Raw genomic sequence first — 60,948 nt, 5'->3', positions numbered from 1 at the left:
GAGTCTGTTTCTGACTTATAGCGACCCTGCAGGGCAGAGTGGAACTGCCTCACAGGATTTCCAAGGCTGTAAATATTTATGGAAGCACACTGCCACGGCTTTCTCCCGCAGAGCATCTGGTGGGTTCCAACCACCCATAGTTCCATGACCAGCCAAGCGCAGCAGGATGGGTGCTTGGCGCCGAATACGGGCTCAGTGGGCGGCGGGCTAGGGCGCCCCCTGCGAGGCTGGGTGCTGACGAGGCTGCGCTGTCCCCTGGGACTCTCCCGGATGCTGCAGCTCGGGGCCCGCCCAGCACCGTGACTCGGCAATTGGGCCAGCCGGGGAGGCAGGGGTGGGCCGGGGCGGGCCGGGGTAGGGCTGAGCCTTATAAAGCTCAGAGGCCGCGAAGCCTGAGGGTGGATCCTTGTCTGCATTCCCGCCTGCGACTGCGACCAGTAAGTCTGCGCGGGGCCTGGGCCCCAGGGGTCGGCGCGTATCCGACGCGGGGACCGGGATCCCAGGGGCCCAAAGAGCTCCCAGCACGGACCAGGGCTCCCAGGGGGCCGGCCCTCCCAGCGTCGAGTCGGGGCTCCCCCAGTGCCGGGAAGGAGATCCCAGGGGCCTAGGACGCATCCAGTGTGGGATGGGGGTTCCCCGGGCCCCTTGGAGCCCCCAGTGCAGAGACCGGCTCCTAGGGGTCCTGAGCTCTCTGAGTTGGGGATGGGGCCCTAGGGAGGGCAGATGGTGCACCCTTCTCCCAGGCTCTGATAAATGTCTCTTTGTCTTCCTAGTGCCACCCTACACCATTGTCTACTTCCCGGTTCGAGGTAGGGGCCTATGTCTGGGGGCATGCGTGGCAGGCGCTGCAGCCTAGGGACCCCACACCCACCTTGGGGAGATTCCAGGTCCCCTTATCCCTCCCTCATGTGGCTCTGGGCCTGAGTCTCCTTCCCCCGTCCCTTCCCAGAGGCTCCCAAAGGCGGAAGTGTTCACCCCTTCCCCAGACCTGCCCCCTCCCAGTGTGCTGTGGGATGAGAGCCCTGTCCCCACACCCCTGTTTTTCCCCAGGGCGCTGCCAGGCCATGCGCATGCTGCTGAGTGACCAGGGCCAGAGCTGGAAGGAGGAGGTGGTAACCATGGAGAACTGGCTGCAGGGCCCGCTTAAGGCCTCCTGTGTGAGTGCGCAACCTGGGCCGGACAGGGCTGGGCCTAGGGGGAGACTGGGAGGGGGCAGCTGAGCTCAGGACCCCTCACTACACCGTATTCCCTCCCCCAGCTGTACGGGCAGCTCCCCAAGTTCCTGGACGGAGACCTCACCCTGTACCAGTCCAATGCCATCCTGCGGCACCTGGGCCGCTCCCTGGGTGAGTCTTGGAGCTGTGGGGGCCCAGCCTTGGGCAGGGGTGGGGCACGGCAGCCAGTGTTCCTGAGCCCCTCTCATTGCCAGCCACCTGAGCCTTGTCCATTTAAGTCAAGCTGCCCAGCAACCCTGTGGACTGGAGAGCACCCCATTTTGCAGTTGAGGAAACAAGGCCCACTGAGATTGTGTAACTAGCCTAAGGTCAAGTCCAGCCCTGTCTGAAGTTCTCCAGGCTGCCCCTACTGAGCCTGGGCACCTACAGTGTGTCCGGCTTATCTGTTCCTTTGTTCCTTTCTCCCATCGTGTATCCACATCCTCTCCCCTCCTCCCACCGAGGCCCAAGTCAGCCACATGCCTGTCAGTGGGTCAGCCGAGCGTTGTGTGTTGGTCAGGTGCCCAGTCATGCTGCCCCTCTCCCATCCCCCAGGACTCTATGGGAAAAACCCAAAGGAGGCAGCCCTGGTGGACGTGGTGAACGACGGCGTGGAGGACCTGCGCTGTAAATACGTCACCCTCATCTATACCAACTACGTGAGTGCTGGCCTTGGCTGGCCACTGCAGGCAAACCAAGACAGGGACTTGCTGGAGCCCCTCAGGCAGGGCATCTGGGCTGGGTCAGGCTCTGTGCTAGATCGAGACCATATGGACAAGACAGTCGTTGCCCTCACTGCCTGGGGGTGGACTATGGACAAGCCACAGGCAATGGCAGAACAGTACAAGGACGGGAGACATCGGCCTCAGTGGAGAGGCCAGGAGGGCTTCCTAGAGGAGGAGGTCGAGGATCTATAGCCAACTTCTGGAAGGAGGGGCTGGCACTTTCAGATGCATTTGGGGATCTGGGACCAGTTTAGCAGAGGCAGAGCATGTATGTGTGTGTGTGTGTGCATGTGTGCACACGTGGGCATGAGCATGTGTGCGTGTATATGTGAGTGTGTGCACAAGTGTTCAAGAGTGTGCACCAGTGTGAGCATGTGTTCCAGCATAGGTGAACGTGTGTGCATGTGTTCATGAGTATGTGAGCTTGTGTGTGTACATGTGCACATGTGTGCGTGTGTGCATGTGTGTGGGCATGTACAAGCATATGTGTGCACGTCTGAGGGTGCATGTATTTGAGTGTATATGCATGTGTGGTTGAGTGTGTGCAGGTATGTGATCAATATGTTCTAGCAACGTGTGTGCCTATGTACTTGAGCGTGTGTGTGTGTGTGAGAGAGAGAGAGAGAGTTGAGTATCAGAAGCTGAGCTGCGGAACTGCTAGCTCCGAAAGGCCTGAACCAGCGTGCTGGACCTTCTGGGCAGTGGGGGGCCATGGAGGAGCATGTGAGGCCTAGAAGGACCCTGGTAGGAGCCAGCTCTGAGTGTTGCAGTAACCTGGGAAGGCGGGAACGGGGTAGAGATGAGTTAGCTGCCGGCACAGGCAGGGTTAGGTGATGGCCTGGGCGTGGGTTGAGCAGAGAGCACTGGGCCTCCGGTCCCCAGCCTGGGGGTTGCCATCACTGAGGGGAGACGGACAGAAGGGGGTGTCTGAGGGCTGGGGTGGGCGGCCGCATGAGCTGGAGGACGGTACATGGCGGCATCTTCTGAGCAGGAGGCAGGCAAGGATGACTATGTGAAGGCCCTGCCCGGGCACCTGAAGCCCTTTGAGACTCTGCTGTCCCAGAACAATGGGGGCCAAGCCTTCATCGTGGGAGACCAGGTGAGTGGTGGCCTTGCCCCGCCCCTTCCACAGCACCCTTTAGAGGGGAAAACAGATGCGGAGGCCCTGCAAGCCACCCGAGGTGGAGGCCGACCAGGCGGTCTGCCCCGCCACAGCACCTTTAGAGGGGAAAACAGACGCGGAGGCCCTGTGAGCCACCCGAGGTGGAGGCCGGCCAGGCGGTCTGCCCCGCCCGCTGAAGCCCCCTCGCCCCTCTGCCCGCAGATATCCTTTGCTGACTACAACCTGTTGGACCTGCTACTGAACCACCAAGTGCTGGCCCCCGGCTGCCTGGACGCCTTTCCCCTGCTCTCGGCCTATGTGGCTCGACTCTGTGCGAGACCCAAGCTCAAGGCCTTCCTGGCCTCCCCAGAGCACGTGAACCTCCCCATCAACGGCAATGGGAAACAGTGAGGGCTCTGGGGCCCTGGTTGGAGGGGTGCCTGCCTCCCTTTCCCAGGACCAATAAAATTTGTAAGAGAAGCTGTGCTGTGAGCATTGTTTCTTGGGAGGGGCTCTGGGATCCCCAACTGCCAGGCTGGAGGGAGGGGTGGCAGTTAGGGAAAAGGCGGTGGCCTAGACACTTGGATCATAAGATACAGCTGGAGGGGCTTTCTGAAGCCATCGGTCCCCTCTGTGTTTACTGAATCTCAAAAAACGGGAAAAAAAAATAAAAGAGCCTGAGGCCCCGCCCTGGAGGTCCTAAAGAGAAGGCTTACTTATGGAAACAAGCTGTCCAGTCCCAGGGCTTCCTGCCAGGGGATCGGGTCCAGGGGCTTGGGGTGAGCTGAGCAGCTCTGAGTGGTCTGGCTGGGTCTGGGGAGGGAGGGACACTCTGTGCTCATCTGGCTTCCCGCCAACTGGTGGGCATGAGAGCAACACTGGGCAATCTGGTGGTCTCCCGCCTACACCTCTCACCATCAGGCTGCTAAAAGATGGAGCAGGGTGAGCAGCTGAAGGGAGCTGCGGTGAGGGGCCAGGCAAAACGGAGGCACAGGGGAGGTGCGTCCTGCAGGACAGAGCCCTCAGAGCTCCCAAGAGTGGCTGGAGGAGAGGAGCTATGGAAACCTCCCTCAGTGCAGCCTGAGATGGGGGAAGACACCTTTGGGGAGCCCTGCCCAGTGGCAGAAGGCTCCTACCGGTAGTCCAAAGAAGGAGCCCCCATGTAGGGGAGATTTTCGGAGAAATCAGCCTCCTCCCCACCCTTTCCGAAAGCTCATTCTAGAAAGTTGAGGGTTTCCAGGAAAGCCACTCAGGGGCCCAGGGACGAGGCACTTGTGTCCTGGCTGAGGCTGCCTTCTGAGACCCTGCGGGGACGGAAGTCATGTTACTGCAATTCGAGGTGCCTGCTGCAAAGCCGATACCGAGACAGGAGGAGGTAAGCAGCAAGAGGGCTTTACTGAATACTGGTATTCAAGAGACAGACGGGGTTCAATTTCCCCAAATTCTGTCTAACTCTAAAGAGCTAGCGGGAGAGTTTTATAAGGGGAAGGTCAGGGTTACCTAATGTGTTTGAGCACGTAGCCCACAGATGGTGGGCTACAAGAAACTCTTTATTAAACTAAAGATATGCCTGTCAGACATCTGGGCTCTAATCAGTGTGTTTGTGACAGGCTGAAAAAACTCACATAAGAATCTCTCAGCTAGTAGAACTGTTTTGTCAAGTTCACTCTGGCTGAGATAGGGAGCAAGAAAGAAAGTTGTAGATTAAAAACGTCAGGAGCCTTTCGGCCGTTTTGCAGGCTGAAGGCCATTTCTCAAGAGAACAAAAAAGAGAAGTGTGACCAAGGCCACGGGAGCAGAGAGAGCTCCGCACCCCTTTGTGCAGCTGGTGCCATAAAAAAATGTTTTTAGAGATTACTTAGAGCGTCATTATGGTGTTAGTCATGTCAAGCTCTCAATCACCCATTGTGAATAGGAGAAAAAGTCTTGTATTAGGGTGTTTGTTAAGAGTGGAACAGGCTGCCCAGCCATATCTTGAACAGAACCTGTGCCATTTTCCAAAAACTAGAGATGAATCACAGCTTATACAGCTATCCTAAAACAAATGAGAAAATATATTCCCTCTACTTTAATATTAAAACACTAGAGAAAATGTATTTTCTCTGCTTTAGTCAGAGGCTGAATCAGGAATGCCTGCCATGACTCCGTGGCTTAAAGGCCCAACTTCCGGGGCATTGGAGGTTTCACAGTGGTCCCAGTTCAGTTATCTGGGAGGAGGGCCTGACACCCCCGGAAGCCCCAGGTGCACAAAGCAGCAGCAGCAGAGAGCAGGGCCAGGGATCCCCAAACTGCCCAGGAGCTGAGGAAGTGGTGGTGGTGCCTCAACTGGGGTTACAGGCTGGAATGGGCATCACCTGTGGGAGATGTCAGGATCCAAGAAGGGGGGGTCGAAACTAAAAGTGCGTGTCTCCTCGTTCCCCTACCTCCCCCGCCCCCGATTCCACCCCTAGGAGTTTATCCTGCCGATGCACTAGCAAGTAACAACAATCATGGCTAACACCGAGTACCTGTTCCCTGCCTGGTGCTATGCGAAACGCCTTAGGTATATTACCTTTTTTAATTCTGACCACCCTTGAGGCAGGTACTATTATCCTTATTTGTGGATGAGGAAACTGAATCACAGAAAATTGGAGTAACTTGCTCCTGCGTGAATTAAGGAATTAACCAGGTAATTCATGGTATCATTGTTAGTAATCACAACCGAGTAAACAGCATAAACACCCATCAATAGGGAACTGGCTAAGTATGTTAAGGCGCACACACACAAATGGAGTATTACGCTGCCATAAAAAAGAACAAGCATGCCTGGAGCAGGCTCTTTTGGAGCAGAGAGGGACAGGGGCAGCTCTGAGTACAGCCTCCTTTACTAGACACTAATATTGCTGTCCCATAGAATATGGGAGAACCACACTTCCTTGTCCCCTTAGCAGTCAGGCAGAGCCACGTGACATGTTCTGGCTATAGTGGGTTGAATGGTTCCCCCATCCCCCAAAAAAGAAACTCTACTTCCCTGAACCTGTGAATGTGACCTCAGTTGGGAAAAGGGTCTTTGCAGGTGTGATTAAGAATCTCCAGATGATTCTAAACCAAAACCAAACCCTTTGCTCTCGAGTTGATTCCAACTCATAGCGACCCAACGGGACAGAGTAGAACTGCCCCATGGGGTTTCCAAGGAGGAGCTGATAGATTTGAACTGCGACTTTTGGTTAGCAGCCTGAGCTCTTAACCACTGCACCACCAGGGCTCCTTTGGATGATTAAATGTGATTAAATTAAGGATTTGGGTGGGGGGACGGCAGCGACACATGACCCCATCCAAGCCAACTAGAAGCCTTTTCCTCAGGAATCTGAAACTTGAATGGAGGGACATCTCGCAGGGAGAAAGCAGGAGCCCACATATTCTCCTTTTGAGGAGCACAGATGTTGAATGCAGGGCTGGAGGGACTGGGACAGATGCATGGGGCCCTGGCCAGGGGCTGGGTGTTCTCTCCAAGGACCACGGACTTGTTGCTGATAGGTACAGCTCCCAGCCTGGGGAGTCTGGCAGGGTGAACTTGGCCACTGGGGAAAGAGAGTAAGAGATGGGGCCTGCTACTTTTGACTCAAGAAGTAAATGAATTGCAATGGCAAACCTTGCTCATTGCATCCAAAATGCCCTGTTCCTCTGACTGCTGAGAACGTTGGTCTGCCTTCCATCTTCTTCCTTCTTTGGACATTAGCACCTCCTTTGTTTCTCTTTTGGAAACTCGATTTTCCCCAGAGCTGGTTCCAGCCACCCTCTCTGGAGGCACATGACCCCAGCCAAGCCAACTAGAAGCCTTTTCCTCAGGAATCCGAAACTTGAATGGAGGGACGTCTTGTAGGAAGAAAAGCAGGAGCCCACGTATTCTCCTTTCGAGGAGCAGCTCCTGGCTCTCAATCAGTCGTGGGCTCCAGGGGAGATTGGACATGTGATCACGAGTGCCAGGGATGGTAGACTGAGTTGCTTGTCAGAACACCCAGGTGCAAAGACATTTGCAGCCCGGACTGCCTCCCACACATGGCTCCGGGGACCTGCCTCAGCAAGCACTCACCGGGAAACCACAGAAGCCGATGACTCAGGTGCCACTGCCAAACTTTGGCCTTGAGGGCAGTGCCTGTGACCAGGCCCCCAAGGACTGAAAACCAGGAGCTTGGCCTCCCGCGGGGACAGCCCTGCACTACATCCCCCTCGGAGCAGTACTGAAGGACCCTGGAGAAGGAGCCTCAGAGCAGAGCTTCCAGTGCCACCTCCTGCTGCCCACTTTGCCAGTGAAGAGAAACAGCCAAGGTCAGCACCATCCATAGTCTTGGGCCGAGGCCAGACTTCAGGGATTTGGAAGAGGCAAGATTGGAGGACTGGCGTTGGGACGTTGGTGGAGAAGGTAAGGAAGGGGCTGGGGGGGGAGGGGGAGTGGTTCATACATGTGACTGTGCGTGTCCCACAGGGAAGAATAAAGGGCTCCTAACAACCTGGTGGCCAATGACCAGAGGTTGTCACTGTGACCTGTGGCTTGGTGGGTATTCAGACATCTATTGGCACAACAGTTAAGCACTTGGCTGCTAGCCAAAAGGTTGACGGTTCAATCTACCCAGTGGCCCCACTGGAGACAGACCTGAGGATCTGCTTCCACGAAGATGACAGCCTAGAAAACCCTATGGGGCAGTTCTACTCTGTCACATGAGGTCTCTATGAGTTGAAATCAACTTGAAGGCACCTAACAACGATAGCAACATGGCCTCATAACAAACTTAAAGGCTTCAAACAATCATCAGTTCACTTGCTCATGGTTCTGTGCATCAGGAATTCAACAGGGCACGTTGGGGGCGGCTCGTTCACTTGGCTGCACTCAGTGGGCAGGGCTAAGGGGCCAGAGTAAAACCAAGGGGGAGGGTCTGACCTGTTCACCCTGAGACCCCAGGCCTCCACTGCACCCCCATCTCCCCAGCCTAGCTTCTGGAGTGCCAGCAGTCAGCCTCATACCTCTTGGCTGGGAGAGTGGAAACTGATACTGGCAGGGCAGGGGAGAGGGGGGTGGTGACCGGGTCTGTGTCCAATAAACCTGCTGTGAAGTTTACAAGCCCCTCTCACACATGAACCTGCTGTCAGCTTTTGACAGCCCCGCTCCTAAAATGCAAAAATATTTTTGGACAACAAAATAATGATACAACATATAATTGTCAGATATTGGACAGAAATCTCTAGCATGAAAGAGATCATAATAACCCAGAGGAGATAAAGACAATGCAGGAAGCAGAAGAAAACTCCAAATATAACCGTCATCTTCAGAGAGACAGCAAAATATGCTACACCTGAAAATAACAGATGCTACTCAAAAGAATGGAGAAAAAGGAAGAGCTCTTGGAAATTAAAAATATGACAGCAGAAATGAAAAATTTCAAGAGGATAAAGCTGAAAATGCATTTAAAAAATAGAAGAAGAAGATAAAAGCAAGAAAAGATAAGAAAAATAGAGTTTTATTTGAGGACCTTCATAGTTGAGTTCCAGAGAGGGGACAAAAGGAGAGGGCAGGGAAAAAAAAAGACAGTAGAGAGGAAATTACTATTACAGTATAGGTAATACAGTCACATTTCCCAGGACTGAAGAGCATGGGCTTTTAGATGGAAAGGCCACTGAGGGTCCAACACAATGAATGAAAAAAGACCAAAGGTGGATACAAAAACACCACCATAAGATTCCAGAGCCCCCAGGGGTTCTGCCACCTTCCAGAGAGAAAAACAAAGAGACAAGCAAACAGGTTACACACACGGGATAAGGAATTTGGAATTGTATCAGATTTCTGGTGATGACTTAACATGTCCACAAATATTTTGGGGTTCCTCCCAACAAGAGATGGATCTCTGTGCCTCCAGTCAAGCCCAGGCAGGTCTTGCTGGTTACCTCTAAGTGCAGAATGTGGTGGCAGGGATGCTGTGGGGTTCCTAGGCTGTTAGAAAAGGCCATGCAGTCTCTCTTGGGACCTTCACTTAGTCCCCGTGTGTTATGGCTTGAATCGTGTCCCCCCAAAGTATATATTGGAATTCTAACCCTTATACCTGTGGATATAATCATGTTTAGAAACAGGGTGCTCTTTGTTAAGCTAGTGTAAAAATGGTGTGGCGGTGGGGCATCTGACCTCCCCTACCTTCACTAGGAGGCAGGAGAATCAAGATCAACAGCCCAGGGCTGATTCCTACGAGGTGGAGTTCAGACATGCCTCCGCTCCCCAATCTTTTTACCAATTCTGACAGAAGCCGTCCCTCCCATGGCACTCTCTACTTCTCTGCTGGGTTCCATAATTTGTTGCAATGGCCACACAGAACTCACAGACAATCCTCATGATTATGAGGTTTATTAGGGAAGTAGCAGGTTATAATTCAGGATTGGAAATGACTGCGGACACAGCTCAGTCAGGGCAGCTCCTCGGTCATGCCCACAGGCAGGACTCTCCCTGGCCCTTGGCGTCTCAGCCCTTGGCCCCTCAGCCCCTCGGGCTTTTTGGACTAGCCTGGCATCTGCCCTGCTCAGGCAAGTGTTACAAAGCTCTTTTGGCTCTGCCGATAAGTGCTTGGAGGCACCCCACTCCGCCAGCAAGCCTCTTGCCCAAAGGCACTCGGCTCTCTCACTCTATAGGCCAGGAAACCTACGGTGCCATATCCTGGTTCTGCTGCCTCTGCTGCCGCTGTTTCTCTGCTGCTGCTTCTCGCCATCTCTGGTGTTTCTGCTCTCTCTCCGTGTCCTGGGTCTAGGAGGTTCTTAGAGCAAAGATCGCGGGTCCAAAGGATTCACTCCACTCTTGTCTCTTCTTGGTAGTGGTAAAGTCCCTGTTCCCCCTGGTCCACCTCTGGGATGGCTCATTTTTAAGCCTAGTGGGATGGCAAATCTGACCAATCCCTTTGTTAGGGTTTCATACACCTTATTTGCATGGTCCTACCCCCACAAGGTGCTAGTCACCTTATTTACATTATTAGCAAGCTGTCCAATCTCCTTGGTGGGCCACAAGTGCCTTATTTGCATAGTCCCACCCAGTTATTTGGTGGGAGTTACAAGACCATGGCAAAAAAAGGTCACATAAAAGCAATTCATCACACTGCAGCTAATTAGATCATACCTGAGCAGGGTGGGTTCTATATCTAATCACTTCTGAGTTATAAAAAGAGCAGATTAGACACAGAGTCATGCACATACAGGAGGAAGAAGAAGACAGGCAATGGAGACATCCACCTACACGTCCTGATTCATGCTACAGCATGGATGAACCTTGAGAACATCATGCTAAATGACAGAAGCCAGACACAAAAGGCAACTGTGTTAGTTATCTAGTGCTGTGATAACAGAAATACCACAAGTGGATGGCTTTAACAAACAGAATTTTATTCTCTCACAGTTTAGGAGGCTAGAAGTCCGAATGCAGGCATTCAGCTCCAGGGGAAGGTTTTCTCTCCCTCAGCTCTAGGGGAAGGTCTTTGTCATCAATCTTCCCCCAGTCTAGGAACTTCTCAGTGCAGGGACCCCGGGTTAAAAGGACATGCTCTGCTCCTGGTACATCTTACTTGGTGGTATGAGGCCCCTGTCCTGTCTGCTAAATGCTCTTTTAAATCTCAAAAGAGATTGACAGGTTACAACCTAATCCTGTAGATTGAGTTCTGCCTCATTAACATAACTGCCTCTAATCCTGCCTCATTAACATCATGGAGATTAGGATTTATAACACATAGGATAAGTACATCAGATCACAAAATTGTGGACAACCACACAATAGTGGGAATCATGGCCTAGCCAAGTTGACACATAATTTTGGGGCACACAATTCAATCCATAACAGCCACATGGCGTATGATTCTATTTATATGACATGTCCGTAACAGGCCCTTGTTCTACATACATTTGAGAATCAGCTTGCCCAAGTCAATAAAGAGCCTCGATGGACTTTTTTTCTATTATAGTACTTTAGATGAACTTTACAAAACAAACTAGTTTTTCAGCAAACAGTACACACATCGTTCCTTGACATGGGCTAACAACCCCACGACATGTCCACACTCTCCCTCCTCAACGCTGGGTTCCCTATTGCTGGCTTTCCTGTTCCCTCCTGGCTTCCAGTCCCTGCCCCAGGGCTGGTGTGCCCCTTTAGTCTTGTTTTGTTCCATGGGCCTGTTCAATCTTTGGCTGCCTCAGGAGTGGCCTCATTACTGAGCTCAAACAGTGTCAGAGAGCCACACTTTCAGGGTTTCTCTCGTCTGTCAGGCCAGCAAATCTGGTCTTTCTTTTTGTGTTAGAATTTGTTCTACATTTTTCTCCAGGTCTGCCCGGGACCCTCTACTGTGATCCCTGTCAGAGCCGTCAGTGGTGGTACAGGGCACCATCTAGTTGTACTGGACCCCGTCTGGTGGAGGCCGTGGTAGATGTGGTCCATTAGTCCTTTGGACCAATCTTTCCCTTGTATGTTTAGTTTTCTTCATTCTTCCTTGTTCCCGAAGGAGTGAGACCAGTAGAGTATCTTAGATGGCCACTCACAGGCTTTTAAGACCCCAGACGCTACTCACCAAAGTAGAGCGTAGAACATATTCTTTATAAACTATGTTATGCCAATTGAGCTACATGTTCCCCGAGACCATGGTCCCCCGAGCCCTCAGCCCAGCAATTCTGTCCTTCAGGGTGTTTGGATGTGTCTATGGAGCTACCATGACCTTGCCTTGTACAGGTTGTGCTGGCTTCCTCAGTATTTTGTACTGTCTTACCCCTCACCAAAATTTCCACTTATCTATTGTCTATTAAGTGTTTTTCCATCCCCACCCCTCCCCTCCCTTGTAACCATCAAAGATTGTTTCTTTTTGCATGTAAACTTTTTTGTGAATTTTTACAGCAGTGGTCTCATACGATATTTGTCCTTTTGTGATCAACTTATTTCACTGAGCAAAATGCTCTCCAGATTCATCCATGTTGTGAGATGCTTCGCAGACTCATCATTGTTCACTGAGCCTTGAGGGACTTTTGATTGAAATTGGCAGCAAATTTATAGATGAATTTGGAGAGACGCGACATCTTTATATTAAGTCATCGCACCTGGTAAAGAACCCGAGCAGGTGAGGTGCTAGCTGGAGGAAGGGAAACATAGGATGGATGACGGAGGAAGGAAGCCGTAAGTATTGGTTATGGCGTCATGACCCATTGCAGCAATGGAGCCCCCATCCATATGCCCTTTGTGGCTCTGAGTTTTGTACATTGGGAGGAAATTGTCTTTGCAAGGTGCAAAGTGGTCCCTAGAGAAAGAAAATGTTAACAGAAGACGAACAGCTCAACCTGTTTCTATTAATAAAAGCTCAACAGGTCTTCTTTTTTTTTTTTTTTGCTGATTTGCAAAATGGGACCCGGCCTTTCTAAAAACAGAACCCTGGAGGAATGAGGAAGATGAGTTTCATATTTCTAATGGCTCGGGATTAGTTGAAGGGGTGTGTAAACTCTTCCTGGTGTTTGTCACCCTAAATAACCATCAAGGGCTAACTGGGAGAAAAAGAAGAGAATAGAGCTTTTGTGCAACGGGACAAAGGAGGTGTAAGCAGGACCCCAAAGGAGGACTTGGGGACAGGCAAAGGACCAACATGAGGACATTCCAGACACCCAGACCTGGCCTGCTGGGTATCTGAGCATGGATCTCCTGCTAAGTGATGCCAGGATGAGTGGACCAAGGGAGCCTTTCTGGTGCTTGAGGCCTGTGCCCACCCAAGACCTCGCCAGTGCCCCCAAAGGAAACTGCAGATGACATCCAATACTTCAGCACCTGTATAATCCTGCATTCCTTTCCTGTTCCCGCCACAACAAATTACCGCAAACTGGGAGGGTTCACACAACACATATCTATCTATTCTCTCACAGTTCTAGAGGCCAGATGTCTGAAATCAAGGTGTCGGCAGTGCCATGCTCCCTCTAAAGGCTCTAGGGCAGGATCTTTCCTGGCCTCTTCCAGGTTCTGGTGGTTCCCGCCATTCCTGGGCTGGGGCAGTATCACCCAAATCCCTGCCTCCATCTTCACATGGTGCTTTGCGTCTGTTCTCTCCCCTTCTGTCTCTTATAAGTAAGACAGATAGGGTTCACTGTGCTGGCAGAACAAAAGAGCTGTTCAAAGATTACCATCTAGAAGATGGGTAGACAGGAACCACACCCTGTCCACAAGAGATAAGGCTGAAACAACCCATGAATTACTATCTCCTTCTTAGTGTTTTTCTAGTCCCTTCCCCTTTACAGGCTTGCGCATAAGCAGAAAAACAAAGTGTAACCGCTGTTTAACTAAAGGTCAGTGCGCTTGCTATATCCCATAATAAGTGATGCCAAGGGCTGCGGAGAGGACTCCATCTTGAATATCAGCGGGTTCCGTCTTAGATTCCAGATGCCCGGCAACCTAATTAACATGCATCACCATTCTGAGAAGTACCTGCCCCTTGAAAGAAGCCCACTAAATAGTCATTACTCTGTTGTCTCCACCAAACCCGTATAAGCCCTAGCCTTGCTTCCCTTTTTTAGTTACTCTTTTAGAGAGGATTAGATCTCTGCTGACTCCTTTTGCTTGACTCAAGCAAAATAAAGCTTGCTGAAGATAAAGTTTGTCCGTCGCGTATATTCTTACTCGGGGAAAGACAAGGACCTTTGTGTCAGATTGGCAATTGGTAACATAAGGACACCAGGTGTCTTAGTCATCTAGTGCTGCTGTAACAGAAATACCAGAAGCAGACGGCTTTAATGAAGAGAAATTTATTTTCTCACAGTCTAGTAGGTTACAAGTCCAAAATCAGGGCATCGGCTCCAGGGGAAGGCTTTCTCTTTCTGTTGGCTCAGGAGGAAGGTCTTTGTCCTCAATCTTTCCCTGGTCAAGGAGCTTCTCAGGTGCAGGGACCCCATGTCCAAAGTATGCACTCTGCTCCTGGTGCTGCTTTCTTGGTGGTAGGAAGTCCCCAGCTCTCTCCTTGCCTCCCTTTCCTTTTATCTCTTAAGAGATAAAAGGTGGTGCAGGCCATGCCCTGGGGAAACTCCCTTTACCTTGGATCAGGGAGGTGATCTAAGTAAGGGTGGTGTTACAATCCCACCCGAATCCTCTTTAGCATAAAATTACAATCACAAAATGGAGGACAACCACATGATACTGGGAATCATGGCCTAACCAAGTTGACACATATTTTGGGGGGAACACAGTTGAACCTGTAACACCAGTCATTGGGCTTAGGGCCCATCCTAAATCCGGAATGATTTCCTCTCAAGATTGTTAAGTTAGTCTCATCTGCGAAGAGCATTTTTTCCCAACTCAGGTCACATTCACAGGTTTCAGGGGTTGGGAAGTGGACGTATCTATTTAGGGGCCACAGTTCGAGACACTAGAAAGACAAAAAGGGGCGCCAAGACACTGGCAGGATGATGGAGAGAGCCTGCTGAGCACACCAGGGTGCCCTGGGCTACGTCAGCAGGGTGGGGAGACCCCATGACACATGCAGATGTGGGCCAGATATGCCAGTGATTGTGTGGCTCGCGCTCAATGTGTCCCTGTCCTACGTGTGCCCCACCAGCTGTGACTGATCAACTTTACTTTCTTAAGTTTGAATTTATGATTAAAAAGAAAGGGGAGGGGAGTTCCAGTTCAAGATGGGAGAAAAACCAAAACCAAACCAAACCCTTTGCCATTGGTCTGGTTGATCTGGCTCATAGCGACCCTACAGGACGGAGTAGAACTGTCCCATAGGGTTTTCAAGAAGTGGCTGGTGGATTCAAACTGCCGGCCTTTTGGTTAGCAGCCAAGTTCTTAACCACTGCACCACCCTGAAATCCATCCTGTCTTTCTCAAACACACCAAAATCAGAGGAAAAAAATTAATACTGAAACTCAGCCACACAGAAATGAAAAGGGGAATTCTGCATTTACTGGAAATAAGTCTCTCTCTGAGGGAAAGAAAAGGTTCCTGGCGGCACAAATGGTGAGCCCTGGTGGCACAATGGTTAAGCACTCGACTGCTAACCAAAAGGTTGGCGGTTCGAATCTACCAGCTGCTCCTTGGAAACTCCATGGGGCAGTTCTATTCTGTCCTATAGGGTTGCTATGAGTTGGATTGACTAGATGGTAATGGGTTTGTTTTTTTTTTTTTGGCACAAATGGAGTGGCACCACAAAAGACAGCCCTGGTGGGTCTACTTCTGTAAATCACAGCCATGGAAAACTGCAGTGCAGTAAATTACTTAATAAGGCCTTTCTAGCCATTTTTTTTTTTTTTTAGCCATTGTCTTAGTAACACCCACCAAATGACTCAGTGGGACTATGCAAATAAGGCATTTGTGGCCCACAAAAGGGACTGGACATCTTGCTAACAATACAAATAAGGGGCATGGCACCCTTGTGGGGGTAGAACTACACAAATAAGGTGTATGGAACTTGCTATGGATTGAATTGTGTTCCTCCAAAATGTGTGTCAACTTGGCTAGGCCACGATTCCCAGTATTGTTTGGTCATCCACTGTTTTGTGATTTGATGTGCTTATCCTATGTGTTGTAAAGTCTATGTCTATGATGTTAATGAGGCAGGATTAGAGGCAGTTATGTTAATGAGGCAGAACTCAATCTACAGGATTATCTTGAGTCAACCTCTTTTGAGATTTAAAAGAGAACTAAGCAGAGAGGAGAGGGGCCTCATGCCACCAAGAAAGTAACTCGAAGAGCAGAGTGTGTCCTTTGGACCTGGGGTCCCTGTGCTGAGAAGCTCCTAGACCAGGGGAAGATTGAGGACAAGGACCTCACCTCAGAGCCACAGAGAGAGAAAGCCTTCCCCTAGAGCTGGCACCCTGAATTTGAACTTCTAGTCTCCTATTTTTTTTTTTTTTTAGATTTCTGTATGTTAAAGGCATCCACTTTCTGTATTTCTGTTATAACAGCACTAGATAACTAAGACAGAACCCTGACAAAGGGATTTGTCAGTTTTGCCATTCCTCTAGGCTTAAAATGAGCCATCCCAGAGGTGGAAAGGGGGAACCTCACTACCACCAAGAAAAAGACATGGGAGCAGGGCCTGTCCTTTGGACCCAGGGTCCCTGCACTGAGAACCTCCTAGACCCAGAAGACAGAGAGAGAGAGGGAGAGAGCTGTAACACTGGAGATGGCACAAGATGGCAAGAAGCAGGGAAGAGAAACAGTGGCAGCAGAACCAGGAAACCAGTGGGAGATGGCACAGTGGGCTTCCTGGCCCATGGAGCAAGGGGTTGCAGTGGCTGTCCTGAGCCACAGAGCAGGAGACCGGAGCACCTTTGGGCAGGAGGCTTACTGGCTGGCAGAGTAGATTGTCCCCTGGGCACTTATTGCTGTAGCTAAAGAGTTTTGTTAACACTTGCCTGAGCAGGGCAGAGGCCGGCCCAAGAGGCCTGAGAGCTGAGAAGAGGCTGTCCTGATCGAAGAACTGTGAGTTCTGTGTGGCCACTGCAAGGAATTACCGAATCCATCAGAGAAGCAGAGAGTGCCATGGGAGGGAAGGCTGGAGTCGGAATTGGTAAAAATGTTGGAGGGTGGGGGTATGTCTGACATCTGCCTCACGGGGATCAGCCTTGGGCTGTTGATCGTGATTCTTTCTCCTTCCCCCTAGTGAAATCAGAGGAGGTCAGGCTCCCCTGCCAAGCCATTTTTACAAAAACCCTATGGAGCACGGTTCTATTCTGAAACACGAAGAGTCACCATGAGTCGGAATTGACTTGAAGGCAGTAGGTTTGGCTTGGTTTTAAAGGAAAGTAATGGGAAGAAACTGGCAGCTATAGATGGGAGTGGAGGGCTTGTGTCCCGGTCAGGAAGCAGTAATGCAGCCAGGCTGAACACATGACTTGATCAGCCCCCAGGGCTGGAGAGCAAAACTGAGAATCCACCCATGGCTGAGGGCCAGGTCCAACCGCCAGCATGAAGCAGGAACCAGAAATGCCCTGCCAGGTCATGAACGGGTTAACAGGGACAACAGCAGTGTGGAATCTGGGAGGGTGCCAAGTGCAGAGGGAAGCAGTATACTCTGCTCTTTTCTTTTGTTTTCATGTTTAGCAAGAGAATAGAGAGCTTGATTAGATTTTGCTGGGCAGAGAAGTTTAGTAGTGACCGTTAAAATTTTAAGGGTAATCACTACAGATACTAATAAAATGTATAATTTCAAAACCAATAGTGGGGGAGAAGGGAACAGAACAATGAAAATTCAGTTCATTTGACAGAAGATAGGAAAAGAAAGAGGAAGAGAAGAAATAAAAAGAAATAATGTTAAATAAAAAACACAATACAATATCGCAGATATAAGTCTCAGTGGTGATAACAATAAATGTAAACAGGTGAAACTCTCTTTTTAAAAGATGGGCACTCTGGATGGATTAAAATAAAACCAAATAAAATTTAATAGGATGCTGTTTACAAGAAAAAGACACTCCTAAAACAAGAGAAGGATTTAAAATAAAGCGACATAAAAAGATTTACCAAATACCAATACAAAGAAAGCTTACGTGGCAATATTAGTATCAGAAAATACAGAGTTCAAGATAAAATCATTAAAAGAGACACAGGGGAATATTTCAAATTAGAAAAAGGAGCAATCCATCAAGAAAATGTTCAAGGAGACCCCATATACAAGGTGATCCAAAAATAGCTCAAGGAAATAAAAGAAAAGGAAATAGGTAACCATAAATACAAACTGAAACAATGATCAGGTTACCCCCCAACCAGAGGCCCCAGCTCCAGATGGTTTTACAGAGTTCTAGTCACGCTTCAGGAAATGGATAATTTTTACCCTCAGCAAACTCTTCTAAACGTAAGAAAAAGGTGGGAAGTGGCCCACCTCGTTTTAAGGGGCTAGCACCACCTTGAAACCAACACTGGGTAAGAACCCCTGGAAAAAATAAAACTATAGACCAACCTCACTTATGAGTGTTAATGTTAAAACTAAACAAAACATTAGCAAAATAAATCCAGCAGTACACTAAAAGAACATTACATCAGGATCAAAGGCATTTAGCCCTGGATTGATAAAAAGGAGAAGAGCAAACACTTACAACCCACTTGATGTGCCTGGCCCTGCTTGAAGGGCTTTACAGAAACTAAAACGTTTAGTCATCACATTGACCCACGAGGCACGGAAAGGTCAAGGAACTTGCCCAGTGCCACACAGCAGCAGGTAAGTGGTAGAACCCGGGATTTAGTCCAGACCAGCTTCAGTGTGTGCTCGTAGCCATGTCACGCTGCCACCTCTCCTTTAGGCCAATAATAGTTCAAATGGCAAATTAGAAAAGCAATTGATATAATTAATGGCAGATTAAAGAAGAAAATCAAGATGATCGTATTAATAGATGTCAGAAAAACATTAAATGAAATCAACTTTCACTTCATGATAAGGAGTTCCTGGGTGACGCGAAGGCTAAGCACTCAGCTACTAACTGAAGGGTTGGCAGTTTGAGCCCACCCAGAAGCGCCCCGGAAGAAAGGCCTTGTGATATACTTCCAAAAGGTCAGCCATGAAAACCCTGTGGAGTGGGGAGCACAATTTTACTCTGACACACATGGGGTTGCCACGCGTCAGAATCAACTCGATGGCCACAGGCTCGTTGTTGTCATTTTTTGTTTTCATGATAAAATTGTGCTCACAGAAGAGTTTCCTTAACACAATCAAGGTCTCTACCAAAAGCTTCAGCAAACCTAGCACTTACTGGTTGCCATGACAGTAATTACGCACGTACACGTGCATCGTTTAAAGGTAAGGAATAGGCTGGAGTCCTCACCATTGTTCTGCCTTTATGCCTGATAGGAGGGGAAGGGCATTTCCAAGGTTCTTGTGGGCAACCAAGCGTGCCCTGCCCAGACTAGGTAGGACAATTCACATTTTATTACCCAGTACTACCAATACACTTGGTTTATAAGCAAGCCATTTGGAGGCTAAAGGTACGTTTCCCATAATGCAGCAGGTGTCATGAAAAATGCCTTTGATCGAACAGGGAAGGAGACATACGGAGAAAGCAATGGGGGATACCAAAGAATGTTTCTACGCCTCAGTATTTCCAGTCAACAGCTTCACCTAAAACACTTTTAAGGTGCTATTGTTGAGAATCTTATCGCCTTTTGCACCATTATCAACAGCTCTCTTCCACAGTCTATTTGCCTAGAATTTTATTTTCATGAGCAGGTACTACTAATTGGTGTTGTTAGTAGTTGTAGAGTCAGCTCTGGCTCAGGGCCACTCTATGTGCAACATAACTAAACATGGCCCGGTCCTGAGCCATCTTCATGATTGTTGGCATGTTTGAATTCTGTCTTAGTTGTCTAGTGCTGCTAAAACAGAAATACCACAGATGGGAAGGTCCTTGTCTCTTCAGCTTCTGTTTCCTGGTTCCTTGGAGATCTCCATGTGTCTTGGCATTTATCTTAGCCCATCTCTAGTTATAGGTCTAGTAGCAAAAATAGGTGGTGGGGGTGGGTCCTGGGAACATTCAGCAATGCCTTGAAAGGCATCTGCCTCAGGCAATGCCCTGGCCTGCGACCTGACCTTCAGATCTGGAGATTCTCCAGCTCCCGCAAACCTGTGAGCCAGTAGGCTACCACCTGGTCTGCCAATTTTGGGTTCCTCAGCTCCTGCAACCATGTGAGTCCAGAGGAGCCTCCAGGCTGACAACCCACCCGCACAGACCCACACACTTGGGACTTCTCAGCCTCCATAATTTCATGAGCCATTTCCTTGAGATAAATCTCTCTATACATATTTATATATATATACACGCTTCACTGGTTTTGCTTCTCTAGAGAACCCAGCCTAAGACAAGTCCATCGTTGCTGCCACTGTGTGTTTTGAGTGCCTTGCAACCTAAGGAGCTCATTTTCCAACACTCTACCAAACAATATTCTGCTGTGATCCATAGGGTTTTCAATGGCTGATTTTTGGAAGTAGATTGCCAGGCCTTTCTTCCTAGGCCGCCTTAGTCTGAAAACTCTGCTGAAAGCTTTATATATAGCCAGACCACATATAAAAATAGAACTCTAATTCACAACCTGCAGCATCTCACACAGGGTGTCAAACCACTACCTACAGCTACCAGCCCAGGAAGCTAAACAACGATCCCTGTAACAATAGGATCAAAGTTGCCAAGACTTGATTAATAACTAATAGTTTCCTTAATTTCTGACCCTGCTTCCAGCTAAGGACCAATCAGAGAAAGCCAAATATGCTTTCCCAACCAATCACATGAGAGTCCTCAGGTATCAAAAATGGTTTAGGTGCTCAGGAAAAGTCGTCAGTTCAAATCCACCCAGAGGCACCTCGAAAGAAAGTCCCGTCCATCTACTTCCGAAAGATCGTGGTCATCGAAAACTCTACGGAGTGCAGTTCTACTCTGAAACACGTGGGGTCGCTATGAGTTGGAGTCGGCTGGATAGCAACTGGTAACCAATCACGCAGGATGCCTTGCTTCCAGTTAGCTTGCCTCCAGCTCCCTGTCCCAACAGCCTCCAGTCAGGGCTCCCAACCCTTTCCACTATAAATCTTTCCCACCCTCCTGCCTGCCTCTGAGCCTCTGCCAAATGCAAGCCATGGTGACTGACTCCTTCGCTGTAACAGCTCTGAATAAATAGCCATATTGCTCTTCTTTGAGTGTTCTTTGCTCGTTTCCACAAAGTTTATTGACAAACCTAGAACATCTGAAAAATGGGGAAAGACATCACATTCCTGGGTAGGAAGACTCAGTATTGTAAAGATGTGGGTCCTCTCTGAATCAGTTTCACCCAGCGTGGTTAGTTAAACATTCTTTGGGATTTGCTGGGCATCAGACACCACTCTGAGCACTTTACAAAGGTGGTGTATGAGTTTCCTAGGACTGCCATACAAAGTACCACAAAGTGAATTGCTTATAAGAACAGAAACATATTGTTTCACAGTTCTGGAGGCTAGGAGTACAAGATCAGGGTGTCAGCCGTGTTGATTCCTTCTGAGGGCTCAGCGGGAGAAATCTGTCCACGTCTGTCTCCCAGCTTCTGGTGACGTCTGGTGATCCTTGGCATCCCTTGACTGGTTGATCACTCCAGTCTCTGCCTTCATCTTCACATGACTGTCTTCCCTGTCTGTGTACCTCCACCTCTTCTCCTCTCTTATAAGGACAGCCCTCAGGTGGGATTAGGACCCACAATACTCCAGTATGACCTGATGTGAACTGATAATATCTTCAAAGACTCTATTTCTTTTTTAAGTATTATTTTTTTTTATTGCGCTTTAAGTGAAAGTTTACAAATCAAGTCAGTCTCTCATACAAAAATTTATACACACCTTGCTATGTACTCCTAGTTGCTCTCTCCCTAAAGAGACAGCACCCTCCTTCCCTCGACTCTCTTTTCGTGTCCATTCTGCCAGCTTCTGTCCCCCTCTCCATTCTCATGTCCCCTCCAGACAGGAGCTGCCCACATAGTCTCGTGTCTAATTGAGCCAAGAAGCTCACTCCTTACCAGTATCATTTTCTATCTTACAGTCCAGTCCAATTCCTGTCTGAAGAGTTGGCTTTGGGAATAGTTCCAGTGTTGGGCTAACAGAAGGTCTGGGGACCATGACCTCTGGGGTCCTTCTAGTCTTAGTCAGACCAGTAAGTCTGGTCTTTTCACAAGAATTTGAGGTCTGCATCCCACTGCTCATCTGCTCCATCATGGATTCTCTGTTGTGTTTCCTGTCACAGCAGTCATCAGTTGTAGCCGGGCACCATCTAGTTCTTCTGGTCTCAGGCTGATGTAGTCTCTGGTTTACGTGGCCCTTTCTGTCTCTTGGGCTCATCTTTACCGTATGTCTTTGGTGTTCTTCATTCTCCTCTGCTTCAGGTGGGTTGAAACCAATTGATGCATCTTAGATGGCTGCTTGATAACGTTTGAGACCCCAGACGCCACTCACCAAAGTGGGATGCAGAATGTTTTCTTAATAGATTTTATTATGCCAGTTGACCTAGATGTCCCTTGAAACCATGGTCCCCAGACCCTCGCCCCTGCTACTGGCCTTTGAAGCATTTGGTTTATTCGGGAAACTTCTTTGTTTTTGGTTTAGTCCAGTTGTGCTGACCTCTACTGTGTTGTGTGTTGTCTTACCCTTCACCTAAAACAGTTCTTGTCTATCATCTAATTAGCGAATACCCCTCTCCCTCCGCAATCTCATAACCAGCAAAGTATATTTTCTTCTGTGTTTAAACTATCTCTTGAGTTCTTATAATAGTAGTCTCATACAATATTTGTCCTTTTGCAACTGACTAATTTCACTAATTTCACTCAGCATAATGCCTTCCAGATTCATCCATTCATCACTGTTGTTTATGGATGTGCAGTATTTCATCATGTGAATATACCATAATTAACTTTACCATTCATCGGTTGATGGGCACCTTGGTTGCTTCCAGCTTTTTGCTATTGTTAACAGTGCTGCAATAAAAATGGGTGTGCACATATCTGTCCATGTAAAGGCTCTTATTTCTCTAGGATATATTCCAAGGAGGGGGATTGCTGGATCCTGTGGTAGTTCTATTTCTACCTTTTGAAGGAAGCACCAAATTGATTTCCAAAGTGGTTATACCATTTTACATCCCCACCAGCAGTGTGTAAATGTTCCAATCTCTCCACAGCCTCTCCAACATTTATTATTTTGTGTTTTTTGGATTAATGCCAGCCTTGTTGGAGTAAGATGGTATCTCATTGTAGTTTTGATGTGCATTTCTCTAATGGCTAATGATCGTGAGCATTTCCTCATATATCTGTTAGCTACCTGAACGTCAAAGACCCTATTTCCAAACAAGCTCATGTTCACAGGTATGGGAATATATATGACTAAAAACATATCTTTGGGGGGGAGTGCCTAACTCACTTTGTAACAGGTGGTAAGCGGTAGAAGCAGGATTTTGAATCCAGTCCCTTAACCTTGGAGCTCTGAAGTCACCTGTAGATAAACGTGTTTCTAAATCCGTTTGTACCAACATGGACAAATCTCAACCACGTAGTGTCTGATGGAAAAAAGAAGGAAGGGGAAGAATCATGTTACAACATGATACTGTTACTGTAAATAAAAAGCACCGAAGACTCATATTTTTCTGTATGAGTTGGAATTGACTCGATGGCAATGGGTTTAAGTCTATATACATATAAAGGTATTTCTGAAAAGAATTGGAAGATAATACCACATTCAACAGCATTTGTCTCACTAGGGGGGACTTTAGCCTGTTCTGCAAAGGTCTGCATTTTTAAGGATCAGTGTATTCATCTACTACCGTGAAGCGTTTTAAAATTACTTAGGGAACAGAATGAAAACAAATAGTCCCAAATGATCGTGGGGGTTAAGTCAGGGTGAAGAAAGTAAGAGTTGCTACTTCCATTTTGCATTTCCATATTTCTTAAATTCCCAACAAAAGAAAAAATTGAACTTTTTTATTTTCCAAATGTAAAATTAGATTATAATATTGAATAGGCATCTCCCTTGAGAAGCCCCTTGGGTGGCTCGGTTTGTGCTCCACTACTAAAGGCTGGGCGGTGAGGAAAAAAGGCTTGGTGATCTGCTTATGTAAAGATGACAGCCAAGAAAACCCTATGGAGCAGTTCTACTCTGTAACACACGGGGTTGCCATGAGTTGGAATAGACTCGATGGCAACAGGTTTGTTTTTGAGAAGCTCTGTTTTCGGGGTCAGAAAGGAGAGATAATCCAGTCATACCTTAGTCACACCTGGGGCCTGTGACAAGAGTTGTTTAAGAAATGTGCAAAGGGCAGTCAGAGAAGGCCTCCTGGGGGAGGTGGCATCCAAATGGCTCCTAAGGAGGAGTAGGCAGTGGCGGGTCACACAATAAGCAAAGTAAGTGTGGGTTTACTTGTGCTTACTAATCTATAGTGAAAGATTTCACATGGGTTTCACCACAAGCAAGCCCATGCTTACCTGCCTACTGGGTCATCCATCCCTGTCAGGGACTGTAACTTTGAAAAGAGGCTTTGATTCTGTAGGAAGGTGCTGTGGGCTTGGGAGAGAGATGCCAGCCATACCTAGAAGCAGAATGTTTGATGTGATGAAAAAATGTGACATTGCTCACTACAGATGCTTACTTCGCCTTTTGGGTAACCCGCCCCAGGAGCAGGCTCTCACCAGACAAAGGCGGGAGGAGAGTAGAGCCTCTGGTGCAAACCCAGTTTGTGTGGGAAGAGCAACTGAGCTAGAGCTGGGCAGGTCACCAGTTGTACAGGACCTGACTGTCAGGTCAAGGGCTTAGCTGTGTCCTGAAGGCAGGGGGAACCCCCAACGGCTCTAGATAAAGGAAGGGCAAAATGGATCTGAAATATACCACAAGCCCTCTGGTTCCACAGTGCAGAGAAGGGGTTGGAGAGGCCAAGACGTGAGGCTGGGGGACCCCAAGGAAGCTGTTGTGGGTTAAAGGTGTCCCCCCAAAATTAGTTGAAGTTCTAATCCCTGTACTTGTCAAAGTGGCCTTGTTTGGAAATAGGGTCACTGAAGATGTTAGCAGTTAACACGAGGTCATTCCAGATTACGGTGGGTCCTAATCCACTCAGAGTGGCGTCCTTATAAAAGAGGAGAACAGACACAGAAAGACATACAGGGGGAAGACAGCCATGTGAAGACACATCTGTAAGCCAAGGAACACCAAGAAATACCTGGAGTTACGTGAATCTAGAACAGACAGGAAAGATCTTCCCCCAGAGAGGAAAGAGAGAGCATGGCCCTGCTGCCTTCTGAATTCAAACTTCTAGCCCCCAAACTGTAAGACAATCAAATTCTGCTCTTTTAAGATACTCAGTTGGCAATATTTTATTATAGCAGCCTTAGGAATTGAATACGGAGGCTTTGCAAAATTCCAGGTCAAAGATGGCAGGGCCATGGCAGTGGTCAGGGCCTGCAGACACAGGGGCGGGGCAAGCCGGAAGGCAGAGTGGGCAGGATGCAGTGGATATGGGCGGGTGGAACACAGAGACCTCAAGGATGCTTCTGGCCTGGAGGCCGGCGGGGGAGACAGATACACAGACAGGGACACAGGAGGGGACAGGTCTGGAGGAAGAGGGGAGAGCCAGGGCCTTTGACACCACACAAGAGGGCTTCTTGGGAGGAGGCACTGGAGGGGATCTAGGGTCAGGAGACCCAAGGCCGAGTTCTGGCAGCTGTGACATCCACAGCAGGCCACTCGAGTCTCTGATACACTCTGTCCTCACCTGAAAACAGGCTCATCACTCCTAGGACGTAGCACATGGCATGAACTTGGCCCAGGACTGGCACTTGGCCCTGGGTGAACAGGAGCTCCTGCCCCTCATTCTCTCTTTCCTGTGTCCCCATGCCCAGCCATCTCTGCTCAAGCATCCCCAGGCTGCCTTCTCCTAAGGGAGAGGGATGAGGAAGGAACCCATCCTGCCCCCTTCTCCCGCCCCAGAGGGAGGGATCCGTGGGCTTAAGTCTGAGCCCTGGATTAGCTGTGTAATCCCCAACTCTGTCTGGGTAATCTCTTTTCCTACCCAGGAGAAGAGGCCTGGGGCTGGGAGCCAAAGCTCTTGGGCTCTGGGCCTGGTATTGCCCTACTTGCCTGAGACCTTGGATAAGGTATGGACACTCTTGGAGCCCCTCTTGGGAATCCCACTGACATCCTGCAGCGACATGCCACAGCCATGCCAGTGTTGCTGTGTGAGGGCACACTGGGAAGGAGGCAAGGCCAGACAGAGCTCAGGTCCAGACCTACCACTCAGCAGCTTCGTGGCCACGGAAGGGACCAAACCACCCTGAGCCTCAAGTGTTTTCATGTATAAGATGGAGTTAACAATGCCCAGGGCTGCTGTGGGGAGTACATGAGGTGCAAAAGAGTAAAGCAGGTAAATTTTACTACAGTAAAATTGTAAAATAGGTGCAAAGCAGTCTGGTAAAGAGCACATTTCTAGAGAGATAAGAAAGGATGGTTACTGCGCAAGAGAAGAGAGGGGCTGGAACACAGAGCTGGAGAGAGAAGACCAACGAGGACGCTTTTATCATGGGACCAGGGCGTGCCGCAGAGCCAAGGGGTTCCAGACATCTTGAAAAGCAAGAGTTAATCAGGCTTCCAGGACTTCACGAGAAAGCAAAGGACACAGGACCTCCTAAGACCAGGAGATCCCTGAGTAAGGGGACAGCCACACAAACACCCTAAAGCCCTAGAGGCCAGGGAAGGGTCCATGGCAGTGACGGGAGGGAGGCAGCTGGTGGAACCCTTAAAATCCAGGCCTGTGCCTGATTCTGAAGGCACTAGGAGGCACTCTAAGATTGTGAACACGAAGGAGTGCCACGCGCTGAACTTGGCTGACAAGGGCAGAGGAGGGAACGGTTGGGAGCGCTCAGCAGCGCCCATGAGAGGACGTGCCACCAGTGACCATCCTTTCAGCCTTTCCCCAGCCTGCACCCTACAAACCAACCAACCTCCTCCAGAAAGACCTCCGAACAACCTCCTGCTGCCTCTGGGGCTGCCCTGGCTCAGCTGATCTAATGAGCAATCCTCCCCCGAGCACAGCGATGAGTCCAGGCTCCACCGGGGGAAGTTCACAGTCTGGGAGGGCTCCGACTAAGAAAAAAAAAGTCAGAATAATTGCAACGTGGCCATGAGGATCCACACAGAGGTGCTCACTAAATGTCGAATCTGTCGAAAGTGGAAAACGACAGGACCCAGCAGAAGGCGACACGAGAGGTTTTTCACTAGGGGTCTGAAAGGCTGAAGTCCGGAAGGGGAACACCAAGGCGCTGAGCCGGGGAGCAACGGAGCATGGGCTTGGTACCTCCAGCAGGAGGAGGAAGGCGGGACAGGGGCCGGTGGGACTACACCTCCCAGAAGCCACAGCGCCGACAGGCCACCTCCGACCTCTCTGGCCTCTCCGCCTCAGAAGGCGGGGCCGGGGGCGGGGCTAGAGAGGGGCAGGCACGCTTGGGTGCGCCGCCGGCGGGCGCGTGACGTTTTTCCTGTGCGCCCCCTCGCGTCTGTTTCGCTCCGGCTTCTTAGCCCCAGAGACGTGAAGGTGACAGCGGGAGGTGACCAGGCTAGCCTCCGGGATGCTGGCGGCACGGCGGCTGCTCGGCGGGTCGCTCCCCGCGCGGGTGTCCGTGCGTTTCAGCGGAGACACGGTGAGGCCCGGTCTGCCTCGGGCCAGAGGTGTTCGCGGGCCGGGACTCGCTGCCGCGCCTCTGCGCGAGCTGTCCCGTGGGTGTGTAGTGCGTCGTGGAGAACGCTCCTTATGTCCCCAGGCCCAGCAAGGTTGCCGCTCCGGCCTGGTTGTAGAAGGGTCCTGACGAGAGGCTGACTCCCTCCGCTCCCCCAGGACTTGTGGCTCCCCGGATTTCACAGCCCCGCGGCGTGGCTGAAAGTTTGCAGGCTGCGTCCTTGTCTCCTTCCTTCCTTGCTACAGCCTTGCAGGGCGTGAAGGGGTCGTTGGCCCATTTTACAGATTCAGAAAACAGCTTTGGAGAGCGATATGCGCCTCCTGATGCCCCTTCCAGTGCTCTGCTCCGTGTAGCAGCTGAGAAGTGATTTTAAGGGGATGGAAGGCTGGAAGTCAGGGCCCCTTAGTCCTCAGCTGTGGTGCACTCCACTGGGCCGCACGGAATTCCAGTCCCCACCTCTGCTCAGTTTTATCCCAAGTGGGTCCCCCTCCATCACCATTGTGTTCTATCACAGTGAGGTGCTTCTCTTCCTTCAGTAAACACATTTTGCCTTTCTGCAGACTTAGTAAGATAAGACTCCTGATCTAACCAAGTTTGTGGTCCAGCAAGAGACCCAGACAAGTAAATGGATGTGACATTACACTGGGCTCAAGGAGGCAGTTTGGTGCCATGGTTCAGGAGTGGGCTTTTGTCTGTGTGATCTTCAAGTTCTTTTTTCTCGGAGATTCTGTTTCCTCCTCTGTAAGATGGAGGAAATCATTCCTCTCTCAGAGTTGTTGTAAGGGTTGTTAATAGGATGCAGTGGGAGGTTAGTTGTAAAATGCTTAGCCCAGCTCCTCGATGACAGGAACTGCTCACTATGCGGTAGTGGTAGCTATGATAGTAGGGAGAGTTTGGACACTTAGGTTCCTGCCTCCCCCAGCCCAGCCTCTCCTAAGCAGGAGAACCCAAGAAGCTGCAACTTCTGGCCTGGCCTCTCAGGGCCCCAGAACTCTGCTGGCCTCCTGACTCTCTGTCTCCCCAGACAGCACCCAAGAAAACCTCATTTGGCTCCCTGAAGGATGAAGACCGGATCTTCACCAACCTGTATGGCCGCCATGACTGGAGGTGAGAGGGTGCCCTTAGCCTGGTAGGTCCTGAGACAGGGCCGCCCTTCACTGCCCTCCGCACTCTGCCCAGGCTGAAAGGCGCCCTGAGTCGAGGTGACTGGTACAAGACAAAGGAGATCCTGCTGAAGGGGCCTGACTGGATCCTGGGTGAGATCAAGACGTCTGGCTTGCGGGGCCGTGGAGGTGCTGGCTTCCCCACTGGCCTCAAATGGAGCTTCATGAACAAGCCCTCAGATGGCAGGTGTGTGGGGGAGGTAGAGGTGGGGTTGCAGGAGAGCCCTGGGGGTGGCCGGGGCTTGTCTGGGCCTTTGGACTGTTTCCTTAGAAACTAAGAGTGATTGAGGTGGGAAACTGTTCCCAGGGCTTACGTGGATGGGGCTTACAGTTCTCTAGGCTTCCCCAGTGGAGATGGAAGGTGTAGCAGAATCCACACCAGATTTTGACTTAGGCAGACTTGGTTGTTCAAATCCTAGCTCTGCCCTCTAATCATGTAGGCTTGGGCAGTCTGATCTCTTTGAATCTCAGTTTTCTTTTTTGTAAATGGCCAGAACAGTATTTTGTGGGGGTTGAAGAGATGTCATTCATGCAGCATTTGGCCTGCACAATGGCCTGTACACAGGAAGCAAACAATAAATGTCAGTTGCTTTACCTCCTTTTGGCCCAGAGATATGGTGGAGATTGAGGAAGGCTCTTTGTGACCAAGGACAGAATTTGGGCTCCTGGAGAAAAACACAGGGAGAGGCGTTGGGACTGAGCAGAACAAAGACCTTTCCTGTGGTCATAGCCGCTCACAGATGGAATAGGCAGTGAGCTCCCTGTCATTGGTGGTGAGCAAGCAGAGATGCCAGGAACATGTTGGGAGGAGTAGAGGAATGGGCCATTGGAGCGACATCTTTGAGGCTTCACTGGATGGAGTAGGGGTGGCACAGGGCTGAGGGCCCAGCACTGGTGGGCCTGTTGCCTTGCTGACCTGCTGACCCCATGACCCCACAGGCCCAAGTACCTGGTGGTGAATGCAGACGAGGGGGAGCCGGGCACCTGCAAGGACCGGGAGATCATGCGTCACGATCCCCACAAGCTGGTGGAAGGCTGCCTGGTAGGGGGCCGGTCCATGGGCGCCCGTGCTGCCTACATCTACATTCGAGGCGAATTCTACAATGAGGCCTCCAATCTGCAGGTGGGCGGGGAGCAGGTGTTCACATCACCCCTACTCACCCAGCACAGTTGTTCTTAGAGCTTAGCACCTGGTCTGTCAGGTGGAGCTGGGACACCATGTGTCATGAGTGGGACCTGGCCCCCAAAGCCACCTCCTCTGGGCTTGTCCTTTATGCTCCACAGCCTCAGGTTGGGAGGTCTTGAATGACCCCAAATTTATCAGCAGACTCCTGGAGTGGGCGTGGGCTGGGGAACTCACACTTGGGCATTTTTCCTGCACAGGGCTCAGGGTTTATTTCAGTGATTCTTAGCTTGGTGGCACCTGTGGATACTGGTCCAGGGCCAGAGTCACTACTTCCTATTAGGCTCTGAGCAGCAGAGGGCTGCAGAACTGGCATCTGGAACAGTGTGTGGCACATAGTGGCGCTATGTTAAAAAAAAAAAAAAAAGAAACCAAACCCGTTGCCGTCGAGTCGATTCTAACTCATAGCGAACCTACAGGACAGAGTAGAATTGCCCCCACAGGGTTTTTAAGGAGCAGCTGGTGGATTCGAACTGCTGACCTTTTGGTTAGTAGCTGAGGTCTTAACCACTGTGCCACCAACACTGTGTAAGTGGTGTTCTTATTATTATCAAATATCAAAAAGTAAACTTTGAGGGTCTCTTCCATTACCATGGAACTAGTGTGTGCTCATAGAGATAGAAAGGTAGAACACCACGGAAGAAAGAAAAAAAATTCCCCACAGATCCTCTACCTAGAGAAACTTCTTTCAAATACTTGTTGAAAATGTTGGTTATTCCCTTAAATTCTGTTTTTTTGAAATCACATAATAATTTTTTAGGTGGTGGTGTTACACCAGTGACATGAACGGTGTGAAATTCCAGTCTCTCTGAGTGTCTTTTGCTCCTTTCCAAAGGGAGCTGTGGCCCTGGGCTTGATGACAGGCACTCAGGGCCTGTCTTTCCCCCAGCTCCCCACACACGAACAGATTCCCAGGTGCTCAGGTCCTGTACCCCCTACAACGCCACATACACAGTTTCCCAGGCTCTCAGGTCCTGTATTCCCCCGTGCCACATACACACGCACAGATTCCCGGGCACTCAGAGCTGGTGTCCTCATACCCCTCTTCCACAGGTGGCCATCCGGGAGGCCTACGAGGCTGGTCTGATTGGCAAGAATGCCTGTGGCTCCGAGTACGATTTTGATGTGTTTGTGGTGCGTGGGGCCGGGGCCTACATCTGCGGAGAGGAGACAGCGCTTATCGAGTCCATTGAGGGCAAGCAGGGCAAGCCCCGGCTGAAGCCCCCCTTCCCTGCTGACGTGGGTGAGGCCCGCCCTGACCCCGGGGCCTCATCTCCACCATTCCTGTGGAGTTTGGGATCTGCCTCCGGCCCTCACCAGGCCACTGTGGCATTTCTGAGTGTCCTCTGGGCTGGGGGCATGATGCCGAGGGCAGGGTATCTGTGATAACAGAACTACAGGTACCGCCAGTGCCCCCTGCACTCCTCATCCTGCCTCAGATCCCCGAGCCCCCGCCAACTGGGCAAGCTCATCTCTGGCTCTGCCTCCACAGTGCGTGCTCTGGGAGCTGAGGTATGGTGGTGAACAAGGCAGGGACAGCTCCTCCTGGGGCTTGGAGTCCAGCAGAAGACAAGAATGATGAGGGGAAGAAAGGGCAGGGGTTCCTGGTGGGGGAGCCGGGCCCTGCCCCACCCCCGGCACAGCCGATCTTGCCCCATTTCCCTGCAGGAGTGTTTGGCTGTCCCACCACTGTGGCCAATGTGGAGACAGTGGCCGTGTCCCCCACCATCTGCCGCCGCGGGGGTGCGTGGTTTGCCAGCTTTGGGCGCGAGCGCAACTCAGGCACCAAGCTCTTCAATATCTCTGGCCATGTCAGGCACCCGTGCACTGTGGAGGAAGAGATGTCTGTGCCACTGAAGGAGCTGATCGAGAAGCACGCTGGTGAGGCCTGGGGCCAGGTGGGCAAGGACACGGGGGTAAGGTGTCCATGAGGAGAACTGACGCCAGGCAGGTGGGCACACTGGTGGGGGAAGGTATCCATTAGGAGAGCTAGGGCCAGGCAGGCGGGGACACGGGAGAGGGGAAGGCATCCATGAGGAGAGCTAGGGCCCGGCAGGCGGGGGCGTGGGAGGGGAGGTGTCTGTGAGGAGGCCTGGGGCCAGGCAGGTGGGACCACAGGGGGCAGGCATCCATGAGGAGAGCTGGGTCGGGGGCTCAGGGCCAGGGGGCTGACAGAAGCCTGGTCCTGGGCTCAGGCTGGGTGGTGTCTTGGCCACAGCACTGACCATCCATCCTTTTGGGGGCTGACTGGGGCACCAGGGGGTGTCACGGGTGGCTGGGACAACCTCCTGGCTGTGATCCCTGGCGGCTCGTCCACCCCCCTGATCCCCAAGTCCGTGTGTGAGACGGTGCTGATGGACTTCGATGCACTGGTGCAAGCACAGACAGGCCTGGGCACAGCTGCAGTCATCGTCATGGACCGCTCGGTAAGCCTGGCCCCTACCTGCCTGGCCCTGCCTCATGTCTGCCTGGCTCGTGTCCCTTCCCTGGGCTTCTCTGAAAACCCTCGGTGTGCCACGGGCAGCTGTGCCATTGCGGGGTGTCCGGGGAGCATGGAGGAGGTCCAGAACCTAGACTGCCTGGGGAGGTCCGGGATCTGAGGAGGGGTTGCTGCTGGGTCCAGGCTCCTGCCTGGCCTTGGGCGCCTGCTCACTGCCCCGTCTCACCCAGACGGACATTGTGAAAGCCATTGCCCGCCTCATTGAGTTCTACAAGCACGAGAGCTGTGGCCAGTGCACGCCGTGCCGTGAGGGTGAGCACCCGGGCCGTTGGGGCCTCTCCTCTATCCCTCCCCAGGCCCTGGTCAGGCACAGGGCAAGGGTGGGCTGGACTCTGACCCCCGAACAAACAGCTGCTGCCTCCCAGCCTGTCAGGGGGCTTCTCTTAGCTGCCCCCCCACATGGTCTGCACCCCTTGAGGGCCACTCCCACCCCCTGCCTGGCAGGGGAGACCATCAGGCCCCTGTTGCTGCCCGGCTGCAGGTGTGGACTGGATGAACAAGGTGATGGCGCGCTTTGTGAAGGGCGACGCCCGGCCGGCCGAGATCGACTCCCTGTGGGAGATCAGCAAGCAGATCGAGGGCCACACCATCTGTGCTCTGGGCGACGGGGCCGCCTGGCCCGTGCAGGTACCTGCCGCTGTGCCGAGTGGCACTGGGGGCACGGGAGCCTGGGGGCCGGGGGATTTTGGAAGCTGCCTAACGCAGTGCCCCTCCCCAGGGCCTGATCCGACACTTCCGGCCTGAGCTTGAGGAGCGGATGCAGCGGTTTGCCCAGCAGCACCAGGCCCGGCAAGTCGCCTTCTGAGCCCACCCACTGCCCTGTCCCGGCACCCTGGTCCGTCTGTCTGGGTGCTGGCAATAAAGCAAGTTCTGCCTGTCTCCTGTTGTAGAGTCTCGGGCTTTGTCCCCCACGTCGTCCCACGGCCCTTCTCCCAGGGAGAGGTCGGAGCCGGGAAGGATAGGTCAGACAGGGTCTCGAGTGAGTCCCTTGGGTCCATGAGTCTGCCCTAGGCCATGCTGAGCACCGCCCCTTGGTGCGGGAAATGGGGACATGGGGAGGGCTGTGCCTGGGGACTCCCTGTCACTGTGGCCTGGGGTCAGGCCTGGGCCTGGCCAGCACAGGCCTCAGGGTGGGGAGGGAGTGGGGCCCAGCGTGCCCTGTGAGGCCCTGGACAGGGGCTGTGGTTGTCCCCTGGCATAGAAAGGACAGGCTCTGTCTGGTCTGGTTTGGAGCAGCTGTTTATTTTTGCTTCATGGTTGGGTGGTGAGGTGAGTTTCAAAGGGAGGGAGGAAGGAAACACCCCTTTGACCAGGGGCTAGGCACGGTGGGTCAGAGGGGCAGGAAGGCAGGTGTGGCAGCCCCAGGCTCATCTCAGTTCTGTGGAGACTGGGAGGGTCTGATATGGGGGTGGGGTGGTGAGCACGGCCAGGCCTGGGACCGATCTAGTCGCTGAGCTGGAGGGGCGCACCGTCCAGCGGGTGCCACAGCTCCAGCCGGCGGTCACTGCGGCCCAGGCACTCACGCCAGTGCCGCAGGCGCTCCCCACTGGCACGGCTGCTCAGCTGCACCCCGCCTGGTGTGGGGGCAGGGGTCAGGGGCCAGCTATGAGCTCCCTGGCCCTCCCACCCCTGCCCCCCACACCCCACTCACCGATGAAGTCATCAGCTGTGCCCAGGTCATAGTCCCAGACAGACACCAGCAGGGTCTTCTGAGCCAGCTCCTCCCGGGGGCCCGCATAGAAGAATTCCTGCAGGAAAAGGGTCAGGAGGGAGGAGGCTCAGGGCCTTTACAGCATAAGGAACGGCTCCTGCAGGTCTGGGCCTGGGGTAGCTGGGACCTGCGCTTTCCGACAGGTGGGATGCTAACTCCCACCCCTCAGCAGCCAGGGCTGCTTCCCCTCCAGCCCGGGCTGACCTCGTTGAACTCGGGGTTCAGGGTCTTCTTCCGAACCCTGGTCTTGCACTTCGATTTCTTCCCCACATTTGGATGCAGAAAACTGATCGGGAGGATGGGGTCAGGTCAGGTGGAGACCTGGAGAGGTGAGCCCTAGAGGCACTTTGAGGACCCCCCCTTGCCCTTTCTGCCCACCGGCTCCCCATGCTAACACTCACAGGCGGACGAAGGGGTCCGAGTAGCCGTTGGCGTCCATGGGGGCAAGGTGGGCGCAGCGCAGCACGCCCACCAGCAGGCCACCCTGCTGGGAGCTGTAGCAGAGTGACAACAGTATACGCCCCCGCTCCTCCACAGCCACCTCCATGTCCTGCGGGGCAGCTTTGGTCAGCCCTCCAGCCCAGCCACCCGCCTGCCCAGGACCGGGTGTGAAAACAGAACAGTGGCAAAGACATGCTCGTGACCAGTGCTCACATTTCCTGATTCAGTTTCCAGAGGCAGTCACTGGCCCAGTGCCCTGGAGGGGGCTTTGGGGTCAGCTGTGCCTTTGGGGCCAGAGGGCTATGGGGACTGATGGTCTGTGAGTGCTAGGAGCATGCCAGGAGCTTCTAAGTGGCCTCCCCCTGAGTGTGGGGGGTCCTGCAGGGCCAGCCTCAAGTCATAGGAGCCAGGTGGAGAGGCTGCTCTCCACCCAGCATCCCCAGGTTGCTTCTACTCTACACCCACCACTTTGTCCCCTCTGCCCTGGGGGCCTGACTCTGGGTGTCCTTTGCCACACGCTGGCCCCTGGTGCTCTCCACTGTCTGGGGAGGACGCACCCCTTCTACATGTAAATAGAAGTCACTTTGCAGAGAGCCTGGTCACCTGTTCACAGATTGGATAAAGGAAGAGTGCTCCGCAAGCACCTCCATGGGCCAGGGCACTTTGTAGGGTCTGGGGCAGGAAGTGGGTGCGACAGGGTGCTCAAGGCGGCCACTGCCCCACCTCAGTGGGGCCCACCCCACCTGGGCTCGCCTAACTGTCGGCTGCAGCAACTTGTGGCTCCACTAGGGGGCAACGGCACAGGGCCCTTTGTTCAGAGGAGGGAGTGCAGAGCCACCCTAGCTCAACCCTGCAGGCGCCTCTTCCTGCCAGGTCTCTAATCTCTGATAGGACTTCAGCAGGCCACCTCTACTCCCAGACAAGGGCTTGTCTAGAACTACCAGCCCAGAAGTGGCGGCCACACTGACCCCAGGGCAGACCCAGCTGTGAGGGAGCCCTGCCCTGTCCCATCTCTCGACCTTGTCCAGCCCTCCCCGCTTGGAAGTGACAGACATACCCAAGGCTGCCAGGGTCTATGCTTAGATGGCCCTGAGCTCTGCCCTCTGTGGGTTCTATTACTTGTTCCAGTGTCCCTCGCTCCCCTGGGGGAGTCACCCTCACCTAGCCAGCTGTTTTGGGCCTGGATGGTTTCCAGGGCTCCAGGGGCTCACAGAGCCTGTGAGAAAGATGGCCTCAAGCTCCCCCAAGCCTGCCTGGGCCTGGGCCTGGCCCCTGCCCAGCCCACCTGGGCCCCCGCCCAGCTCAGTTCAGCTAGGCCCACAGAGGTCTGGCTCCCCGAGGGCCTGCCCGCCCCGCCCCGCCTTCCCCCGCAGGGCCTGCCCGCCCCGCCCCGCCTCCCCCCGCAGGGCCTGCCCGCCCCGCCCAGCCCCCTCCAGGGCCTGCTCAGCCCAGCCTCCCCCAGGCCTGCCGGCCCCGCCCAGCCTCCCCCAAGGCCTGCTCGGCCCCGCCCAGCTTCCCCCGGGCCCTGCCCGCCCCGCCCAGCCCCTCCCGGGGCCTGCCCGCCCCGCCCAGCCCCTCCCGGGGCCTGCCGGCCCCGCCCAGCCTCCCCCAGGCCTGCCCGCCCCGCCCAGCCTCCCCCAGGCCTGCCCGCCCCGCCCAGCCTCCCCAAGGCCAGCTCAGCCCAGCAGTCCGGCCCACCTCCTCATACAGAGACATCCCACGGGCTGCGTCCAGGCTCTTGGGTCTCTTGGTCTGAAAGAGCAGAGGGCCTGACCACCTTGGAGAGACACTGTCCATGCCCCACTCCCCGCTCATCCTGACTCCAGCTCCACCCTCCATAAAGGTCCTGGCCCTGTTCCCCAGCCAGTGTGCGACCCCTTTTCCAGGCACCCCAGCCCCACTCACCAGCCTTCGCTTCTCCAGACAGATGTCGAAGCTCCGCGCACGGTTGGGCACCAGCTTCCTCAGGGGCACCCGCAGCTCCCCCAGGGGGGGCGCCCGCCGGCGCCGCCGCAGCCTCGGATCCTCACACACACACAGCCTGGTGGCGGCCCTGGTCAGACCTGCCCAGGCAAGGCCCCTCCCCCTGCCCTCCACTGGCCCCACTGCCACTGTTGTCCTGGCCCCACGTGGCCGGCCAGGTCCTCACCGCAGGGTCTTTCGCCCGGCGTCCTGGCGGGTGAAACCGTGGTAGGTGAGAGTCTCCTCCCAGACAGGTCCCCGAGTGCCCCTCACTGTGCGTGTGCGCAGCTGGCTGGCCTAGGGTCAGGGGGGCAGGTCAGGGTCTCCCAGGACCCCAGGACCCCACTCTGTCTCTCTGATAGGGCCCCCACCCTCAGCAATGAGGACACTGTGCCTGGTGTCCAGGTGGTGTCTGGGCTGAGTGTGTGGCCGAGGGGCAGTAATGGGCGTCTAGGTCCTGCCCTCACCTTGCTGGCACCCGGCAGCAAATTGGCCTTGACGTAGGTGTCCACGGAGCCTGAGGCGGGTGGCTTGAGGCCCTGGGAACAGACACTGGTGTGGGCAGGCCAGTGGGCACCTGGTGGCTCAGGGACCCCGAGCCAGCCTCACCTTGGCACGGTGGGCCGTGCAGTGCAGGGCGCTGTTGTCTGCGTCGAAAAGCAGCGTGAACTCGAGGGTGCCCAGGCCAGCTGAAGGCAGGTGGCAGACAGGTCAGCCCCACCTGTCTCCCAGCCCCTCTCCACCCACCGGGCCAGATACCCAGGCCCCACCCTGGCTGGACTGGCCCAGAGGTGGTTCCCTTGCCAGGAGGCGCACTCACTGCTGTCGTCTGAGTCGCCCTCGGACTCCAGGTCGAGCTGTGGCTGGAGTGCAGGGCGAGTGGCCTGGGCGGCGGGGCGCGGGCCGGTGGCGTGGAGGGCGGGCTGGGCGAAGGGGTAGAAGTGCGGGAAGTAGTCGGAGATGAGGCGGATGGGCCGGATGGGGCCCGGGCTCACGTCGATGGCCATGTGCTCCTGCATGCTGACGCGCTGTGCCCGCATTCCGCCCGCAGCCGCCAAGCCCGCCATGGGGACGCTGACATGGGCAGCTCAGAGGGACCCCCGCGAGCTGAGGACCGGGGGAAGGGACCTGGCTGCCTGGACAGGACGACGGAGCATCGCCGAGGGCGCCGGGACCTGCAGATAGAGCACGGAGTCACGTCGGCACAAGGCTGGGGACGAAGTGGGGGCGCTGCAGCCTGGGGTCAGGGCCTGGGGGCCCCTGGTGGAGTGGGGGCCAGGCCCGGCTAGGTCACTTACCGCCGCGAGAACCGCCTCCACCTGGCTTGGTTCGCGGCTGGTATTAGGTGTGCCCTGGGGAGGCAGAGCGCGTGATGAGGTGACCCGTGTGAGCAAGAGTGTGACCAGCGGGGCCTTCCGGAGCCCACGGCGCGGGGGGGGGGGTGCTGCATCCGAGCCCAGGGGGCGCATCGCCTTCCCACCTTCCCCCCAAGTATCCCTCCACAGTGCAGGGGTTCAGCCTCCCTACCCCTTCCACACGCCCCCTTCACACGTTCTTTCAAAGGGAGTTATTTTTACCCCATCATGTGGCTCTGGAGGCTGGAGGCCCAGAGGCGACAAATGGGGCGTGGGGGACAACGGGAGGGGAGAGTGTGGTGGGGGGAAGGGTATATAGGAGAAAGGATGTCGGGAAAGGTTGCTAGGGAAGGAGGGGCAGGGCCGTGGGGAGGAGGGGCGGGGCGTAGGGAAATACGAGGGGAAGGGAAGGGAAGGGGAGGAGGAAGGCCACAACAGTCTAGCCCCAGAGCACTAGCCAGCTCATGCTTTTAATATCACGAATTAGATCACTTCACCTCCCTCCTTCCCTCACCCCCCACTGGCTTTAAATAAAACCCTCTCCGTGGTTTGTCCTTGTGGTGGGCTCAGTGGCCCTTGTGTCCCTGTGCATCTCTCCAGACCCCTCACCACCATCTCCATTGCTTTGCTTGGGTTCTTGAACGTATCAAGCCACCACACCCCCTGCCTTTTGACCTGGCCCTTTCCTGCTTACCTTCAGTTTCAAGGTCACTCCCTGGAGCCGACCTTGGCTGGTCTTGCTTGCCCAACATCCCTTCCCCATTCTCGCCCCCCCAGTTGTCCTTTGGGGGCCACCTTTTTTCTACTTAATCCAGGGGGTTTAACCCCCTCCCCCCCAGGCCTGGGCTGTGCCTCCAGCCCTGTCAAGTAAAGTATCCCAAATCTAGAGGCCCTTTTAATGGACTCAGGGGAGGGAATGTGACCCAAGGCAGACCAATGAAGTATAACTGTGGGTTAGCCTGGGCAGGAAAGAGAAGCTGTTTTCTGTTGATGGGAAGCTCATCTCTCACCCCTCTGGAGTAAATGATCTCTTTAGCATGAGGCCAGCAGTGGAAAGCACAAGGGAATAGGAGACCCTGAGCTCCTGGATCCAGCCATGCCTGAAGCTACCTTATCGCTGGATTTTGTAACCACAATCCCTTTTGCAAAGTCAGTTAGTGGGTGGAGTTTTCGATCACTTGCCATGACCACCATGTTCCAGTTGGACCATCCACCCCCTCAGCCCTCTCACGGAACCCTGGTCTCCATCATGGATGTGTAATCGCACTATTATCTGTGTATAATGTACAATGTATAACCATACTAATACCTGGTCCAAGGTCTCCCCAGACTGTGAGCACCCCCCGCCCTGGACAGGAGAACATCTGGCTGGTTCTCAGATGTGTCCTGAGCTCAGCACCTGGCACAAGGTAGGGGCTCGATGTATTGGAGCTTTACAACAAAATGCAGGGTGGTGGGTTCACCTCACTCCTCTCGATTCCTGGAGCCCCCAGCACATGGTCAGCCAGGCCCAGAGGCTGATAGCCAGTGACTGGGATTTTGGGCTCTGAAGCCAGAGACATGGCTCAAACCCCAGCTTGGGGTAGCCTCGGGCAAGGTGTCTGTCCTCCCTGAGCCCAGCCTGGCCAGGTGGGGGCAGTTCTGGCCCTGCTCCACAGGGCTGCTATGAGGGTGAAATGAGAGATGTGACACCATGCCTGGCACACGGTAAGCACTCAGTAAATGGCCCCTGCCGTGGGTAACAGTGTGACTGAGTAGAGGCCCCAGGCAGGAGGCCAGCTGTCCAGTGGGTTCTGCCCAGGTCACAGCCCCAGTGTGGAAGGAGCAAGAGCCACAGAGCTGGAGATGGCTCTTTATTCAGTCCTGGAATGGAACCAGCCTGGCCAGGCGAAGGTGGGGGCTGCTGGTGCCAGGTCCTCAGCTCCTGGGCACCTGAAAGCCAGCCAGTCGGGGCTGGTAGGTGCCTGGTGCCAGCAGCTGCAGGGTGAACTCGGTGATGACAGCTGTGAGCCCCCAGATGCGGTGTGGCCCGTGCAGGAAGACAGGCAGTGTGTACCGGAAGTGACCACGCTGGCAGAAGTGGGTATAGCCCTGATTCTGTGCCTGCAGCAGGTGGGCCAGGGGCAGCGCAAACACCTCATCCACCTGGTGGCAGGAGGCAGAGGGTGGGTGGACAGTGGATGGGCTGCTACTGTCCACTGGGACAGCCTGACCCCCATTGTCCCCATGCTCACCTCCTCCAGGTTGGGTCTGAGGCTCTGGGGGTCCAGGGGGCCCACGCTGGCGAGCACGGGCACCACAGTGGCTTTTTGCTGGGGCAGGAGGAGGGCAGGCCATCAGGGGAAGCAAAGGCCTTGGGACTGGGGGAAGGGAGCCTGGAAGAAGACTCCCCTTGCCTTCCAGGGGCCATGTCCACCCAGCCCTGCCCCTGCGCTCCCTCCACTCACACCGACTGACTTGAGCCCACCGTGCACTGGACCAGTCCAGACTTCTGGGCCTTTCTAGACCTTTCCCTCCACTTAGAACAATCTGCCCTTACCTAAAATCTCCCACTCATTCAAGTCCCAGCTCTGTCCCTGCCTGCCCTGTGAGGCCTTCCCCAACCCTCACCCACCATGCTGAGTGGCTCACCCCTTCACCCTGAGACCCTCCACTGACCTGAGTCTCAGTACCCAAATCTGTCAAAAAACCAAACCCATTGCTGTCAAGTAGAATTCCGACTCATAGAGACCCTAGGAGGACAGAGTAGAACTGCCCCACAGGGTTTCCAAGGCTGTAATCTTTGCAGAAGCAGGCTGCCACAGCTTTCTCCTGCCAAGCAGGTGGTGGGTTTGAACCACCACCATTTTGGTTAGCAGCCAAGTACATTAACCACTGCACACAAAGAGAGATAGAAATACCAAGGGGTGTTGTGGGTGTGAAACACATGAGTGCCAGGCAGGTGCTAGGCCACCCTCTACCTGTGCTGGTGTCCATGACCCCTCTCTTTGTCCCTGGGGTCCCTCTCACCTCCTAGGCCAGGACAGGTACAGTCTCATGGAACGGATAGCCAAATGAGGGCATGGGGTCAGGCTGGTGGTGGCCTCCACCTGGTGGGCTCACCTGGTCGGACACGGGGTGCAGGATCCCCCACACCTGCTGTTCAGGCACGGCCAGGCCGACCTCTTCCAGTGTCTCCCGCAGGGCTGTGTGCACCACATCCTGGTCAGTGGAATCACACTTGCCACCTGGGAAACTGAGCAGGCACAGGAAGCTGGTCCTTGGGTCATTAGGGCCATGGAAGAGGGTGGTAGGAGTGAGGGGTTCTGGGGTCCACGGTGGGGGTGGTGGTGGTGGCAATGGCAAAGGGCCAGTAACCCACCTAAGCATCACCTGCCTCTGTTCCTAGTTTATAGTGAGGCTGTGGGCAGGTCACATGACCTCCAAAGGTTCAGTTTACCTCCCTGAGCAACCAGGGTGATGGAGAGGTCCCCTCAGCCCTGAGCAGTGCAGGGTGGGATATGGGGACCTAGAAGCTGGGAGGAGCTCTGGTGGTGCAGTGGTTAAGAACTTGGCTGCTAACCAAAAGGTCGGGAGTTCAAATCCACCAGCTGCTCCTTGGAAACTCTATAGGCCAGTTCTATAGGGTCGCTATAAGGGGTAAGAAGGGCCTACAACTCAGACACCCAGATGCTGCCTACGGAGGTGCCAGTGGCGCTGACATGGACCCTAGAGCACTCTCAATTCCCTCCGGGGGGCTGGGCAGGGTCGGGAGGCTCAGCAGTCCTGCCCTGGGCGCATCCTCGGCCCCTGGACCCTGGACCCGAGCCTCCCCAAGGTCGCCGGCAGGGGGCGGGCTCCTGCCTTTTAGAGAGGGGAAAGAGCTCAGAGGCGTCAGCCCGAAGTGGTAGGGGACGCGCGGCGAGGGCGCCAGGCTCGGGGCGGGGGACACGGGTCGCTGACTCCTCGCCGCATCCGGGGGGCGGACCGGCGCTCACAGACTCATTTTACAGAGGCGGAAACCGAGGCGCGGAGAGCTGAAGTGCCTGCCGCCCTCGGGGCTCCGCAGCCTCTTCCGTAGCAGGGAGGCAGTCCCGACCGTGTACCTGACGTCGCCCTTGTGCCTCCCGGCCAGGCGGCTGGACCGCAGCGTGTAGAGCAGCGCCGGGGCCCCGCGCACCAAGCACAGCGGCACGAGCACGGCGGCCGCCGCGGGCCGCGCGCGGTACCGGGCCGTGGCCCCCGCCAGCAGCCGCCGGCAGCGCTGCTCGCCCTCCGCCGACAGGCACTCGGGCAGCATGTCCGGACCGGGCGCCGCCGGGACACAGTCGGCGCCGCTGCGGGACCAGTAGGGCCTGGAGGCCCCGCCCCGCCCACCACGTGGTGCCCCGAAGGGCGCCGGCGGGGGCGGGCCTTGTGGGCGGGGCCTCCAAGGGGCGGGGCCTGCTCCGGAGCCTTGGCTGGACTCGGGGTGAGAGGGCGGCGGGGCGGGGCCTGGAAGGGACTCCGGGGAGGGGCGTGGTTAAGGGCGGGACCTAGAGCGCAGCCTCCAATTGAAGTGACGGGGGCGCGGGCGGGAGGCGGGGCGCGGCCCGAAAGGGCGTGGTCCTACGGCCCTGGGGCCGGGCGGGCCTGAGGGGAAGGCGGTGGGAGCGGAGCTGGGAGGAGCTGGTGAGGGTCCCAGAGCTCTTGGGTATGCTCGGGCAACGCTAGCAGGGCGACCAGACCCGGCCCTTTGGACCGCGGGGTACCGGAGTCGGGGTGTCTGGCGGATGAGGTCCCCCTGGACCCCGCGGATTCCCGCCCCCACGTGTGCCGGTCCCTCCCCAAGTGTTCAGTCAGTGGGCGCTTAGAGGGCCCATGGGATCCCCTCCGGAGGCCGAGGACGTGTCAGGGGCCGCGGGAGTGGTGTCCGGGCTGACTCTCTTGTCCCTCCCTCCTGGCTCCGCTGGGTGGTGCGCGCAGCCCCCAGCCCCTTCTCCACCCCGGCTCCAGCCGCCAGGCCTTTGCCCTGCCTTTCCCCACGGCCTGGAGCCCTTTGCTCTCCTGTCCCTGGCCATTCCTACTCCTTCCTTAAATGTCGGCTTACACGGCACTTTCTGTAGGTAACTCCTCCCTAGAGTCTTCACTGGATTCCCAAATCACACCGTGCGGTTACTGCCTACCAGACCTCGGCTCCTCGAGGGTTCGACGACCCCTCTGCGCACAGTAGCTACACGCGGGGATGACGGATGGCGGCCCTACTTTGCTGGGAGCAGGTCCCTTCCAGAGCGGAGGTTTCGGTCCACAATGGGGCACAGGAGGCAGGGAGCAGGGGTCCCAGGTTCCCTCAGTGCAGTCCTGCCCCTGATTGGTGTTGCTGTCAACACCTTCACCATCACCACGTGCTCCCCAGGACCCAGACAGCAGTGGGCAGGGCTGACGCGGGACTGTCCTGGGTCTGTGTCCCGAGGCCCTCCCACCCAAACCTCTGAAGACAGAAGTGCTTTGACCATGCCAAATGGTTTAATGTTGGGAGGCAGGGAGGGAGGTGAAGGAAGACTGGGGGAGTCGCACCCAAGGCAGGAGGGGATGTATTCCCAGTCCCTGGGGTTGGGAGGCAAGAGATGTGATTCCAAGCCTGGCATGACTCCAGGCTTGTTGTGTGACTCCAGGTGGGTAACCTCCCTCTCTGGGCCTCCACCTGCTCTTCCCTCCTTGGTAGAGGCTGGATCTGATGGGGAGAGGTGAGTGAGGGTCTCTGTAGAGGTGAAGCTGGAGGGGGTGGGGCAAAGGTGGACTCCCCCCCTCCCAGCTGCTGTGGGTCTAGGGCAGGAAGACTCTGTCCATGGGGCATCTCTATCACTGCGGGTCCTTGCCAGGCCCCAGGCACACAGCAGTGGGGGACAGGAGCCCCAGCCCTCCTGAGAGGGGCAGGCCCCCTTGATTTCTGTCAGCCCGAATGTTGGGGAGGGGGTATGGTGCTGATCGGGCCCTTGGGGCCCCGACGGGGCTTGGGGCCCCAGGGTACAGGCTCTGGTAGGTGAGTGGCCGGTAGGTGCCTGGGGCCAGCAGGGTCTCAGGAGGGACCAGCAGCTGTTGGTGGAGCCGGGCAGGAGTCCTTGAGGCGGAAGCTGGAGCTTTGTTGGGGTGTAAGGGAGGAGATGGTCTGAGAGGACCCCAGACTTCCCCTCACATCTCCAGCCTTCTTTCCGATCCTGCCCTTTCCCTACTTCTGCTCCTTCCATTCCAGGTAGCCCCTTCCCAGCCTTTGTCCTTGCTTTCCCTCTGCCTGGAATTTCTTCTCCACCTCCTTCCTCTGTCCAAACCCTTCCCAGTCCCCCAAGGCCCAGCTCTGGAACCACCTCCTCCAGGAAGTCCACCTGACACCCCTACCACTATTCCCAGCATCTTGTCCCTGCCTTGTTCTCTCTGCTCTGGGCCCCACATTGTCTTAGAAATCTCTGCCCCTCACTTTATGCCCACACAGGTCCCCAGTGGCTCTGGTGGCCTAGGGGCTGGCTACCTGGGATCTGGCTGGGCGCTTACCTTTCTTCTGTTCTGTGGGGCCCTTCAGTGGGCAGGGGCTGAGGCTGCTTTGACTCCGGGCTGGAATGTTGAGCAGGGGTCGTGGGGACACAGGCCTGAGATGGGCCAAGCAAGAATGGGGGAATCAAGGTGAAGAACCCCAGGGCTGCAATCATGCTCAGGTCAGGTGGTGGGGCCCAGGAGAAGTCAGAGGGCATGAAAGTAGGGTCAGGAGCTGAGGGTGGGCCCTGTGGGCTGTGGGCCAGGGTCTTAGGAGATGCCTGGGAGGGGCTGGGGTGGAGTGGGCTGTGGCTGGACAGAGCTGGTCAGGGCCAGAGGTACCAGGAGTCTGGGTCACTCTCTCTAAAGCCCTTGGCAAAAGGGTTGCTGGCGATTTTCAGCTGGGTGATCTGCAGAGGAGACAGTGTGGTTATAGGACAGCTCCGAGCAGGGAAAGGCCGTGGGGCTCCCTGGACCCCCAGTCAGGTAGGCCCTAGGACCCAGGCCCCTCGGCCCAGGGGCCCTGGAGCTGGCAGGTGTGAAGGCAGGGGAATGAGTGGGCAGATGCCCACTGAGCCCCAGAGAAGGAGCACAGGAACGGTCTGCCCATTTACTTGTAGGCTAGGAGCCTGGGGCCTCAGTTTCCACCCTGGAGAAATGGGCTGCGGCCTGACCCACCCGGTGGTTCTGGTACGCCGTCACGGCTGTGAACTGGGTCTCCGTAAAGACGAAGGACTTGAAGTTCTCCTGGGCGTAACGCTCGCTGTTCTCGCGTGGGTCCACGAAGACCACGTGGAAGCGGGGCTGGTAGCGGCACATGGAGTTGAGAATAATCTGGGGAAGGGGGCAGCAGACCCTTCCTGAGGCTGAAGGCCTTCTTCCCAGGGCAGAGGGGTTGCCCCGGGCCCTTTCGGGCCTCTGAGGCTGCTCCAGCTGGGGCTGGAGGAGAATGGAGCCAGCCTAGGTGTTCCTGGTTTCCAGTCGTTTCTCTTAATGGCATTGCAGTTCTGAACTTGAGAGCCAAGGGCCACTTCATGTTCGGCATCCTTGGCTCTTCTTCACCTTTCCTTACACCCCACATCCTAATTGTCAGCTTTACCTTCAGAACTATCTGGACTCTGACCACCTCTCCCCCACACGGCCTCCACGTGGCCTAGCTACCATCATCTTTCCCTGTGTTCCTTCAGCTGCCTCCTGGCTGGCCTCCATGCCTCCATCTTGCCCCACATCCATTCTGCACACAGCAGCCCTGGCAACTCCATCCTGTCACCCCTGCTCAAAGCCCTCCTGTGGCCCCCCTCCCACCCAGAGGAAAAGCCAGAGCCCTCCCCACAGCCAACAAGCTCTGCAGGGCCCGGCCCCACCGCCTCTAGGCCCTCTCCTCCCACTCTCCCTCCTCGGTCCACTGCACCCACTTGAGGGGAGGGGCAGGCTCCTTTTAGTTCCTCAAACTCGCCCAGCCTTCTCTACCTCAGGGCCTTTGCACTGCCTGGAACGGTTCCTCCTAGGATATGCATGGGCTCCGTCCCCTGCCTTCAGATGTCTTTTCAAATAGGGCCTCATCCTGACCCCTCACCAATGGAACAGCCACCCTCTGTCTCCACCCCTGTCCCTGGTTCCTTTTTTCTCCTTGGCATTCTTCACTGTCTTGATTTCTTGTTTGCCGTTTGCCCCCCACCCCCACCCCAGGATGTGAGCCCTATGAGGGCAGGGGGCTTTGTCTCTGACCACTCGTAGACAGTGCTGTGTCTGTCACCCACAGCAGCCCTGGCCCACGGGAGGTGTTCCGTAAAATTGTTAGCCGGATGGACTTCTTCATACGTGTGTATCTGTAAATGCTCTGGGCAGTGTGGCCTGGGGTCTCATTGACGTACGTGAAGGCCCAGACGATGGTGTTGGGCCTCATGTGACCATGTGCTGTGAGACAACATTCTCCTGTCCCCCACCCCCACCCCACCTGCCTGGACAGTCCCCTCTGCTGTCTGACTTCTGGCCAGGTGGGCTCAGCCTCCCTGCCTTGGCCCTCAGCAGCAGGCAGGGGTGCTGGGCACCAAGGCCATTAGGGCACCAAAGGCCCGGCCAACCCAGGCTCCAGGCCTTATCACAAGCAGGCCCCAGCCCCCATGCCCTGGCCTAGCCCTTCCCCGCCATGGCCCGGGCCTCACGTGGCCATTGTCGTCCAGTAGGTTGTTGGTCAGCTTGAGCTTGTCGAAGGACACAATCTGACGCATCCACTGTGCGCCCTTAGCTGGCGAGTCGGGGTGGAAGTGCACGCGGCCCGGAGTGGCCGGGTCTGCCTTGCCGGCCACCAGCCAGGCTGAGCTGTGGAACGCGTACCTGGGGAGCAGAGCCAGGTGGCCAGGGCGCCCGTCTCCTCCCCTACCTCCAGCCCCTCAGCCACTCCCCCTAGCCCTCCAGGGCCATGCCTGACCAAGGCTGGTGGGGCACAGGGCTGTCACTGACTCCTCCGCTGCCCCCCGCCTGGTGCCAGGCCTTCCTGTGTACCAGCTCGAGTGGGAGGTATGGCCCTAGCCCCGTCTGCAGATGAGGAACCTGAGGCCCAGGGAATATGCTAGGCCCTGAGTTCGCTGTGGGTGCACCTGCTGAGGACCGGATGACCCTGCTGCCCTAGGCTAGACCACTCTACCTGCCCCAGGCTAGCCCACTGCCCAGGGTGGGCCTCTGTCCATGCCAGGCTTCCTGAGCTGGGCCCCCTCCTACCATCGGGCTAGGCTGGACCCCCCTGACATTGCTCAAACTGGCCCCTGCCCGAGACCCTGGCCTGGTCTCAACACTCAAAACCTTTGTACCCCATCCCCCCAGCTGGCCCAGACCTGTATCTCTTGTCGTCCAGGGGCACAAAGTCCATGAGCAGGGCATAGTCGGCCAGCGTGTCCATGCCCAGGATCTTCACCTGGAAGGTGGGGAACATCCTCCTGCCGGAGGCACGTGCTCAGCAGCCCAAGCGGGGCCCCAGTCCCGCCTCCACCCTGCCCTCGCTGCCCACACCTGCCCGCTTTGGTGACAATCATCTCTGTGCCCAGCTGGTGGAACTCCTCCCACAGAGCCTTCATCTCCAGCTGCACCGTCACACTGGACACGTGAGGGTTCTTGGGGCCCTGCCCAACAGGCTCAGCTGTGGCTGGGGTCCCAGAGGAGCCGGTGCAAGGGCCTGGCAGGAAGGGCGGGCCTAGCCGGGGCTCCCAGCTGGAGCCGGGCCCAGGCAGAGCACAGGTTTCTGAGGGTGTGACTACACCGAGGCTGGCAGAGAGGAAGGCTGGGGAAACAGGACGAAAATGTGGGTGTTGCTCCTCTCACCACCCTCCCCCCACTCATCACCCAGCCAGCCCTCATCCTCAGGATGCGTCTAGATGCCTCTTCCTCCGGGAAGCCCTCCCTGACTGCAGAACTCTGTGTGCCCATGGTACCCCACTGAGAATCACAGTGGGAGATAAATAAATAAATGTGCATTTCAAGGTCTGTTTTCCCAGCAAGCTCCTGGAGGGCAGGGACTGTGCTGGTCTTGCACCCCAGCGCATCTTTGAGCCACTGTGTGTCTGCGTGACTTGGAGCCAGTTGTTGCATCTCGGGAGCCTCAGTTTCCATATCTGACAGTGTGCCCAGTAGGCCCTCAATAAACGCCCACTGTAATTGATGCAAGAGATCTGCTGGTGCCCATGCGGTTGTAGGGCGTGATGGGGGCTTTCCACCACCGGGGGCTGAGAGTGGACCCCCGTTGGCCACCATTTACTCTTATCCATCCCTGACCTCAAACACCTGCCCATGTCCTGCCTCCAGAAGCCCATTCTATCATCTTTCTGCTTTGGTCACACTTATTTCTAAAGCCCTGGCTTTTATCTGCAAGCCTGTCACAAGCCGTAGACTAAAGCATCGTCATCTCCCACTCCTAATTTTAATTCTAAGAACAGATCTATTCTTTCAAAGCAGCCTCACAGGGCCTGAGGCCAGGCAGGGCTGGGGAACTGCAGTGGTGGGGACCAGGGGCCAGGGCTTCACAGCAGTGTCCCCTGCTGAATGGCTTTGAGGTATTTACACCATTGTAAAACAGCGGGGTCCCCTAAGCAGAGGGGGAATGTTGGATGTCAGATAGATGTATGGACAAACGGACAGACAGGTGGGTGAAGGGATGCCTGGGGAGGCAGAGTGTCTCATGAGGTGACAGGGGACAGAGCTGGCCAGGGCTGGCACACGGTGGGCATGTGGGGCCCAGGCCTGTGGGCCTGTCCCTAGCAGCCCTGAGAGTCACATGTGTGAAATGGCACCTCACTAAAGCCCCCAGGGTTTCTGCAGCCTGGAGGGTGTGGGGGGTTCTCTCCCGGAGGCCCTGAGTGGGGTATGCCACATCAGGGCTGTACCCCCAGAGGACCCCGGGGCCTAGGGATGGATATATTGATGTCCCTGGGCCAGGCCAACAGATGGGCAGCTGCTTGTTGTCCAGGAAACCGGTGCCAGCTCCCAGGGTCCATGGTGAGGAGTCCCAAGGAATATTCACAGACCTTGGCTCCTGAGTCTTCTACGAGCCCACCCACTGCCCATCCGGGTCAATCTGCCCCACTTAGCACTCTCAGGAACTCTGGGGTGGCTGGTCTCTGCCCAGTTTCTCTGAAGGCCAGACCCCTTGGGCCAGGACTGTATAGTTTCCCTGAGGCCCAGGTCTGGAAGGGAAATTAGGGGCCTTTGGTCCAGGCCCCCAGCCCATTTCTGAAGGGACCCAGGGAGGGGCAAGGATAGGTTCAAGGTCACACACATCTGGTGGGGCCTCACCTCCCAGAAACAGCTCTGACCCCTGCCTGACAGCACCCCTATCCTTGTACTTGGGCTGTTGTGAGCCCATCAGCTCAGCCTTGGAGGGCTCCAAGACCTGCCTGGGGTACCCCTGCCCACCCACTTGCCGAGAGTCTGTGGTCCGGGGGGCTCCATGATCCCCAAGCCCAGTGCCAGCCCTGCCTCACCCACCCTGAATGCCTCACCCACCCTGAAGCCTGAGCCTTACCCACTCAGGGCTGCCTCACTGCCCGCACCCTACCTGCCATGGGGTTGCCGTGGGAGAAGCCCTGCTCAGCTGGAGTCTGGTTGCACTGCCACCCGAGGGGCCCTGGTCAGCCCCTCCTGGTCTCCATGTCCATTCGGCGGTCACAGCCCAGGTCTCAGGGGGACACGCTGTCCCCAGTCTCCGCAGAACACGCTGTCCCCAGTCTCCGCAGGACTGCCCTTCCCTCTCGACTGCCCTCCGTCCTCGTCTCCAAATCTCTTCCACCCGAGCTGGCACCTGGTCTCGCAGGTGGAACCCTGACTCTGGGGTGTGTAGAGTCCCCCTCCAAGTTACCTTCTCAGACCGTATTGTCCAAGGCCAGCTCCAGGCGGGTGCAGTGCAGGGGAGGGTAGGTGGGAGGCTCTGACGTTGCAAAGTCTCCCCTCCCCTCCCCAGCTGAGAGCCCCCAGCCATTCCCGATCAATGGGCCCAGGTGCAGGGCGGGGCCAGTCTTGAGGAAGGGCTGGGTGGTCCAAAGGGGCCCAGGCCTGGCTGGTGGGGCGGAGGACGGTGGAGGGGAGGCTCAGGGAGGCAGTGGCAACGAGGGCTGAATGGTAGAGGCCAGTGCACTCTCACCAGGGCCCAGACCCCTGACCTGGGGCCCGGGCAGCCCAGCGAGGCCTGCTGGTATGAGCTTGAGGTGAAATTGGTGAGGGGGCAGCACCAGCCAGTGCTGTCAGAGCCCTCAGCCTGGGGGGCAGGAAGCTGGCTCCTCCTGAAAGCCAGGCCCCGTGAGCTGGACAGCACTGGCAGGTCCCTGGTGGGCTTGGTGCCTTGGTTTCCCCAACTGACCTAAGTACATAGTCTCTTCTGCTTGAAGTGGCCTTGCATGGGTGGTGGCGCCCAGGCTACCCCAGCCAGGGACCAGTAGCTCTCCCCATCCTGGAGCTGGGGGCCATGTCAGCTGATGGTGCCTACCTGGCCCCCATCAGGGCGCCAGCGGAGACTAAGGCTGCCCCCAGCCAGTCCCGGGGCTGGGTGTTCAGGGGATGCAGGGACCACTGGTCAGGAAGGTGGGGGGGAACCCCCCTAAGCTGACACCAGTCCCTTGGCTGAGAGTGCTCTCTCTGGCCATTTGAGCTCTGCCACATGGCCCAAGGAGCAACCCAGGCTAGCCCCCCCAGGCCAAAGCACTAGATGGAACTCCATTGATGGGAGTCCCCAGGTCTGTGGGGGTAGTAGAGGGGAGCCTGTTATGGGGCATGGAGAGGCCAAAGGTTGGGCCTCACGCCAGGGGCAGACCCCTCCTCTCTCCAGCTCAGGGGTGTCTGCCAGTTACAGCCCCTGTGCCCGAGGTCACAGCTCGTGGAGCTGTGGGCTGACCCCAGGGACATGTGACGGGCAGGGGTGACCCCTGGCACAGACCCACACCAGCTGCAAGGAAGAAGCCTGTCACTAGTGCTGAGGGCTGCTGCTGCTGGACAAGATGGGAGTGCTCTGTGCTGATGATGGGGGTCTCAACAGCTCCCAGGGCCACCCAGCGGGGTGTGGCCTGCCACCATGTCCCAAGATTCACAGTGGGGTGAGTGAGGAGCTGGGAGAGGCAGTAGTGGGGCTTGGGGAATCCACACCAGCCTGGCAACTCCCCCTCAACTCAGACAACCAGGGTGGGCCAGCCTGGGGCCCCAGTGGCTCCTGATATGTGTATGAGTGTGTGTATGTGTGCTAACCTACATGCACACACAGACACAGTGTGCACACAGATACCCACACTCACATACACACACAGGCTTGACTCCCGTACCTCCCCTCCCCACTGGCCAGCCCTTCCTGCCCGAGGCACTGCCTGGCTCCCTGCCCCCTCATCCATCTTGCCTGCCAGCCTGTCCCTGGCGCCCCCATATCCTTCACACCTTCTCATCTCGCTGGTCAATACCAGGAAGCAGTGTGGCAGCCATGGCCGCGGGGAGATGGATGGGCCAGGTGGGGGCACAGAGCCGGGGAGGGGTGCCTCGAGACTCACAGCTCTGGCCTCCACCTGCCTTGGTGTCCGGCCAGGAACTGTGCCCTGTGGGCCTCCGGTGGGGTGCGTCTACAGCCCCTGAGCGTCCTGCCCTCCGGGTTTGGGGCCAAGAACACCCTGCAGTGTGTGCCTGGGCAGGATCTGCCAGTGCCCCCCATCCTGACATTGAGGTACAGCATCCCAGGTGGTGGCAGACAGCAGAGGCGAGCCTGGCCTGCCTAGTAGGACTTCCTCTGTCCCGACCCAAGGCACCTCCTCCCTGTGTCTCCGTGGTTGTACAGGCTGACCTGGGGGGCAGAGTTGTACCCCTTCCCCAGATTGGTTCACCCCGAGCCCCCATGGGCTCTGGCGATCTTACACACGTGTTCACACGTGTACACGTGTGACATACCAGAAAATGCCTATCTGGGCTGTGCTTCTGGTCACATATGGACCCCGCAGAGGAATGCCCAAGGTATGGAGGCCCTGAGAAGCACATGTGTACACAGCTTTACCCAGACATGAGTGCACACCTCTGCTCTCCCAGACTGCTGTTCTGGCCCCAGGGTTGTATGGGGTTGATGCCCCCTCTGGGTCATGGCCACCCCTGGGAGCCCCACTGCTGGCCCCAGGACAGTCCTTCTCTGAGGCTTCCTCACATTGCAGGATCTGCCTGGGCAGGGCACTATAGACAGCTGCAAGCACAGAGACACTACCACTGGCCCCAGGACACACAGTGGGTCCAAGGCCACATCGGGTCAGACCTACGGCCCACCCTCCCTTCTTCTACACACCTCCTCAGCCAGAGAGGAACCATGCAGAACAGAGGACGTGACCACGGACCCCTGGACATTTCCCTCTTTATAGAGCAGGAAACTGAGGCCTGGGGCAGGGGGAGTGGCAAGGAGCGGGGTGCGTGGCTAGTGGCAAAGGCTGTTCCTGGGCTTGGAACTTTGTCTCTGGACCCCTTGTTCAGGTGGGAAGCCTGAGGCCCAGCAGGTGTGGCTGGGGTTAGGGACCTGGGATGGGGGTAGGGGTCAGCGCGGGCAGGGTGGCCACAGAGAACGTGAGCTTCTCAGTCTGGATGAAGGCAGTGCCCTTCTCATAATAGGCGGCCTCGTTGATGAAGATGGGGTACATGGTGACCCCCCACACAGCATCTCCTTGCCGCTGAACATCTGGAAATTGGATGCACCAGGCTGCAGTGGCTCGAAGCCTCAGTCCTGGGAGGAAAGCCAAGGGCAGAGGTGCTGAGACCAACCTCTGCCCCGGCCTGGCTATGCCCCTCATTTGTGGCCTTACCTGCCCACTCCTTCACCCCTTAGATCAACTGTGACAGGGTGTCTGATGACAGTCCAACCTGAAGTGTCTAGAAATTGAGGTTGCTATGAGCAGAAGTTGATTCAACGGCCCTGAGTTTGGTTTTGGTGGGAGTCACCTTGGAAAGACTTTTGTCATTGTGGAAGTGCATCTAGTGGTTATAGGCACAGACACGGAAGCCTCGGTTCAAGTTCTTATTAGCTGTGTGACCTTGGGCAGGTCACTTAACCTCTGTGTTCCTCTGTGAATCAGGGACTATGATAGCTCCTCCTCTCATTCTGAGATTTAAGCTAAATGAGTTAACGGTGCTTAGAACAGTGTCTGGCACACAATACACACAACGTAATAGTTTATTAAACACATTTTAAAATTGTGGGAGAGTTCACCTCAAATGGGTGCTATTACCCAACATCTGCAAGGATGGTTGGTGAGTGGGGCCGACATAAGACCCCCCAGCCTGAAACACTGAAAGGACAGTGTCCCCTCCACCACAGTGCCATTGTAAGTAAGGTAACACTTCAAAATAAGACACAGAGCTGTAATAAAAGAATTAAAAAGTCCAACCAAATTCTGATTTTTCCTACTGTGGTTACTTTGATCCATTTTTAAGAATTTGAACTATCTAAGTCCCCCCACAATTTGTCTTTTGTGCCCATGCTCCTCTGAGCCCTCAGCAGGTGCCAGGTCTGTCAGCTGGGCTGCCCCACATGGCTGGGGGTTCCACTTGCCATGGGAGCCAGGCCACCGTTGTCCCACTCAGGGATGGGCGGAGATGATGGGAAAGGGTGGTGGGGGGAGGAGGTGGCAATTTTTGCTTAGAGGCATGGAAGGGGCCCCTGAAACAGAAACCCATCATTTTGGAGGTTCATCATCACTTGGTCACCTCTGCTATCAAGGGGTTCCCACCTGAGCTCCATCTGCACGAGAGGACCCCACGGGCCCACTGCGGACTCCTCATGGAGGAAACGCTCTGGCTGGTCACCCGGCTCAGCCGCAGAGCTTTGAGGTGGGCAGAGGAGGGCACGTGCCAACAGCACAGGTGGCTGCCTCTGAAGCCCGCCTGAACCCACTGCCCAGGACAGCTGAGAGTGGAGGTAGAGGAACAGTTACTAAGGAGGCTAGGGCTTCAGTGTCCAGCGTGGGCACCCTACTGCCTGGGTACCACTGGGAACAAGGACCACAGGACTGCACGGACCCTGTTCAACAGCGCCCCCGTGTGGCAGCAATGAGAGCAGCGCCTGACCGACTGCCTGTTCTTCTCACCCACATCTGGGCCAGGTGTAGAAGCAGGACGGTCCAATTCCTGGAACATTCAGGAAGCCAAGGCCTGGAGTAGGAGGTACTGTTCTCTGCTAATTGGCATGGGGAATTATATATGCTCGAGAAATTAGCTGGAATATAGAGAGGGTTCTGTACTTGGACCTCCAAAGCAGGTGAACTGGGCCAGGCCTGTTCCACATGTCGGATCCTCTGCCTTCTCCGTCCAGGGGCAGGCTGTCCAGGCTGTGGAGAAGCCCCTTAGAGCCCCCCAGAGGCGCCGTGAGAATCTCTGTGGCTCCCAGCGCCAGGCTGAGCGTGGAGGCGCCAGTGGAAGGAGGTAAGCACAAGGGGCTGGGGCCAAGGCAGGGTGCAGGAGACGAGGGTGCAGAGCCCAGGCTCGCTCAGCTTCTGATTCTGAGGGGCCGCGCGGACGAATGCTAGGCTCCAGCCTGAGCCTCAGTTTCTCCATATTCCTGACCTCCCCCCCCCCAGGCTGTGACTCCAGGATCTCGCCCTCACACACATACCTGCAGCTGAGGGTGCACAGTGCCCGCCGGGTCCCTGTCCTTGGTGCATGGGAAGTCCAGGTGGCTCACGTTTCTGTAGGCTTCCATCTCAAAGGCCGGAAAGGTAGTGCCTACGTGGGGGCTGCGTGTGAGAGCTGCCCCTCCAGACGCGGGGCGGAGCACGCGTGCGACCACGCTGCACTGGATCCCGGCCCACCTTGGAAGCCTGGCTCCCCGGCCCCTGGGCCAGGCCCTTTCCTCTCTGGCCCTCAGTTTCCCCGCAAGCCCCCAGAGCCTCACCCTGGTTGAAGAGCTCAATGAAGTCCAGAGCTGCGCCCACCAGGGACTTCATCTGTGAGAAAAGGTCGGCCCGCAGCACTCCCTGAGGCTGGGGGCCCAGCTCCAGCGCTGGGGCGGGAGGGAAGGGGTCAGGCAAGCGCTCAGAGGGTCCTCCTTCAAGAGGTTAGGGCCCCTGCCCTCAGACCCCGCCCCCTCAGGGAGAGCCGCCCCTCCTCTGGCCCCTCCCACTTCCAGCCACCGCCCACCCATTCCGTTCTTGGCCACCGAGTCAAGGCTGTTGCTCTCCTCTCCCGGCTGCTGGTACACGAAGACCCGGCAGGGCAGCTCGGGGATCTGCAGCTGGGGGCTGCAGGGGCGGCTCAGGACCGCGGCCCACTTGGGAAGGGAAACTGAGGCTCAGGGGATGGAGAATGGAGGAAGCACTAGGCACCTCCGCGCTGGTCCCGCCTAGCTCTACCAGCTTGGAAGTGTTTGTCAGACGCCCAGGGGGGGACCTGCAGGTGGCAGGCCCGGGGGGCTGGGGTCGAGAAGAAACATAGGCCCAGGGCAGGCGGGCCAGGATGGGACACTATCCGCTCTGCCCCGCCCCCGCCCCCGCCCCCGCCCTCCCGGCCCTGCCCTGCCCTCTGGGAGGTGCTCGCGGGGGTGGGGGCGGGGGGCAGACCACCTGCAGGTACCGGCGCAGGTGCATGGCAAACACTTTGTGGGCGGCATTGGCGATGAGGCAGGTGCCCACGTTGGTCTTGGTGTTGTGCAGGTCCGGAATAAAGTCGAAGGCCTGGCTGGAGGACTTGGGCCGAAGCAGCTGGTTCAGCTCCCGGGCCCTGGTCACCTCTTAGGGGTCATCCGGGGCGGCCCTGGCACTGCAGGGGCAGGAACGGGGCACGGACCCTGTCAGCTTCAGTCATCAACAGTTTAATTGGGGGGGGAGGCAGCTGGTGCTGCCTTCAGGAGAGAAGACCCTGAGGGCCGGCAGGAGAGACTCACTCAGGATTCCTTCACCGCCAGCCTGGCTGCCCCTGCTCACCGCCCTCGTGGGCTCCCCACAACACCCATAAAATCCAACCCCTCATCACAGCCTGACCGTGCCTGTGTGCTGCCTGTCTCATGATGTCTAACTCCGGCCACACCTCCCCATGCGCCATGCTGGTCTCACATCCAGGCCTTTGCATGTGCGGGTACCTCACTGGAGCCACCTTCTCTCCTCTCTGCACCTGGTTTACTTCTGCTCACCCTTTGGAGCTTGGCTGAGCTAAAGGTCGGGAGGCTGGGGCCTTCCCCCTCCTCAGCTCCACCCCACACTGCTATTGGCGGTGGCAGCTGCCAAAACCCATTGAGTCCAGGACACAGGGACACTCGCCTCCCTGGGCCAGCTAGGGTTCCTGCTGGGGAGCTGCTCACAGCCTCCCCGTCTGCCCTTGGCCAGGTTAGATGCTCTGTGTAGCCTCCACCCCTGCATTTAGCCACCTCCGTTGTGGTTGCTGGCTTCCTTCTCTGTCACCCCAATAAGCTGAGGACAACACCAGAGGTGTAGCCAGGCGCAACTCCAAGGGGGCGGCAGTTGAGGGGCAGAGAGACATTCTGAGATGCCATAAATATGAAAGGTGTCTGACTGAGGTAGCCAGACAAGTGGGGGGAATGACATGTCACCACTATCAATGTCTATTCATTTTGAAATTGGGGGGTTGCAACTTAGAGATGCCCCTGGGTGCACGTTACCCTCGCTATGCCCCTGGGCAACACCTGGGTCCTACTTCCCATTTTCTGACCTAACCTGGCCAGAGCCTGGCCCAGGGATAGGGCTTGGTGACTATCCATCGAGGGGAGGAGTAAATGGTAGTTGGGGGCACAAGACAAGTAAGCACAGCCAGTGGGGCTGATCTGAGGGGTGCCTTGGGTCTGGGGACCAAGCCTGGGATCAGGGAGGGCTTCCTGAAGGAGGTGACATCTATCTTGATTTCTTAAATGGGGAGGAATCGGCGTGGCAGGGAGAGGAGAGAACAAGAGCAAAGGCACGGGGTGGGGGGTGGGGTAGTGCCCTGCTGGTGGCTGGAGGAATTTTGAGGTGGGGGTCTCAGTGGCAGGCTGAAGGGCTGAGCCAGCCCACCAGGTCTGGGCACGACCACAGTGAGGGAACTCACATGAGGAAGGAGCTGGTGAAGGTTCGGTTGAGGTCTCGGCCCACATATCGTCGGCAGGCGGCTGTGGCCTCTGGGTTGGCCGGCAAGAGTGTGGCGGAGAAGCTAGGCCTCTGTAGCTCCCCCGGAGCCTGCAGCCAGTACCGTGCCAGGTAGACGCCAGACATCTCATTGCCGTGGGTGTCCCCGGTCATGGCCACACGGCGCAAGGGCTCCCGAGGCACAGGCAGCAAGCACATGTTGGTGTGGGGTAGTGTGTAGGAGGCCCTCGGCAGACACAGGCTGGGTGCTTGGAAGTGGCTGGGAAGGAGGTGGTGAGCTCACCAGGGCCTGAGGAGTCCAAACTGGGCAGGGAGGTGCCTGTCAAAAGGCATGGCTGGGTCAGGGCATAAGCTGGACAGGGAAATATAGAGCCCTTCCAGGCCCCACCCTCAGGGGCCTGCTGGAGGTGTCCCACCTGCACCACCAGAGGCCCAGTTCAAGGCTACCTCAGCTGAAGTTGCCTGAAGCTCCCCATTAGCCATTTTCCTTTGCGGATAAGTGTTGCCGTCCCCTCCTTTGTCTGAGGAGATACTTTCTGGCTCCAATTTGGAGAGAGGGAGTTTCTTTTCAGTTGAGAATAGGGGCCAGACATTTGGGGAAATGGAGTCACTAGGGCACACTCCCTGGAGGAAGTGGATTGCGTGCCAATTTTATAGATGGGAAAACTGAGAACAGCATGGAGCATGGAGAAGGTAGCTGTGAAGTCCTGGACTCCAGACCATTCTGCTCTTTCCTGCTCTTCCAGGTGCTCCTCTGAGCAGGTGCAGGGCTTTTGGTGGTGGTGGTAAGGGGGCATGGGTGGTGCTTACCTGGCTGCTGCAGGTCTGAGCTCCCTGGACAGCCAGGACTAGGCGGCTGGCCTCCTGGACAGACGGTATTTATGGGCCCTGTGATCCCTGGGCAGGAAGTGGTTCTGCTTAGTTGGCTTGCAGCCTGGGCCCGTGGGGCGGGCTGAGGTCCTGCCAAAAGTTGGAGCGCTGGGCCCTTCCCTCCCCCAGCTCCATCTTACGCTGCTATTTTCAGTGCAGCTGCCATGGCCCATTGAGTCTGGGGCATAGGATAGCCTGCCTCCTGGCACAGACGCAGGCCCTGCTAGGCAGCTGCCTACGGCCTTGGAAAATCATTTGCAGGGATTCTGGAAGGCCTAGGACGAAGAGGCACTCACCCGGAGAGGACCCAAACTTGCGGGACAGCCAAATTCAGGCTGTCTCCTGCATAGGTGTCTGCCAAGGGCAGGCAGGGCTTGGAGTCCAGCCTGAACCTCTGGCTGAGCCCAGGGCGAGTCTGCCCAGGTTGGCACTTTCCTTAACTTGACTAAAGGCCTGCAGCAGGGGGATGGCCTGGCTTTTGCCACCACCAGACCAGGCCACTGTACGTACTATCAAGGAGCGGGATTTGATGGCCACCCAGGTGAGGAGTGCCCCCTTCCCTCCCTCTCAGCACCATGCTTCCGTCCTTGCTGTCCCCAGAGGGCTATGGTCACTCAGGTCACCCTTGCCCTAAGGACTGTGCCCTTTGGGGTTCCAGGTTTACAGCTCTCTGATGTTTCAAACAAAAGTTCAAAATGTTTCATCCACTATTTCTTTTCAGGGGCAGGTTGGTCCAAATGACCTGGCATGCCCTGTTTTGAGACGACTCACAGCCCCATTTTACAGATGTGGAAACTGAGGCTCAGAGAGAGTGAGGGTCTCCATCCAAGGGCACTCAGGGCATTAGAAGTAAAGCTGGGCTGGAACCTAAGGGTGTCTAGTCTGAGCCCACCCTCCTCCCCGCCACTGCCTTTCAAGGGGCAAGGGATGATGGCACGTCTCCTATACCCAGCCCCCAGATCTGTCCCTCCTGCCAGGCCTGGCTGTCCACTGGCAGGAGCTGAGGATGGTTGCTGGGTCACTGAGGGAGAGAGGCAGGGCTGGGGCAGAACTCTCTGCCAGGCCCTGGGGCTTTGGTTCTGGAACTCCACCGCCAGACTACAGAACCCCAGGCTGATGCCACCTGCCGCACACAAGGGCCCCCAGCCCAGATTGCTCCAGCAGCCAGGTCCCTCCACACCAACCCTCCTTGCAGCTGCTCAGACCATACCCAACCCGCCATGCGGCCTGGCTCCCAGGGCTCTGTGGGCTCAGAGCTGCTGGTTGCAGGGCCTGTGGCTGCTCATTCTTGCTCCCGTCAGGGCAGCTGGCAGCTGGGCAGGGTGGCTGGAGGGTGGCGAAGTGTGAGGCTGGGTCCCCAACAGGGCGGGGCACCCTAATAGCTCCCCCAGGGCCACCCTCCTGGGGTCTGGAGCCTCAGCAAAGAGGCGGGCAAGGACTCCCACTAGCCAGCGGACACTGAGGGGCTTGCAGAGTCTCTCCAGCTGTTAACAGCTCCCCCGCAAAAAAGTTATTGTCGAGCCATTTCCAAGTCATGGCAACCCCCGTGTGTCAGAGTAGAGCTGTGCTCCACGGCCCAGTAGATCTGCAGAAGTGGATCACCAGGCCTTTCTTCCGGGGTGCCTGGGATGGATTCAAAACTCCAACCTTTTGGTTACCAGTGTGCCAACCAGGGATTCGTGAGCAGCCCTAGAGGACAGCTGTCATTCACTCCATTTGTAGGTGGAGAATGAGGATCTAGGAGGCTGGCCGAGACCCCCGTCCAGCAACAATGGAAGGAGTCAAAGTTTGCGTCTGCCTCTCCGCAATCCCGGCTCTGCCTTTCTGGGCTGGGGTTTGGAGGCCCTGCCTCAGGGAGTCAGAAGCTGAGGTCTTTATTCTAAAGGCCCTCCCAGGGGCTGGAGCTGCTGACTCAGTGCTGGGCCTCTTGGGAAGGAAGGGCCTGCTCAGCGGACCTGGTTATTTTGGGGGCTACAGGGGCCAGTGAGCTTCCTGGCCGGAGGTGCTGGGACCCCAGGTCTTGGGAGGAGAGCAGCAGGGGAGCTGGAAAGTTTCACTTCCCTTGGTGTGGGCCAGCTTCCTCGTTTCAGCGGATGTTTATAAAACGGAAGGGGTGCCAGGAGCTGGGGTAGGAGCCCCCAATCCCAACTCAGGGGGTGTGTGTGTGCGCACCCCAGTGTTTGTGAGCATCTGCGTGTCCACGGCGTATGAAGGGGTCCTGCTGAGTCACACCTTTGGACCCAGCCTCCTCTGGCTCTGACACCCCTTCCCCAGGTCCCTACCTCTGACATGCTGTGTGACCCAGACTGAACTCGTGCCCTCTCTGGGTTGTGCAAGGTGGAGTGGGGGGAGGCTGTCTCCTGCCCAGGGCAGCTGGAGGAGTGAAGGAACAAGGGGGCAGCACGAGTTTGTAAACAGGCTGCGAAGAGCAGACACTGGGAGGCACTGTGATCTCAGTGGGTCCAATTTTTTCATTGCCATTGGGGAAGCCCAGAGAGAGGCCAGGACCTGAGCCAGGAAAGCCATGGTCCAATGGCTTTTCAGGACAACGGTCCAGCCGCCTGGGTCCCTGCCCACCCCTCCTGTGGGGCATCACACACCCTGAAGTGCCACCGTCTCAGCTCAGTCCCCACGTATCCACTTGGCCAGCACAGTCATATCTCTGCTTCCTGCAACGAGTCTGCTCGGCAGTGCTTGGTGCCAACAACACGGCATCCTTCCACCTCTAGCTGTGGGGGCCCCAGGGCCCAGGCCTGGGCTCCCTTCTCTGTCCAACCCCTCAGATGGCTGCATGCTGGCCTCTGGCTTCCCGTGCCTTCTACCTGCTAATGACTCCCAGATTCACACCCCAGGCCCCCAGCCTCTCCCACCGGCTGCTATCTGCCACCACCCTCTCCCCCCGCCCCCCCACCCCCATGCACAGCTTATGGCAGCGTCTCACAGCAAGTGACAGAGCTACTCTTGGGGCTGGACAAAGCTGGGGAAGGAGGTGGGGCCCTCCTGCAGGCCCTGAGGCACCTGGGGATGTTTGGGCCCCAGGGGGCCTGCGAGGGTTGGGGGGACTGACCAACTTTGCATTTGCGAGGGGCCCTCTGGCTGTGTGGAGCCAGCCTGAGGGTAGTGAGCGGGAGGAGGCCAGGGCGGCGGCTGCAGGGCCAGGCTGGAGAGAGTGGTGGCTCCGCCACGGATGTGAGTGGACACTGGCAGGAGAAACTCCTAACCCTAAAAACAAACCAAACAGAGCTGGGTGACAGCTGGTTGTGCTGGGCGGGTGGGGATGCAGGTGGTGGGTGAGGGGGCCTCAGGGGCCTTGGGGAAGGCACCTGGGGGGTGGAACAGCCGGATGGTGAGGGGGCCGGTTGGGTATAAGGGTCAGTTGAGGGTTTTATTCTGAGCATGTTGAGCTTGGGACCTACGAGGGCGGTGGTGTGCCTGGAGTCCTGGAGACGGGTCTTAGATGGTAGGATGTTCATTCAGCTAACGTCCCTGACCACTTCTCAGGGCTGA

General features: G+C 56.0%; 6 protein-coding genes across 7 annotated transcripts; 2 read left to right on the top strand and 4 right to left on the bottom strand.

Moving 5' to 3' along the window:
* Nucleotides 1-343: 343 nt before the first annotated feature.
* On the top strand, nucleotides 344-3,521 carry GSTP1 (glutathione S-transferase pi 1). Of its 2 annotated transcripts, XM_010598996.3 has the most exons (7): nucleotides 344-437; nucleotides 774-809; nucleotides 1,051-1,157; nucleotides 1,259-1,346; nucleotides 1,770-1,873; nucleotides 2,931-3,038; nucleotides 3,264-3,521. In XM_010598996.3, coding segments are annotated over exons 1-7 (633 nt in total). In that variant the 5' UTR covers nucleotides 344-436; the 3' UTR covers nucleotides 3,453-3,521. The 2 variants fall into 2 exon arrangements, with proteins under 2 accessions (XP_010597298.1, XP_023415303.1); XM_023559535.1 differs by lacking the exon at nucleotides 344-437 and having other exon boundaries at nucleotides 444-809.
* Nucleotides 3,522-27,013: 23,492 nt separating this feature from the next.
* Nucleotides 27,014-32,960, top strand: NDUFV1 (NADH:ubiquinone oxidoreductase core subunit V1). The gene is made up of 10 exons (XM_003419393.4): nucleotides 27,014-27,174; nucleotides 28,235-28,317; nucleotides 28,390-28,560; nucleotides 29,313-29,496; nucleotides 30,610-30,799; nucleotides 31,225-31,437; nucleotides 31,816-31,982; nucleotides 32,227-32,308; nucleotides 32,538-32,683; nucleotides 32,775-32,960. Exons 1-10 carry the CDS (start codon nucleotides 27,103-27,105, stop codon nucleotides 32,859-32,861), a joined length of 1,395 nt encoding a protein of 464 aa, XP_003419441.2. The 5' UTR covers nucleotides 27,014-27,102; the 3' UTR covers nucleotides 32,862-32,960.
* Nucleotides 32,929-37,347, bottom strand: LOC100669044 (double C2-like domain-containing protein gamma). Its single transcript, XM_064287668.1, has 10 exons — nucleotides 36,991-37,347; nucleotides 36,780-36,859; nucleotides 36,638-36,709; nucleotides 36,358-36,467; nucleotides 36,114-36,249; nucleotides 35,907-35,960; nucleotides 34,169-34,317; nucleotides 33,972-34,053; nucleotides 33,708-33,804; nucleotides 32,929-33,630 (listed from the first exon to the last, which is right to left on the bottom strand). The coding sequence occupies exons 1-10, from the start codon at nucleotides 37,235-37,237 to the stop codon at nucleotides 33,500-33,502; spliced, it is 1,158 nt and encodes a 385-aa protein (XP_064143738.1). The 5' UTR covers nucleotides 37,238-37,347; the 3' UTR covers nucleotides 32,929-33,499.
* A 336-nt stretch (nucleotides 37,348-37,683) lies between these two features.
* NUDT8 (nudix hydrolase 8) lies at nucleotides 37,684-41,831 on the bottom strand. Its single transcript, XM_064287669.1, has 4 exons — nucleotides 41,611-41,831; nucleotides 40,628-40,760; nucleotides 39,760-39,837; nucleotides 37,684-39,670 (listed from the first exon to the last, which is right to left on the bottom strand). The coding sequence occupies exons 1-4, from the start codon at nucleotides 41,802-41,804 to the stop codon at nucleotides 39,443-39,445; spliced, it is 633 nt and encodes a 210-aa protein (XP_064143739.1). The 5' UTR covers nucleotides 41,805-41,831; the 3' UTR covers nucleotides 37,684-39,442.
* A 730-nt stretch (nucleotides 41,832-42,561) lies between these two features.
* On the bottom strand, nucleotides 42,562-47,025 carry TBX10 (T-box transcription factor 10). The gene is made up of 5 exons (XM_064287667.1): nucleotides 46,177-47,025; nucleotides 44,690-44,845; nucleotides 44,354-44,421; nucleotides 44,033-44,127; nucleotides 42,562-43,623 (listed from the first exon to the last, which is right to left on the bottom strand). The coding sequence occupies exons 1-5, from the start codon at nucleotides 46,240-46,242 to the stop codon at nucleotides 43,346-43,348; spliced, it is 663 nt and encodes a 220-aa protein (XP_064143737.1). The 5' UTR covers nucleotides 46,243-47,025; the 3' UTR covers nucleotides 42,562-43,345.
* A 4,992-nt stretch (nucleotides 47,026-52,017) lies between these two features.
* On the bottom strand, nucleotides 52,018-56,859 carry ACY3 (aminoacylase 3). Its single transcript, XM_064288952.1, is given in 7 exon segments — nucleotides 52,018-52,151; nucleotides 52,154-52,229; nucleotides 54,114-54,223; nucleotides 54,393-54,500; nucleotides 54,638-54,731; nucleotides 55,060-55,255; nucleotides 56,534-56,859. Coding segments are annotated over 7 exon segments (954 nt in total). The 5' UTR covers nucleotides 56,770-56,859.
* Nucleotides 56,860-60,948: the final 4,089 nt, after the last annotated feature.

The sequence above is a fragment of the Loxodonta africana genome, chromosome 7, assembly GCF_030014295.1.
Source record: "Loxodonta africana isolate mLoxAfr1 chromosome 7, mLoxAfr1.hap2, whole genome shotgun sequence".
In the NCBI taxonomy this organism is placed as follows: Eukaryota; Metazoa; Chordata; class Mammalia; order Proboscidea; family Elephantidae; genus Loxodonta; species Loxodonta africana.
Note: the sequence above shows the minus strand (reverse complement) of the source record. Positions and strands in the feature narration are given on the sequence as shown.

Excerpts from the sequence above, each read along its gene's own strand:
- NDUFV1 (XM_003419393.4), top strand. The coding sequence starts at position 27,103 with ATGCTGGCGGCACGGCGGCTGCTCGGCGGGTCGCTCCCCGCGCGGGTG. Across the intron at positions 30,800-31,224 it reads CCCCTTCCCTGCTGACGTGG|GAGTGTTTGGCTGTCCCACC; the intron begins GTGAGGCCCGCC and ends ATTTCCCTGCAG. Across the intron at positions 32,309-32,537 it reads GTGCACGCCGTGCCGTGAGG|GTGTGGACTGGATGAACAAG; the intron begins GTGAGCACCCGG and ends GCCCGGCTGCAG.
- GSTP1 (XM_023559535.1), top strand. The coding sequence starts at position 626 with ATGGGGGTTCCCCGGGCCCCTTGGAGCCCCCAGTGCAGAGACCGGCTC. Across the intron at positions 1,874-2,930 it reads CCCTCATCTATACCAACTAC|GAGGCAGGCAAGGATGACTA; the intron begins GTGAGTGCTGGC and ends TCTTCTGAGCAG. Across the intron at positions 3,039-3,263 it reads CCTTCATCGTGGGAGACCAG|ATATCCTTTGCTGACTACAA; the intron begins GTGAGTGGTGGC and ends CTCTGCCCGCAG.
- LOC100669044 (XM_064287668.1), bottom strand. The coding sequence starts at position 37,237 with ATGGCGGGCTTGGCGGCTGCGGGCGGAATGCGGGCACAGCGCGTCAGC. Across the intron at positions 36,860-36,990 it reads GGGCGACTCAGACGACAGCA|CTGGCCTGGGCACCCTCGAG; the intron begins GTGAGTGCGCCT and ends ACCTGCCTTCAG. Across the intron at positions 34,054-34,168 it reads TCGGACCCCTTCGTCCGCCT|TTTTCTGCATCCAAATGTGG; the intron begins GTGAGTGTTAGC and ends CCTCCCGATCAG.
- TBX10 (XM_064287667.1), bottom strand. The coding sequence starts at position 46,242 with ATGCGTCAGATTGTGTCCTTCGACAAGCTCAAGCTGACCAACAACCTA. Across the intron at positions 44,846-46,176 it reads TACTGGACGACAATGGCCAC|ATTATTCTCAACTCCATGTG; the intron begins GTGAGGCCCGGG and ends CCCCTTCCCCAG. Across the intron at positions 44,128-44,353 it reads GAGAGTGACCCAGACTCCTG|GCCTGTGTCCCCACGACCCC; the intron begins GTACCTCTGGCC and ends GGCCCATCTCAG.
- NUDT8 (XM_064287669.1), bottom strand. The coding sequence starts at position 41,804 with ATGCTGCCCGAGTGCCTGTCGGCGGAGGGCGAGCAGCGCTGCCGGCGG. Across the intron at positions 40,761-41,610 it reads AGGCACAAGGGCGACGTCAG|TTTCCCAGGTGGCAAGTGTG; the intron begins GTACACGGTCGG and ends GTGCCTGCTCAG. Across the intron at positions 39,671-39,759 it reads TCAGACCCAACCTGGAGGAG|GTGGATGAGGTGTTTGCGCT; the intron begins GTGAGCATGGGG and ends TCCTGCCACCAG.